At 41.2% G+C, this 65,336-nt stretch overlaps 4 protein-coding genes across 4 annotated transcripts in view; 1 reads left to right on the forward strand and 3 right to left on the reverse strand.

Moving 5' to 3' along the window:
* Window positions 1-5,775: 5,775 nt before the first annotated feature.
* LOC115808975 (uncharacterized) lies at window positions 5,776-29,470 on the reverse strand. Its single transcript, XM_030770375.1, has 7 exons — window positions 29,395-29,470; window positions 20,672-21,474; window positions 14,089-14,250; window positions 9,790-9,958; window positions 8,762-8,889; window positions 8,284-8,405; window positions 5,776-5,860 (listed from the first exon to the last, which is right to left on the reverse strand). Exons 1-7 carry the CDS (start codon window positions 29,468-29,470, stop codon window positions 5,776-5,778), a joined length of 1,545 nt encoding a protein of 514 aa, XP_030626235.1.
* Window positions 29,471-39,029: 9,559 nt separating this feature from the next.
* On the forward strand, window positions 39,030-47,712 carry hells (helicase, lymphoid specific). The gene is made up of 23 exons (XM_030772401.1): window positions 39,030-39,037; window positions 39,402-39,499; window positions 39,605-39,720; window positions 39,825-39,947; window positions 40,711-40,764; window positions 40,918-40,942; window positions 41,161-41,222; window positions 41,323-41,367; window positions 41,487-41,714; window positions 42,250-42,432; window positions 42,733-42,876; window positions 43,089-43,285; window positions 43,561-43,657; window positions 43,819-43,980; window positions 44,263-44,414; window positions 44,790-44,934; window positions 45,713-45,796; window positions 46,009-46,128; window positions 46,277-46,393; window positions 46,513-46,672; window positions 46,988-47,084; window positions 47,344-47,420; window positions 47,621-47,712. The coding sequence occupies exons 1-23, from the start codon at window positions 39,030-39,032 to the stop codon at window positions 47,710-47,712; spliced, it is 2,586 nt and encodes an 861-aa protein (XP_030628261.1).
* Window positions 47,713-51,761: 4,049 nt separating this feature from the next.
* atl2 (atlastin GTPase 2) lies at window positions 51,762-59,852 on the reverse strand. The gene is made up of 13 exons (XM_030771146.1): window positions 59,769-59,852; window positions 57,723-58,075; window positions 57,326-57,460; window positions 57,092-57,196; window positions 56,934-56,984; window positions 56,750-56,806; window positions 56,496-56,588; window positions 55,207-55,345; window positions 54,972-55,099; window positions 54,560-54,616; window positions 54,406-54,477; window positions 53,533-53,964; window positions 51,762-52,817 (listed from the first exon to the last, which is right to left on the reverse strand). Exons 1-13 carry the CDS (start codon window positions 59,839-59,841, stop codon window positions 52,698-52,700), a joined length of 1,815 nt encoding a protein of 604 aa, XP_030627006.1. The 5' UTR covers window positions 59,842-59,852; the 3' UTR covers window positions 51,762-52,697.
* Window positions 59,853-60,778: 926 nt separating this feature from the next.
* Window positions 60,779-65,336, reverse strand: part of LOC115809715 (heterogeneous nuclear ribonucleoprotein L-like) — a 7,910-nt gene continuing 3,352 nt past the window's right edge. Inside the window, exons 6-13 of the mRNA XM_030771485.1 lie at window positions 65,177-65,249; window positions 64,961-65,047; window positions 64,644-64,834; window positions 62,935-63,056; window positions 62,486-62,687; window positions 61,869-61,923; window positions 61,240-61,338; window positions 60,779-60,871 (exon numbers count right to left, since the gene is read on the reverse strand). Coding sequence (XP_030627345.1) covers window positions 60,816-60,871; window positions 61,240-61,338; window positions 61,869-61,923; window positions 62,486-62,687; window positions 62,935-63,056; window positions 64,644-64,834; window positions 64,961-65,047; window positions 65,177-65,249 — 885 coding nt within the window. The 3' untranslated portion in view covers window positions 60,779-60,815. The remainder of the gene's footprint in view (window positions 60,872-61,239; window positions 61,339-61,868; window positions 61,924-62,485; window positions 62,688-62,934; window positions 63,057-64,643; window positions 64,835-64,960; window positions 65,048-65,176; window positions 65,250-65,336) is intronic.

Consider the following 65,336-nt stretch of genomic DNA (forward strand, 5'->3'; position numbering starts at 1 on the left):
TACCTTTTCCTTCCAAAGTTCTTCTTCTTCTTGGGACTTAGATTTTCTCTGAACCTAGATACTACATGACTCCCATTTTTACCCTTTATCTTTGTACATTAATAAATTGAAATTAGAATATAACAAAAGTATCCTGTTCAGGTTGATGATATTCAAGTTCACATCTTTCTTGTAGAGTCTACCTGCCTGACAACGAAAACGACGCGTTAATCAGCATCAAACTGAGAGCCGTGCGTCAGGCATTTGAGGTCAGAGATTCAGTGATCAGTGATCTTAAGCTGCCTAAAATTCATACTAGACACTGAGCTTATTTTTATGCAGATGATCAGTCCTCCTACTACTAATTTACCCAGTTCAGTTTGATTTGTCTTTATTGAATTCACCAAGGTTATAGTCAAAGATCCAGAGTCCAGGCACTACCTTAAGCAATCAGGCAAGACTCTGTTTGGAGGATTGCTAACGTTAGCTGGAAAGGTAAGGACATAAGCTAACATGAGCATAAGCTAATCACGGTCAGAGATGCTGCCAAAGCACTTTTATCTTAAGGGAGAAAATGTGTATACCCATATTCTCTCAGTAATGGCAGCATTATCTGAAAGTTCTCTGCTTTATAATGATATGTAAATTTTAGTTCCTCTGGAAAAGGGAGCCCGACCATACGCTTTGTTCTCATCTTGTACGAATGCTAAAATCGTGTATAGCTGTAATAAGTGAGCGTTACCTATATGTGTGTTTTAGAGCAGTTTGGGATTCAGTCTAGTGTGGGAGCAGTTCATGGTGTTTGTGGAAAACCCATCCAACTGGACAGCCATTATTGAGGAATGCCAGGAGACAGGGGTGAGCCCCTGTCATTGAAATACATCGGCTATGTCAAAGATACACTCATCAACGCTGTCTGTCTCAGCCAGGTGTAGCTGGTCACCTGAACACAAATATTCACAGACATGGGTCTCACAGACATCTAGCTCAGAAAGGCGTGCTGTGAAAAGTAATTACGTAAAATATGAATTAGAATATTTTGAATTATGAAGATTATGGCTGTTGCACTGGGTTGCACCATTTACTCGCAGATGGAATATCACAGACGTTTTGTTGGGATTTAGTGCTGTCGGAGAGATCTGTTTTGAGATGAGTTTAAAGTTTTGAGATGAAGTAGACATCAAATCTTTGGCTTTTCTATTCTTACCTCACAAAAGACAGATGTCTTCTGAGAGGTAAGAATGAACGTTAATGGATTACAAAAAAAAAAAAAAGGCTTGGTGGGAAAGGGGAGCAGGTTAATACTCCACAGGGGCATAAATATTTCTTGCTGTAAATCATCTTATCACTAGAACATTCCACTATATTTCACTGAACAATCTCTCTGTTCCCTGCCCCTGGTATCTGTAGATGCAGAGGGTGTGCTTTTATGACATATTTTATGAGTCTATTGTGCTCAAGATGTTGGAATGCGGCGAGCACATTCCAGACGTCCTGAGGCCAACTCTGCGTACCCCCTGGATCTCTCAGGGCATGAAAAAAACAGTGAGTTTATTTCCCCTTTCCCGGTAGTGATAAGTCATTCAACTCCCTGCCTTTAACTGAGCTTTAACTATTTCAATCTGAGAAATGATTTTCAGTATGCAGACTGTATCAGTGCACAGCAATAGTTATGCAGTGGGTGCAGGTAAAATATGCATTTAATGATAGTTATGAAGCATCTGGTGTATTTACTAATGTAGTGTGGATCTTCCTACAGACTGTAATGTTCTATGCTTGGTCACAGATAAAGAGGAAAAAAGAGAATTTGACGGTAAGAACCACTGTGTTGAACAATAGAGGCTTTAGTTGATCAATAAAGTACAGAGGGCACATGGTGAATGCATGACCACTCCTCACCAAAAGGGGGCAGTAGTATCATGAGTTTTCACATTATATCAAAGAGAAACATGAATATAATGGTCTTTGCGCATAAATTGTGTATACATAAGCATTCAAATAGAGGGATATTTCATCCGTAACTACATTTATGGACTTATTTGTTGATTTGATTTAACATTCATGATATAACTCGCACTACCCATTATTTTAAATGGTTAACATCAGGATACCAGAGTGGCAGATGAAACCTATGCGTTCGTTCGTTTGTTTGTTTGTTTATAGAGACCATATGGGTTGTACCACCATCTGTATGAAATATTTGACTACACAGACCCTGAGATCATGTGGGCAGAGTTTGGAAATCAGAGCAAAGTCAAAGATTACTTCCTCCTCCTAAAGGTCGTGGGTCTGTTCCCTTATCGTCCTGCAGATTCCCCAGTGCCTCAGTGACCTAGTTATGAAAACAGTAGCACTTTTCTCCGGTCATTTCACCCAAATGCTGAACCAGTCATTTCAGTCATATTTATCATACCATTAACAGAATGCTCATAGTCTAAGATTTACTTCTGAAATCCATTTCGAAACCCCAGTCCAATGACTCTAGACAGGCATGGTGCCACAACATACTTAGATTTGGTGAATGATATTATATGAGATTGGGTTATTACTCATTGTCAGTTAATACATAACTTATGCGCTATGATCACTGAAAATTGCCGCTGGCGTATGTAGTATTTAAAAAAGTTCCTGTACTGGTTCTTTTCAGGGTCAGATCCTGTCCTTTATCAAGCAGATCTTCAGTCTGAAGAGGAACTGTTATGATTCGCCAGCTAGGCTAGCAGTGCCTGTTTACTCAGAGTGGCAGAAGCTAGTGTGGTTGCTGCAAGGTTATCTGGAGGAAAACAAAAGTCTGGCATAACATTAGCTCTCCTCCGAGAGACGTGGAGGAGCAGAGCAGCTCTCAATAAAAGCGAAGAACCTCTTTCATTATTATGAGAGGACTATCTGTATTTTTATTTTTTTTTTTTACATGTAGTTATATGTTTGAGTAATACTCTTGGAGCAGCTCTTAAGGCGTTTGGTTGTGTTGTGATGGAGGAGTGTTATATTCAGAGAAAGGGACTTTGCTGTCAGTGTTTTTACGTCACGGGATGTCGTGCGGTTTATTTGTCTTCTGCATTATGGACTGTGTCTCTTGAGAACGGTGCAGTTTTGAATAAGCCAAAGAAAGTTCCAGAAACCAGTATTTTAGAAATACCACAACTTTGTTTATCGAAAAATAATTTTGTATAAAGATGCAATATGCATTTTAAAATATTCCATGCATTGCAGTGTGTTACAATACACAAAAAAAGATATTACCTTTTTTCTTGTCTGTCATCTGACAAACAAACCTCTGACATGATAGCTATAAATGATTTTAATTTTTCTCCCTTAAACTCTCATGCAAAATGATTTCATTTCACCTTTCATTCTGCAATTCTTGCTGGGATAAATATGAAACAGTTAGCCTACATTAAATGATTGAATGCAGTATCCTGTATAGTGTTAAATGACATTTTCATGAGCAGTAAAATGCAACACTTTCATTCTTAATGTTAAATAACATGAAGTTTAATGATTGAATGTAGATTATTTGTGAAATCTAACATACCTTTAAAATGTCAAAGTCTGAATAAGGTATTGCTTTACTAACCATGTTTTTCAAATGGTTGTGAGTGATTCAGCCTGTGTTTTGCTATGGTTAGATATTGTTTCATTCACACAGTTTGCTTTTCGTATCAGCTCTGTTATTACCACCCGACCACTGCTCTTTGATTGGCTGAAACCACTGCTTCTGTCCAATCCCGTAATGCCCTGACATCCAGACGTGTTGTCAGAGAGAAAGAACAGGATAACTGTCAGTCAGTCAAGCAAGACCTTCTAGCCTGGGAGTACACGTCGAATCACAACATACCAGTCTCAACTGTTTTGTCCATTCACACCTTAAAGCACAAATATTTATCACATTTTAATGACATTAGCATGTCTGTATTTAGACAGATCCTTGGCAAAAAACGGAGGAGTCTGAACAAATGATGAATGCGTCGGACACTTAAAAATGTTAAGAGAAGTAATAAAGAGGTCACGGATCATGAGTGTTATGTAACATCTGACAGCTGACCTAAACCTCGGACGAGCTGTAGGTCATCTTCAGCGTTATCGTAAGCTGCATCATCTGAATGATCTATGGCTACAGACACAGGAATCCACAGGAGGAATATACCTCCCCACATAAACTCTCAAATGTCCATATGTTATAAACATCACACAATCAATCACACACACACACATACAAACATACACACACACACACACACACACACGCAACTACCACTCTTCTAATATTTTTTCAATGACAGTTAAACATTTTTGTCACAAAGTAGCATAACATGTACATTTACTTCACATTTCGTATTGTTGTCAGGGTTTCTGATCTGATACTACTCAATGATCAAATAAACAAACCAAAAAAAATATACTGTTTAGATGTGATAGAGTTCAGAACTTATAAGTAAAAAAAAACCTGTTCAGAACTGTCCAGAAAAGTCAATATATATAAACCCTGATAAGTCCTGAATATTACAATATACAATATAAACTGCTTTTACGTAGTTTTGGAGTGTATATATATATATTTATATATCTGATCTACAACATCTGTTCCAGTATTCCCTCTCTTCTAAAATAAATCTCTTGAGTCTTAATTTGGCAACTTTTTTTGGGAAACATCTCCTTTGAAGAGCTCTTTATCACCTTCATTAACAGCATATAACACCATAAAGCACTTTGTATGTATTTCATAACGTTCGCCTATATATATGAGGCTACATGCCGTGTATATCGCAGGCTCCTATTAGGCATTAGTGGTACCATCGCAAACCATTTAATTTCTGTTTAAAGTTATTGATATGAAAGTACATGAATGTTTACGTAGTGCTTTTAAATGCGTTATATGTGTGCGTCACCAACACTATCCCCTTCTTGTTCGTTTTGTCGTACATCCGTAAGTCCTCATTCTTTAGTTTGTCTCCTTGTCCTCCCTCTCGATCCTTTCCCCTTCTGTTCCAGTCTCTGTGTAACCTCACTTCATCCTCCTCTGCATGGAAATGTTGCCCCACAGTGGGCCATCTGCCCAGTGTCTGATCAGAAAACAAAGACAGGCAGTGAATGTAGAATCCTATCAGCTCTGCTAAAACAACACGGCTAATGTAAACGCACCAACAGGCCAAAGAGGAATAACACACAATGAATCTTCTGAAACTGCTCCAGGTAACAGGACGTCTTATGTAACGGACAGTTCTGGATGTGAAACATCATCATCATCATCATCATCACCAGGAAGACTGGTTCTGAAGGGTCCATTCAAAGCGAAACTCTCTCGATTTGCTATTTGTGACCCCCCCCCCCCCCCCCGCTAATATCCAAATTTCCGTCCAATTTAGTCATAGCCAACTCCCACGCCTGTCTCTTCCCACGCCATGTGCAGTCACGTCTTTTCGCCGGACCGTGGAGGACTTTCCCTGTGAAGCTGTAATACGTGCGGAGATCAACGGTAAATTTCCCACATTTATCCACCACTAATCTAAGTTATATCGATGTGGACACCTATCCCAAGCTCGAGCAGGGACAGAAATACGACTACTGCGATGCGAGTGGTAGTCTCCTGTGGGGTCAGCTAACGTATTTTCAGTGTCACCATCCAAGCACCCATTTTTGAATTTGTGACAATTAATACACTTAAAATAGGAAATACCCGAATATGAAGATGGCTCAAACCCAAAACAACTCATTTCAAAAGCAATGGAATTGCACCACGTGTTTATCAGAGAAAGTCTTGCTGAACTGTCGCTTACCTGATCAACGCTACTGTGTTCAGAGATAGTCCAGTTTCTGATGACCTAGGGCAATCATCGAATTTCTGTCTCTTCTGGATGCTTCCGCAGCCACCACGTCAGGGCTGTGGAGAAGAAAATCAGTCATGTTAGAGTTTTTAATGTATTAATGGAGTCAGTAATGATAAACAGATACTTTTGTTCTTGAGGCTCGGATTAAAAAGCTTAGTGTCAGCAGATTTTTGATATAATTCCAGAAATCTGTTTATAAACTTCTTAAGAATTCGCTGTTCAAATGTTACAAGAGAATAAAGCGTCGTTCAGTCTGGTCTCTTCAGTTTGGCCTACAGGCTGCTTTAGTGTTTACATGCTATATAGTTCAGTAAAGTTTCATTTAAGAGGGACTCTTATTTTGATTAAAATCTGTAGAGAGTGCCAGGTAGTATGTAATTAATAGGTACCTTCACTTTCAGTCAAAAAGTCAAAGTGATTTTTTTTCTTTTCTTTTTTTTTTTTAATACGATTTTTGGAGTATTTTACATTGAGCGTTTTATAAGGGCGTGTACAGCGTGGATTTCCTATCGTAAATATCCCTTTTCTTGGGAGGGGAGGGATTTTGCATAGTTCCCATATCTCATCTAATGACTGAAATACATGGGAATTCTCCTACTCCTCCAAGCATACCACGAACCTGACACTGTAACCCCCTCACTATTCATTTGAGCCCATGCCAAGGTGTGTATGTAAGTGCGTGTGTGTGTTTGTGTGTGTGTGTGTGGGTGTGTGTGCGCGTGTGCGTGCGTGCGTGTGTGTGTGTGTGTGTGTGTGTGTGAGGAGTGTTGCATCTCACTCGGGGAAGAGGTTCAGGGGCCAGAAAAATATCTGTTCTTTCTGCGAACCATTCAACTCCCACTAGATTCCTCATTCTACAAACCCTCCAACAAAGGACGACCACTATTCATCGACCTCTGGACTGACAGACATGCCTTTTTTAATATTAGAAAAGAGGACCAGAGTGTACTTTTAATCAAATAAATCGATTACTTGAACATGAAGCTAAAATTTATATAATAATAAACCCTTAATATTATGTCTCAGTCCTCGGTCTTGTCTGCTTCTTTTCCCGTTGTTCTTGCCATTCAGACCAAGGCTAAGTTTACTAGTTTTTGAAGGGTAAAGAAAAAAACAGAGTCTGAGAGACGTCATTTTGAGAGAATATCAGTTAAACTCATTGAGACATTCCGGACATGTTGTCAAAGGTGCTAAGAAATACTGTGTAAGTGCTAGGAGAGAGCTTGCCAATTCACACCGTCTTTTCTTTGGTCTGGCAACTGCAAACTAAAGACCTTTCAATTACTTTGCATTCAAAGTCTATACATCACACAACATGTTTAATTAAACAGGGTTGTCCTGGTGATAGCCATTCGTGTGTGTTTTGTCTATTGAGACAGAACGGTGCTGGTCGGTCTCTAGCTGCCAAACATATACGTGGCTGAGGAATTTTAGGGGAGGTACTGTACAGTACGGATTAAAATCAGCTTAGGAAGCATGAGTTTGCAGCCCGTAGACTTACAGCATCAGTTTCTCACACAAACAGAATGTGTCTCCGTCACAGTGCTAAAGAACGGAACATTCTAGAACTCGTGTGTTTGTGGATTCTATGCATTCAGTGGGCTAAAAAGGGAGGGAATGGTATGAGAAGAGGCCAGGGTGTAGCTGTACAACCACAAAATGATGAAACAGCTGGATATTTATCTCTGAAGTGTATTATGCCATGGCAAAGCCATCAGGGAGACTCACTGAAATACATTTCAAGTGTGTCCTGCCCAAAAATCATAGACGTGCTAACGCTAATGAGCTACTTGAAACATTATTAATAGAGGTAAGCTAACTGACTTCTTTTAGATGTGTCCACTTTCTTCTGGCTTTAAGTTCCTTCATATCACAATAACATGAATCTAATACTAGAGTATAACTGAGTTGTTTACTCTCAACTAATCTGGCCTTGGATGAACTTTTTTTTTTTAATCAGTGTTTGGGACTTTAGTATATTTAACATGTCTGAAAACGTTAACCTGTGCTCATTTTTATATGATAATCTTTAGTGATTACTGTTAATAGATTGTAGCGGTGTATTATTTTAAGCATCACTAAATCATTATATAAACAGATCACAGTTACACTGTTTTTCTCTCAGTTAGGGAAGGGATTTCTCTCTCTGGGAGAGCACCGTGTACCTCAGGACAGAGCAAACTAAAACCTCTTGAACCTAAAATATCAGGTCACGCTGGATATCGACATTCTCAAGACATTCCCAAATGAGGGAAACAGCACTTTGGCATGGCCTTATTGTCCATTTCCCCCACATTTGACAGCAGCCTTGGGTTTCACGTTTACATTGTTTACATTTATAAATTTCACGGAAGCTTTTATCCAAAGCAACTTCCGCGACAGGCACGATACAAACCGAGCACATCGTCCCAGAGGACCGTCTGTTACGCGGTCTGGAGGGTAGAGACCAAATGAATACGGCGGGATAACGTCATACCGGTAGAGCTGCGGGCAGGATCTCTTCAGAGAGCTGGAGCACAGGCCGAGTCTGCTCTGGTTCCTTAGTCTGGTCTTCCTCACCAGCTCCTTCACTCTGCCCCACGTGTAGTTCTCGCTCAGCTAGACGCCGGGACATAAGCAACAGTGCACGTGAGCAGGAAGCCGCGCTACCACCGCACCGCTTCCAAACGGGATCGGCGTTGATTTAATATGACAGTCTGTGAGCGCGAAACTGAAGCTCTCGAATGTAGAAGGTGCTATCGGCTCTACAGCGTCACGTGACAGGAATCTTTCCATTCCAAAAACACTGACATGCTAAGGAGAGTTGGTTTTGTCTCAACGCTGTTTTTTTTTTTTTGTTTTGTTTTGTTTTTTAATTTGCCTGCCTCATATGTCTTTGAGGACAGGTAGAGGGGAGTCTGTTTGAGTCATGCACTGAGTCAGTTTTATTAGAAGGTTCTTGTGCTATGACTCACCCGTCGGTGGGGGGCAGAGAGGACCTCGGCGCGGTCGCTCAGGTACCTGGCCTCGCCCTCTGTGTAACTTCGCCTGTTTAGCCCTCTTCTCCACAGGGGCACAGCTGGCTGGTAGACCCCATCCCCATCTGCCCCCAAAACAAACAAACAAACAAACAAACAAAAACAAGATATAGTTCTGTTATCAGCTGAAAAATGGTCATTGCTAAGAAGAGATAAAATTGTTATGACATGTGGAAGTTGATGTGAATCAGAAGTCCCAGGAGAGCGCTACACACACACACACACACACACACACAAACACACACACAAAACACACAGGTTCTGGTTTTCTGCACATGAGAAAAGAGTGCAGAATCCCAGAATCTCTGGGATGTTATATGTTTCTTCTCCATAAGCGGAATGCCAGGAATTCCCCTCTCACTGAAGTAATAATTTTCCAGCACCACCCCCCCCTCCCCCCCTTTGGGAGCACTGTTCCATCACCCACCCACCTGAGGGAATGTGAGATGCAAGGAAAACAAGTGAGGAAAAACATTTGGGAAATGACTTGAGGGTCAAAGGAACAGCACGCATTTGAACGTAAGACTAAGCCTAAGGTGAAAATGCGGTGAAAATTCATCTGAGGTCCCCATGACGTGAAGTCAGTGAAACATGAGAACTAACCCAAGTCATCTGGGCTATTGTTTTTCTAACAATGTCACATAAACATTTACTCAAAGTACCTTAATATGGCCTATTTTCACTCTAATGGGTTCCATTAGAGAATGTCTCTTGTTGCTAATCAGCCTGTAGGCATCAAACATTGGCCAAAATATTTGTGCTCCGCTAACTAAGAGTAAAAAATGAAGGCTACTGGGATACGGTCAAAATATTTATAGGATTGTGGTCAGAATTGCTTGGGAATAAACCTTTAGACTTTCCTGGAATATTTTCTCAAAAGGAAACCTCTACAGCCAACACACTGATGAAGCTTAGATTAATGTAGGGTTGTTTATGAGGGGCTCTGAATTTGTGTAGGCTCTCACCTCTCCGAGCCGGCCTGAGAGAGAGGCGCGCGACCTCCGGAATGGTGGTCAGGTCAGACAGTGTGCCGTTGGAAGCGGTCAGGTTGTGGAATTCGCTTCGGGAATGGTGTTTCAGCTCCTGAAAGGCCAGGCTGGCTGCTCCACAGCCACAGTGCTGGACAAAGAAGTCCTGGACAAAAACAGACGAAACCAGAGGAGATGGGAGTGAGAGGTTTGCAAGGTAAAAGAGTTCTTTAGTCTCTCTCTCTTTCTCTCTCTCTGTCTCTCTCTCTCCCACCCTCTCTCTCTCTCTCTTTCCCTTTCTCTCTCACTCTCTCTCTCTCTCCCTCTCTCTCTCTCTCTCTCTCTCTCAGTCATTCTCAATTTCTGTGAAGAATAATTCAGTTTCAGTGACATTTTCCTCATAAATGTCACTCATTCAACAAATTTTTAAACAATCTGGTACCTATTAGTGATGGGTCATTCCAACCAAAATGTGTGAGAGGTGTAAAGAGCCCTACAATAAAATGTCATATCCTGTCCATTCAAACCATCCCATTATATTGATAAGATACATCAGTGAAAAATAAAAAAAAAAAATAAAAATTCTCTTCAAGAACTATGGAAAACTGATGCCAAAGGAAACTGAATCACTGCTCATCAAATTTAAATACGACTTGTTTGTGACTCACACCCATAGGTCAAAGAAAGTCCTCCAACAGTACATAGTTGGCCCCGCGACTAGTCATCTGGTACAGATTCATGCGAATGAAACATTGCTTTAGCCATCATATACTTTCACTGCTTGGCAACGAAAGAGGCCAAAATATTTTTAAGGAATCAATATTATGCTATTTTCTTTTCAAATCTGTTGAAGTGATTTTTTTTTCTTTTCTTTTTTTTAATCCTGGCCGCAGAGGTTACGTCTTACATCATAAATCCTTAAATAGAGAGAGACAAGTGGTTACGTTTAGCAATCTAACAAATCAAAAATAATCCGAGGTGAATTTGGTTGGACACAGCGTGTGGTAGGGAATCTGGATCCCGAAGTGACACGATGTGAGCGGATGAGGATCAGATCTGTCCACTCTAACCAACCAGGTATCCAGGATATTGGTCTGTGCTTAATTTCTAATCAGCACCATATGTAAACTGATAAATTTAAAAATTTAAATAAAGAATTAACAGCCTTAATTCTTAGCATAGGTTGTACACTTTTTAAAACATGGCTTTGATTGTCATCAAACGTGGCCAGAATTACTCTGATAATGATGATAATGAGGATAATGAGATAATGTGTCTGCATTTATTGAATGACACAGGCAGAATGACACGTTCTTAAAGGCCTGAGACTTCTCCACTGTCACCCCTGACAGTGTATACTGGTGCCACAGTTTAGGTTTCAGTAGATTTGCTGTCTCCACAGATCTTTCCATCTGTGTACGCCTCGTGCTCGTGAAGAAACACCCCACCCTCTGTGAGACAACACTGTAGCCATACCACAGACTCAACCTTTCAGCCAACCTTTCGTACCGATTAAATACGTTAAAGACATTAAGCGGCGTCCTAAGGGTCGAGAGAACGCCAGAACCGACAAGCCGCTGGGATCCGCCCGTCCCTGAGCGCTCCGTTATCCCACGTCCACGCGTACTCGGCTCAGCGGTTCGGGCCGAAGCTCTTGTCATCTCCTCAGTGTGAGGTTCAGCAGACGAAGAGTTTTTCCTCTCTACAGGTCTTCCTGTCTACATTTGTACTGACATTACCAGATTAATTTAAAAAACATGAATTGCGAAGCATGCAAAATGTCTCATTCTCATTTTACATGTGACAATCTTTTAACCTGCTACACTTACTTTATTCTAAAAGCACATGTATGGCTTTTAAGTGTTGTTACCACAGCCTTAATCTATATAATAGAAGGTGCCTGCTCTGGTTTAGAGAGATGTATTGGCTGCTCTCCATTCATTTGACTGGCCATGGTTGAACTCCAGCATAGAAAGCCGGCTTAAGGCAATACTCAGGACTGGTAAGGTAGAGTGAAAGGGGATGAGGTAGGTAGTAACCGGCCCATTGTATTCGCAATGAAAGTTTTTTAATGAGTATAAACGAAAGCTGGTGGTCAGAGTACGGGGTTGGGTGGGTAAAAACAGACAGGAAGGGAAATAAAAGTGTCGGCTGGGCCTTGGTATTGGTGCAGGGACACGTTTCAATGGAGTTCCCCCCCATCCTTTTGATGTGCATGTGTGTGTGCGTGTGTGTGTGTGTGTGTGTGTGTGTGTGTGTGTGTGTGCGTGTGTCTGTGTGTGTGTGTGTGTGCATGTTGAATCCTGTTGCCTTTCATCCATCAGACAGAACATAGACAGTCTGTGCTCTACAACTGTCACGGTCTTCTTTAAGGTGCCGCCAATAGTTTTTTGGGTTTTTTTTGCAAATAACAAACAGATTACCTGATTAACATCATTCCAGATGCTGCTTGATGAAACAAGAGAGATTTTCTCAGAGTAAAGTTGTCTCAGAATTTCCTCATTTCCATATCTCTCTCTCCTTTTCTCTCTCTCTCTCTCTCTCTCTCTCTCTCTCTCTCTCTTTCTCTCTCTCTCTCTTTCTCTCTCTCTCTCTCTCTCTCTCTCTCTCTCTCTCTCTTTCTCTCTCTCTCTCTCTCTCTCTCTCTCTCTCTCTCTCTCTTTCTCTCTCTCTCTCTCTCTCTCTCTCTCTCTCTCTCTCTCTTTCTCTCTCTCTCTTTCTCTCTCTCTCTCTCTCTCTCTCTCTCTCTTTCTTTGATGACTTTGAAGTGTGGGCTCCAGCTGAGCTTATTCACTGTGTCAGTGGAAAGCCTTTCCGGGCCCGGGGCCCTGGCTGACAGAGCTAGTTTGGGACTGGCTCTCTGAAGAAGCATGAACAAGGCTGCCTCCACATCAAGCCAATGCCTTTAAAGGTAAGAGGGACATCTACACAATGCAGTGGCTTGTCCTTTTAGTCACGGAGCAAAGGGGTAGAAGGAAAATGGCACAGGAGAGGATAAAAGAAAAAAAACATGTGTTCCTGACTTTTAGGACTCGACGAGGTGAAAACTTTGGTTGTTGCTGACCTTTTTTTTAAATTTTTATTTATTTATTTTTTTTGCTCCACTACGTGATTGTGAGTCATTACTACTGTTTGGGTCCATATTCATTTTTTTTCCCCCTTTCCTCGGAATACAGGATGGAGATGAAAACAATTGCCGACATTATATTGTGACTAAGGTCTCAGAATAACTTTGTCCGGTCACATTTTCAAGCTATGAGTTTAATGTGAGATGGGCTTTTCCCACATGTAAAACTCAGACATGCTTGGGAAAAAAAAACAAAAAACGATAACTTCAGAAAGAGTCATAAATAGCTGATGATAACATTCTCCTATTCAGACACAGAGAGTTAGAGGGCGTGGAATCACGCTTCTGACTGTAATGGTTTACACATTGTTAATCCACGTAATAAAGTGGAATAAGGTTTTGCGGACGAACCGACGAACTGCTTAATGCAACTTAAAAATGGCTTTGACATTCCATTTGTGTTTGCTCTTTGGTGTTTCCAGGACTAGTATTAGCAATATATCTCTACAAATCAGTGGGTCTTATTCCTAACATGCATGATTCAGTGTGCGGCTACATTTACTACCCATCATCATTTATCAGTATTGGTTTGAATATTTGTTAATAATATATCTGAGCTTATACTGAATATATTTTGGTCACTTCCATAAAGCTCGCCATAGTCGGTCATACAGACAGACAGATTCTCTGGCGACCTTGTGAACCAGGAGGCGGGAAAGAAAGACTTTTGTGTTGGTTAACATCTTAGAAGGACAAATGCAAACCAATAAAGTCAGTATGTGGTTCTTCAGGGATGGTCTGAAATATGTGCCCCATCTGTTCGCGCGTGTGTGTGCGTGGGGCTCGAAGTGGACTGAAGTCAGCTGTCTATTGTTTGGATCCGCTTTCATCCGACGTGAATTACCACTCCCGAAGCCTCCTCTAAACAGCTGGATTTACACCGAGACAGCATGACTGTATAACCTCTCGCATGAAGGGCATCCTTAGCAAAGCATTGCCTGAGGCTATACCACCATCCTACCAGAAAGTCAAATGGCTTTGTTCTTCTCATCGATGACCTACTGTAGTGACCTCACTGTTCTCAGGGTCAAGGCTGTCGTGCGCTTTCTCCATGTGATGCTGCAGTTTGTCACACTTACAAAAAGAAGTTTCAGAATTGACCCCGTATCTGAAATAAAGTGTTTTGTAAGCAGTTTTTGTTGTTGTTGTTGTTTGTTTTTGCATGGTACCTCTTTGGTCTTGGTCATTCTGCTGTCCCTCTGTAGATTGCAGATCTGTTTCTGGAGTTTGAGGTTGTGCTCTTGGAGCTGTCCGATCTTCTCGATGAGCTGGCAGATATGTTCCAGGTAACCCAGTCCTGATCCCAGAGGGTTCGACCGTGCCTGATTCACCTGTTTCACATAACAAAAGAAAAAATATCGTTATATTTTCACCTGCTGAGGACGCAAAGAAAAGTAATGGGCGTTTGTGAAGACACAGGTGACGTTTGGATTTGATGATGTCATAATGGTTAAAACCTCAAAGTCCTTTGCTTAAACATGCACGTTTTCTCAGTTCGGGGTGAAAAAGTAGTCAACATCCTTTTTTTTTTTTCCGCCATGGGAAGGTGGGAAAATGTGTTGAGTTTTCAGTGGTTTCACTCTGGTGGTGAATAGCTGTTGTTGGAGGGAAAGACCTCCTCCCATCTTTAAACAATGGACGCGCTAAACGGGGACTTGCCCAGAGTCTTTGTTTACAGAAAGTGATTTAAGGCCATTTGTGAATGGAATGTGTTTCATTCAGTCGGTCAAAACCAGAAATGTGAAAGCACTTGACCGTTAGTGTGTGATCTTAGACCAGGATATCAACATAATGCAACCAGTTCAAATGCTTCTTCCAAATACGCTAACAACTTATAACTCAACCCATATAGACCCTTACAGTTAACAGCACTTAATAAGCTAAGAGATAAGCTTAAATGTGATAAGCTTAGAGATAAGCTTAAATGTGATAAAAATATATCTTTATGTGTACTGAGTGAGATAGCTAATGATGTAACCAAGAGGACGAGGGACAACACCTATCCTCATATATTTCAATGTTTTTTTTTCAACATCACGTTGGAATTTTGATGTGGAATTTTACAGCTCCACGGTTGGGCAGCCCAGGTGTTTTAACTCTGCCTTTAAAAAAAAGACATGGTATAGAGCATACATGCATTGCCTCCTGGTTCAGTGGCCTCTTACAAAACCCAACAGCATAAGACATCTTGTGGTGTGAGAGGATTATAAATCATTCGTTTTGGTTTTGGTTTTTTTTTCCTAGAAAAACTGCACCCACCTGTGGTTCTGTGTTACTTTATCTTTATGTCTTAGGCTGCCAGGGCATGTTTCTGGACTGGCTGAGAGATATTCCTTAAAAAATATTTTCTCCTAGAGTAAGATAACAAAAGGAAAAAAAACCCAACAAAACAAAACAAGGACTTTTGAACGGAAAAAAAAAAAACAGCTGGAAATTTTACTACCTATACTAGCTAGCTGTTAGGAGGAAAGGCTCCATTTTGAGCTGCAACATACAATGCTCCTCCTTGTGAATATCGTTTAAAAGATTTAGAGAGTGGAAAAGTGGTGTCGCAGTGCATCTGAAGTCTGATCAGACCCTGGGAAAAAATGGAGTGAAATGTGTCTATTTTCACATGGGATAAAGTACAAAGCCATCGCTGTTTGATTGTTGATACATCTCTCCACCGTCTATTGGGTTAGAAGCTGCAGATGTTCGTGTTTTTTGGAAATATGAAGAGGAAATTTTGGGCAAATATTTATGCAGTCATCAACATTCCAAAAAGTGGCCCAACAAAAGCAGGATGTCAGCTCTGGTCGAGGAGGTTTTTTTTTTCCCCCACAGAAAGCTTTTCCGAGTCCAGTGGCAGAACGGGCCGTTAATGGAAACGCAGAAGCTAAACAATAGGGGGCAAAGCCATAACAAGCTACAGAAGCGCTGGGAGCAGACATCATTCATTTCCTCTGACGGAGGATGACATCTTCACCAGGTTTAGCTCATCTTCCAGTGACCATGAACTAAATCTGAGTGACCATGAATCTGTGTTTGTGTTCTGTGTCTTCCTCAAATCAGCAAAATGATGAAAATACTGAATCACACACAAACCACTACCAGTTTAACTTCGTAGAAGGAATATTTAAGCAGTGTACTATGTACTTCTTATTTGCAATTACAATTACAATTACAGTTACAATTACATGATCACATTTCAGCTGTGCGATGTGTAACTATGTCATAAGGGGGACTCTTTATTTCAGGCTAACTGATTGACTGGACACTCAGAATGACTCAGGCTGGCGATTTGGTGACATCAATGTATCCTACAGATGACTTTCCCATGACCCCTTTTCTTTATCACACAGGTGGACTTTCATCAGGAGGGCCTTGCTGAACCTTGTCTCTATTGTGTGTTATTAGGATAAGGAAATGACACTTCACAAGGTGACTTCCTCTCTCTCTCTCTCTCTCTCTCTCTCTCTCTCTCTCTCTCACTCACTCACTTTTTCTGTTTCTCCTTCTCTCTGTTGAACTCTGTCTCTCCCTTTCTCACACACACACACGCGCACACACACTCACACACACACACACACACACACACAACTGTTTCCTGGTTGTCTCTGATGGACACAGAGGTCTTGCAGATTTTATCACTTTCTTTCTGCCTAAGATCCCCAGTGATGGGGGGAGAGGGAAAGAGAGAGGGGTTTGGGAAAGCCCCACTCACTTCCTCTCCCCTTCCCTTTCTCTCTCCCTTCACGGATGACAAGGAGAAGTCTTTCACGGGCGGGAATGACACAGGCTTGAGGACAAAATGGAGGCCTGCGACCTCACGCTCAACTTCTTTGCTAGTTTCCAATTTCCTTAACAAAGTTCTCGAGATAAGTTTAAAAATCATCCTCTTGGAATATTAAAATGATGCGGTTTTGTTTTTTGGGGACAGACATTTTTGTCACCTTGTGTCGTGTCTAAAATGGTCTTAAAATAGACTCTCTTTTTTTTTTTTTCCCGGAAAAAAATAAAACTGTTTTTTTGGCTTATGCTCAGATTTTTGCATTACCAAATCTCGGCAGAAGCCGTAAATCTCCTCCAGACCCTCGTGGAAAACTCCTCCTTTTTTTTTTCGGAGTATTTGCACGGCTTCTGCAGCGTCACGGCTGCTTTTCCAAACATGATACTATTGGAGTGGAATGAAGAGCCAGATGTGGTTTGTGTGCGAAGATAAGGCAAAAGGTGTGTGAGGGTTTTTAAACCCTAATCGCACTTCTCAAACCAATCTCAAAGACAGTTTTAATATGCTGATTTCCAATACAGCTTTAAAATAGGCCCCTGTCCCCGGCTGCATATAGCGATGAATAGCAGTGAGGTTTCTACCACTGGTATCTAAGACCTTTAGAGTCAGGCTTCTATATTGCAACAGCTGTTATCAAAACAAGGAGGCACTCAGATACTTGATAAACATTGAGGATGGTTTAAAGTGCTCTCTGTGCATGTGCTTGTAAAACATGCATAAGTCATTTTTATTGTGTGCAGAATGGATGTTAACTATTACATAATCTTTACAGAGAGTGCATGTAACGTCTAGACATATGTAAAAATGATTTATTTCGAGGTTAAGTCGAGGAGCTGGATTTGTCATCTTGAACCCGACTCTTTTTTTAAAATGCTTTAGCAGGATCTGGTTAACAATGTAATACTGAGCGACTGTTCAGGAAACATGCATGTATTCAGAGGATGCCATTGCAAACACCATTTGTATTCAGACTGGAAACACACGGTTGGAGATTGCGCTTTGATATCATGTGAGTAATATGAGTTGGAACATACCTTCCTGTTCATATTATAGAGCACATACCAGCACATTATGTTCCCCTCTCTAGATCTCCCACTCTGACCGCTGCCAAAATATCCGATGAGTTTCGAACCACCCACAAAACAGTCGCGTATTCGCAGAGAACTCTTTTATCAAACTTATTTCCTCCCTGTCACCTCAATGGATTGTGGAGAAAAAAGGTGAAGCTTTCTTTTTATTGTGACTAATAACGAAGGCAACCTCATTAGCCGCCACTGTTAGATCACGTGCGTACATTTATGCAATCATGGGGTGCTGATGTATTGGACTTTTTTTTTTTAATATCCTTTGGCTACTCATCTGGAGGATTTCTTATGGGCCTTTAGACGTGTTGACATGTAAGTTCACATTCTGAGGTTCGGGGTAGAGAACGGTGCCCACAGTTTTCTGTGCCGAACCTCATCCGTCATTCGATTAAAACCCGCATTTTTGGACGTCCAGACCCTGCGCCTGCGCTCATACGCTACAGATGTAGAATTCAACAGCATTGCAACGGTAATAACCCTGCCTCCATTCCTCTCTGACACCATAAATTCACTTTGTGTTCTGCACAGTCATCAACCCGAAGCACCAAAAAAAAAAATGCTTTGAATGTCCTGTGGTTCTCTTCAAAAAGACAGACACATGTGTAGGAGAGCAGACAGCTGTATGAGCACATGCCCAGGACTCTGCCTAAGCCTTTACACTGTCCAGTCTCCTTTACGGTTTTATGGGCGATGTCTTTTTTTTTTTTTTCTCTTCTGTAACACGACATTATACTGTCAGTTTCTCATTTTATAACTGAAATTATCAGCGCCCTCAGGTTGTAATTGGCATGTGGATACTGTGTGACTAAAAGTCCTCTTACAGTCTTGCGTCTGTCCTATTCTCACGAGCTAGAAACAAATCAGATTAGAACCCAAAACAGAGAAAGAGAGAGGCCTTTGAAGTTGCCATGTTTGAAGCGGATGAGGAAGAAAAAAAAAAACTTCATAGCTCGTTCCAATATCCCTTTCCTCAGGCCACGGAGCTTATTAGCAGTGCTGACAGGCAATGATGAGGATGGAGTTTTACTGCCCTGTCCGCCTGTCAGCGCGGTGCCCCTAAAGTAGGCCACTAAAGCCCTCCCCTCTTTAAAAGAAAAAAAAAAAAAAAACGGCTGCTCACCACCCCTCCAAAGAGCCATGAGCTATCAAAGAGGCTTTATCTGAGTAAATATGTAAGTAATTTGAGTTATTTGACACCTGTTTGATGCGTCCAGGTAGGCCCGGGGGCAGAGGAGAAAGGAGACCTGGAGAACCACGGCCCAGATGATAGGGTTTTGGCCGCTGCGAGCCAATCACCACGGACATCTGCGCAGTCACTCAGCGCAGATGAACAGGTGCTGTGTGATGTGCGGCCGTATGAAAAAGAGTGCGGCACCCTCTCTCTGCCCCTCACCGCAGTTATTCTACAGAACAGCAGTTACTTGTAGTTGGCCGTGCAATATGGCATGGTCTTGTCTGGAACCTTACAAACTGTGAAGAGCGATTTCAAAGAGACAGGACAGTTCCCGCTATATTTGTCCTTCACAGCTTGCTTTGGTCCTGAAGAGCTTAAATTTGTTCAGTTAAAATGGATTAATGCGTTTCGAAATTACCTGAGAACTGCTGATAGAAAAAGAAGTCAAATGTATTTAGCTGAATAAGCAGGAATTGAAATGTAAGAAATAAAATTAACATAATAATAAAAAAAATCGTAAGTCTAAGGTAGTCTTATTCATATTCAAATAGATTTTACATAAGGGGAGATGCTTCACAACTCCTCAGCATATCAAACAGACTACTGCAGCTTGGCAGGGAGTGCAGCTGTCAGGTGCTGCTTTAATGGAGGACACTCTGCGTTTTCATTAGGACCAAGTACCACTCTTTTTTTCCACCACATGAATGGAAACACAGCTCAGAGGCAAGCTTTCATCAACAAGGCGTCTCTTTGTGAATGGGCAAAAGACACCTCCATAATAGCCTTCACAGCCGTCTGTGAGGGCCATATTTACAACAACTGGAAAATATTCGTTAGTTGCTGTGTAAGCATTATTTGGTGACCAATGCTACTTGAAAAGATTGGAAAACTCTGACGTAAACTAACAACCGAAAAGTGACAGAAATATGACACCTGGACGGCTTCTGTGTGCGTGCGAGGTTTTCCTGTTTATTTGAAACATATAATGTGCTTTCCTTCCTAGTATCCCTGAACCCTTAGTAATTCCGTAATTAGCTGATGACGTAAAGAGAAGAACAGGATGGTCATTATGGATAATGAAAAAAGGGGTGAGGTTGTTTACTGGTCTGAAATCCTGACTGTTTTCCTCAGCACTAATGCAGTCATCAACTATGACATCAGATACAACCGTAGTGCAATTTTACAAGCATAAAAGGTTAAATTTTTATTCTTAGATAAAGGTTTTTGATAAGGCAACTTGTCAAGTGGTCAAACATCGTGAGATATTTGATCTTCATCACCTAATGATAGACAGATCCTGTTTTCAAAAGACAGGTCCTATTTGCAAAAGAGTGTGGCTCTTCATATAATCAGCTGTTTGGGTTTTCATATAATATAGTGATAATACCACTGAAGTTCACTGGGGTTTCCTCACAGATTTATAAAAAATAATATATTTTCCTCTTATTAACTCAAATAAACATGAGACTGGTTACAAGTACTTCTGTAGGGAACACTGATTGCTATCATACATTATACCGACATATCAATAGCTGGTCAGTGCTTATTCATGAATATAAGCGATGTAATTGCCATATCCTTTCCTGTAAGAGCAGTTTTCCTGTTTATGTCTGGTTCTACCGCCCACAGATGAAGCTAACTGCAAGGTACAGTTCTGCTGGCCTAAAGCTGGGCTGAGCACTATAAGTAAACATCATTACAAGTGTGTAAACTGTTGTTCTTACCTCACTCAACCTACAACACTCCTCCATGTACTCGTCTAAGCTGTCACTGGTTGTACTTTTCCTCAGTGGCTGCTGTTGAAACTCTGCCCCTGTGTTGCCGTCATACGCTTCAATTGAGTCTGGACTGCTCTGTTTAGATTCATCTGCAGTCTCTGCAGTCTGTGCAGTGGTCAGTCCAGAATCTGGACACTCCAAGCCTCCTTCGCAATCCTCTGTGGTGTTCCTCAAGGTCCCATCCTCGGCCCCCTCCGAAACCTCAGTGATGTCTGCTAAATGAATATATGCCCTCTCTTCAGCTTCTGTTCTGTTTTCCAGTTCTAAGTCATCACTCTCGCGTGCACCGGTGCAAGTTTGTTCAGTCTCTATGGTGTCTGGACACTTTTCGAGTAAAAGGAGAGGATCAGAAGCTGGGGTGTCAGAGTTCGGGTTTCCAGAGTCACAGGAGGACTCACGACTGTGGACGACAAAACTTTGCTCTGAGCCAGTTGGAGTGGATGGTGAGTTTGCCCCACTGGGCAACTCTACTCCAGAGTCCTCAGATTCAAATTTATATAACCTGGGAAGCTGAGAGTCTGAGAAAATGGTAGACAGGTAGTCTGTTTTTGGCACTGTGACTTGTTCAGGTGGAGCACTGTGGACTGAAATCACTTCCGCTTGCACAGGTTCGGAGGCATCCTGCTCAGACATGGTCATCGAAATGGTTGACACAGAGTCATCAATATTTAACAGTCTGTCACTGAAGTTGTGGAAGAGCTTCATCTTGGTCAGCACAACTTCATTCTCCAACATCATATCTCCTTTCCCTGTAAAAAAAAAAAAAAAAAAATCAAACACAAAAAGAATAGTTTGGTCCAGAGCTCGAAACTCACACACAGAAGCAGATTGGGAAAGACCTGACTTTGTGCCAGATTTTTAAGTGTTGCCCAGCAGATGAAGGAAGGAAACAGAGGTATGCATGGGTGCATGGGACCAAGCCTAATACTTGAGTGAATGATTAAACACAGCGGATTCTTTCCTCTCAAATAACCGTGCCGAGACCTTAGACATGTAATAACCTTTTGTCACTCATCCTAACATGCTATTCCGTTTTCATTTGTCTCAGGAAAGCTTTTTCCTTCTCAGGCCAAATGATTCTTAATGGCAGGAAAAGAAGTTAAGGTATTCAAAAAATGTTCTCTTGCATAAAAGGGGTCAGTGATAGGGCCTTGTTTTTGTTCTATGCTTTTTGATACATATTTGTAGGAAAGTAAAGGCTTTTAGAAATTCAGATGAAGTTTCCTGAATTCTTAATTCTTATCTCATACAATAAAGCATTCTTCCGTCCACAAAGAACCCGCGGACCTGGTCTACAGGTCTATGTCCTGCTTTGATCATTCTAGAGTCCAGTTAATGCTATTATGGAGGCCACTCATATGTGACATCTCCTCTTTCTAACCTGGAGCTATCTGATACTTTTCAGCTGTCAATCAAATTCTCTTTTATTTTTCCTATTTCTTGTTTTCATAATGGTTCTTTTCAGCATTTGTTCTGTGATGGAAGCAGAGTGATTCATTTGCTTTTAGTTTTTATGATCATGTGAAATCTAACTGGAGATCAAATTGAACTAGGATCCTGACTTGAAAACACATTATTCGTACCTCAGTAACACTACTGGTTTGGTCACAGCTTATGAAGGAGGGGTTGAGGGTGAGTTTGCAGGCAGTACCATGTCTTTCTCTAAAGCTACAGTAACAATAAAACAGCATGAAACTGACATCTTCCTCTCCTTTGAATGAGCTGATAGACATGAGTTAAATCTAGACTTGTGTTTGGTTGTTGACTTTAACATTGTAGGGAATGTGAAAACAACCATTTGGGAGGAAGAGGTGAAGGGAGGTTCTCTGATTGACGGAAAGCATGACGAATGATGAGTGCTAATTTGCAGGAAATGTGGCAAGATGAGGCATCCTCGTATCTGATTGGGAGGAAATGCATCATTGGTGACAGGTCTCATGTTGGTCGTGTGAAAGCATCATGAAAACTAGCCTGTTTCACTGCCTTTCTGTCAGTTACAAATCTATACTGGTATTTCTGACCCATGCCGTCAGTCAATTAATCTGTAGCCAGCTCTCGCCACTGAAATCAGGCTGTCCACTCATTGTTTGTTGTTTCTTAGTGAATAACAAACACAGTTTTGAGCCCACCCATATTTTCCCTGAGAAAAGAATCTATTGTGATAAAGTTGTTTTCAGATTGGATAATGGCTCTGTAAAAACAATGATAGCATTTCAATCGTTCGGTCACACAAACTTTGCCTCTGCTCCAGGTCTCTTCCCATTCAAAACAATGGCTATGTTTTCCCAGCTTTTTCTCATGTGACTCTCACAACACAAACCTATGGTCTGTTAGTGTAGCTATTACTCTATAACTATAATATGAGCAAACATACATGGATTTTTATCAAAAACCAGAACCAATCAGCTAAGCACAAATAGCTTAGCGCGTGTAACATTAGCATCGCTTTACTCTGTTGATGTGTGTAGTGTCTTAAGTGAAAGTTTTAATACAACTAAATGTAGAATTTGATTCGATCCCACAAAAAGAATGTTGCTATCCATGTGACTGCTATTTACATCGTGCTGTCTTTCAGACTTCCTTTGAGTGAGCGAGGTTTAGGTATGTGTGTCCTCATAAATGGATTGCTTTTTTTTTTGACTTAGGGTGTGTGTGTGTGTGTATGTGTGTGTGTGTGTGTGTGTGTGAGACACTCCCATTGCTTTGCTGTCACATTGGAAAGAATTCCCTGGCTTACCATTTAGACAGTTCAATTTGAAACATATTGTATCATACTGGTGAATCTTTCCTGGGTTTTTTTGGGGGGGGGGGGGGTTTCTGCTTGTTTGTTTTGTTTTGTTTTAAAAATTAGGTGTATAATGGACAAATGCATTATCTCAAAGTGTTCTCATAACAAACTCTTTTTCCTGGAGAACAGTTCAAAATTCAATTCACCATATTCATATGATCTACTGACTAACAACAACGACAAAAAAGAAAACCCCAAATAGCTTTCAAAGTTAAGCCAGGTTCAGATGTGTGAAAGATATTCAGGTATACCTTTTCACTTCACTATCAGGCCATTTTACGGCATGAAAAAAACAGCTTGAATCAACAGTTCCTCTGTTCACACTGGTACTGCTGAGGCCTGTATGGTATGTGAAGACTTAGGAAAGAATTTTTTTTCTGCACCGTCTTTGATAGTGCAGTTGTTTAAAATCGTTGCGTGAAGCATTTTTTTTGGGATGATACTAATGAGACCAGAACATACCTCATCAGTCTTGAGAAACCAAGATTCAGTGACACGCAATTATGATACTTTATTTTAGCCCCGATAAACCTGTGAGCCCTGCTGCGGGATGTTACGGTTAACAACTCATGAGTCTTCCTGCTTCGGTATGACTCCGATAGTCCAGTAATTGGCCTTATCTTGCTGGTCCCTTGTATGTCTTGTGTTATCTCTCAAATTAGGATGGTTCCTGCATTATGTCTCATTGTCAAGAGAGATAAACTCATTTAGAAGGTCAGCCCACACTAAAAGTGATGGGGGGGGGGGGGGGGGAGCACTTACAGCAGTGATTTAGGTTTTACAACACTAGCTCAAGTGCTTTGAATCCCAAGAATCTCTCATTTCTCCAAGTTGGCCAAAATCCCATCGAAAGGTCAATTAAGGCGGTCCTTGCATGCACCAGTAGACTCGATCAGTGAGTACAGAAAATGCTGATGGTGGAGCATTTTTTTGTTTTCTTTTTGGTGCCACTCACCAGGAGAATGCAATTTGCATCTAAATCCCCCCCCCCCCCTCCGAGGTTTTCAATTAACATTTGCAAGACCTGCCGCCCGGTACAGAAAGATCAAACAGGCCTTTACCCAGCCCCTGGTAGGCAGGAATGTAAGTAATGCTCTATTCCTACGTGTCCAGGAGTAAGTTCTCCTTTAGAGCTATGTATTAGAAATACAAACAAGCAAAAGCAGGTCAATGGCTTTGTTGGCAAGACATGAGACCAAATCTTTTCTAATCCTCAGACCGTGTAGATGTTAGAGGGGTTTTCTACATTTAAATCACGCCAAAAGAATGCAGTAGAAATATGGGCCATGCAGATAAAGATAAATATTGTGTTGAGCTCATGAGAATTTTTCATGACTTTTTATTACAGTGTTGAGTAAGACCAGGAGGGTCCAGATACCTTCTCTGTTTAGTCGATGAAAAAGTTTGGAAAGAAAACAATTCATATCAGATTTCTGACATGTCATGTAAATAAAAGATATGTGTTTGAGTCCACCTATGTCAATAACATATTTTCTCTCAGTTGTAAAGCAGTAATTTTATTCACGTCTCACCTGGTGTATTTGGTTTGCCTCAGGAGAATAAATGAGATTTTTTTTTTCTGAGCGTGTGGAGTTGAGAGGGTTACCTCACACTGTCAAGCTAATGAAACACTCAATCCAGACAACACGAGCGTGTTTTTGTGTCTCCCTCTTCTTCTTCTCCTTCAATTTTTTTTTAAAAAAGTTTTGAATGTCCCAGATTTGAGTCAAAACACGGAGACACGATTCCAGCTCAAATGATCTCTGGACTGAGCGATGTTACAGCAACAAGAAGCATAATCATTTTTCATCGTGTGATTTGACAGATTTCGTTGAGATGTTTTGATCCGTGACATATTTTATCAATTATCTGCATTATGTGAAGTAAAAGATGTTTTGAAATGACTGAACATATTTGGTATTCATTTTGAGACCAAGAATGTGGAAGTTATTATGGATGGTTATTAATATAAACAGTCAAGAGAATGGGACGTGAGGAATTCTTTGGCTTAGACGAGAATGCATTCGTGTTTACCCTGTCCGTCTCCATAGCTACACCAGTTAAAACCTGCTATAAATTCTTTCACCAGTAAACAAATGACACACAAGAACAACTTTACATTCATTTTACTCTGATGTCATCGTCCTCCTGTTTCATAATTTCATAGCTGTCTCTCTTGACCGAAACTGGAGCAAAAGTCGGAATCAGCAACGTCTATTCTAAAACAGTCTTACATTTACCCAGTCACCTGCAACATCTCAAGTCTAAGAAACGTAACAAAATTCGCATGACAATTCTTCCTTTACTTTTAAATTGTTTTCGCCAAAACAACAGGAAGGAAACAAAATCTTCAGCTTTTTGTCTTTTAAAAACACTCAAACTAGTTTCTTCATCTTACAATTTGACTTTCAGTGAAGCTTCAAGAATGCTCTATGAGAAATATCATAAGAAATGAATCTCCCTCACTCAGGTCAAACATAGGCTTCCTCCATTCATTGGCCGTTAGTCGGGAACAGGCTCATAATGGAACGTAGAAGAGCAATGATTACATCTAGCCCTGTGTGGAGGAGTGTGACTGAGTAGGATTTACTGAGTCCGCCTTTAAGGTGTGCTCTGATGGATGACTTGCATACGTGCAGACAGAAGACAGGTCTGCCCCGCGGATCTTCCACAGAGAGGCAGAAAACCATGTGTGTCCTTTACACTAATGCAAACACTACTGCAGGATATGCATTACTACAGGGAGCCGTGAAAGTAATCCAACATTCAAAAGCATTTTAATTACTGATCAAATCAATACAAATCTAAGTTTACTTCAGTTTGTTATAAGCACTGTGATGATTAGCTCAGTGAGACTTTTAAAATATATTTCAGGTATGTGTTAGTGGCAGACAGAATGAGATTTTAGGTCTTTTAAACTCTGGTGGTTGAAAGCATTTTAGCAATCCCCCGAAGCTGTCTTGTTCAATCAGTGAGACCCTTCAGGTCCTGGGTCAGGAGGTCAGGAGCAGGTTGGGACAGGTCTGCTATTTTTATGACCAGAGAGCCGGTAAGACTGTCAGTCTTCAGACAGCACTCTGGGTGGCCAGACTGACTGACCACTGAGTCAAGTGCCACAGGACGGCACGCTCTGCTCCATATCTAGACTGACCAGTGTTTTGCCATTAAGCTCTGTCATTAAGATTATGGTTCATCAGTGGTGTATTAATCATGGCATTTATTGACTGTTACACCAAATGATTTTGCGAACACCTGACAGAAAGCATTACAGACAAAAAAAATTGTAGAAAATTGTGTAAATATTGCAGGAAAATGTTTATCGTGTATGGTGTTTGTTTTGAAACAGTCACCTTTCAGGACTTACTGTGGAATCTGCTTCCCCATTCACACTAGTACATGTGATGTTTTACTGGTCATGACCACTCCCAGATGAGGTCATTGTTTAGCTGTTTATTAAAACAATTTTAGTGTAAACTAAATGCCTGTGGGAGAATTTCTGCTGTCGGTTATGAGAACTTCAGCATTAGAGTGATTCAAATGAAATGATGGGATTCAGCCTGTATTTGTCAATCAGTGGTAGCTATTGTGAAGAACCGCAACGTGACTGTACACCCATTTGTTTCAAAGTGACTGTGAAGACAAAAATGTCAAATAAAAACTCCCACTGAATGGCATAACCGCTTGGCTCAGGTAACAGAAACTAGATGTCGTGTTTGACGAGGTATGAAGCACACCTGTACGCTTTTCCTGATCGCTCCCGACCTTCTTCCACCATAGTGTCATCTCCTCAGTGCCTCTTGCCTTCCCCACCCTCTGTTCAAAAGCTGCCCTTCCCCTTTCGCTGTCTACCTCGTCTTCAACCTTACTGTGGACCCCAAGGAGACTTCCCAGACACACCTTATCACTGGAAGCTCGAAGGACCAAACTACTCATTATCTGACTCCGTTAGGATAAGACAAGAATGTGCGAGAGCAGTAACTCCAGTCAAGATTGCCTGAGGAAAAAAAAAAAAAAAATTGCCCCCAAAAACCTTTCGGGATTTCTAAACTTCCACTTCTGTTTAGATGTTGTGACAAAATTAAAGGTCTGCACCTTCAGAGAGACTTCAACATGCTTTAATTTCTCCCTGACACATACTCTCACTAACTAACCCACTCAGTGTATACTTAGTGTTTCAGTAAAATATAAATAAATATTTACAATAAATATAAAAAAAATAATATTAATGAATATGAATCAGTGAATTGAAAATTATACAAATTCTTCCCATGCAGCACTGTGTCAGAACTGAAGCATCGGGTCAAAATTTATGAGGGTGAGAATTTACACCTGATCACTTTTCTATGACAGAATTTCTATGACAAAAGTTCTTCCAACCAAAAAGGCATGATGCGTTACTGGTGAAAACCCATCAGTTCGTCTGTCTTCGCTATACCATCACAGAGGAGCTCTGTCCAAATTCCTCACCAACTGAATCATAAGCGACAAGCTTTTTTCTCACATATTGATTCTGTTAAGCAACGCTCTGTGTGTCTTTCTGCCTGCCTTCAGTTATGAGTCATAGATATGAAGTGAAAAAGAAGAGAGGGTCTGTTGAAGGGACTGTCATTTGACAAAAATGTATGTGTGATGCCCTCAGGGTGAAAACGCCTGTCAGAGCTTATCCACTCCACCTTTTCCCATTGTGCAAAAACAAACTGCGTTTCCAACTGTCAATTACAGAGAAACCTGCTGAGCCAAAGGTATCAAATACCAAACACAGAGACACACAAAGACTAAGCAGAGTCCATCCTTTTTAACGGTGCGTGTTCACTTTGCGCCGTGTTTCACACAATGCTCTCGTCATTTTACCGACGTACCGTGACGAACAGCGTGAGGCGTTTTGAAAGGTCTTTGACTTTTGTCTTTTCACAGATGGAATAATGAGTACGATCCTCTCGCCAGTATAAACAAATAGAAGATTTGAAAGAGACCACCACTGTCCTCACAGAACGCACTGCAGATCAAACCCCTGATGGTGATCTGATAAGAGCCCAGCCTTAGAACGCAGGAGAAAAAAACCCCTGCAAACGCCTGATATTAATACGGATTTGAACCGATTTCATCTTGTGCTCGTGTCAGTGTCAAAAAGGACGGTGAAGGCTCATTACCCTAGTATAAATGAAACCAAATCTAGCCTCCTCCAGTTACAGCTAAAGTCAGGACAAACGTGTACAGGGACATGTTTGAAAGCTAAACTCCCGCAAGAACATCTTGTGTTCTCCAGCCCTGTCAGTTTTTGTTTCTTTCTAACAAATTAGTCCGCAGTGATGCTTCCAATTACATAGCTCCGGATCGAAAACAAAAAAAAAAATGCTGCTCTCTGTTGGCTTAGGATTTATGGCAAACAGATGTCAAATAAAAAGGGTTTAAGACTTGCAGCAGACTGATAAAATTAGATTAAATTAGTTTTCTAAAAACTGAAGAACACAATTACTTGTCTTGTCTGGGAGTCTCTGCTCCAGTATAAAAGTCAGAACAGGTTGTTTTATTTTTGCGTGACCCCCTGCCCCCCACGGGTTCAACATTTGACAAATTGATTTTTACCTTGACTTTTGTCTTAAAACTTTTCAAAACTTTTCAAATTTGTTCTTGAGGAACTGATAATAGTTAATGTTTTTTTGGGGAAAGGAAGGTAGTCTGTTTCTGTTAGATGCAATTAGCATCTTCAGATTCTGTCAGCAGATGATGGTTTAACCAAGCAAGAAACGTAATTTTTCATTTCTGCAAAGTTAAAGTGACATGCGTCTTCAAGTCCCACATGAATTCCTCCAGAGAGCCAAATGACAGCAGGAGCTGCCAGCTCAGACACTTTGGCAGGTGTTTGAAATGATCTGCTTACCTTTCCTCCACGGGTTGAGTACAGCAAAAGATTTTTGCCAGCTGAAGACCATAGGTCTCTTCTTCCTCTGACTCATGATTCAAGAATTAAGTCCAAAACTTCACCAGAACTGGACGTCAGCAATAACGAGAAAAAAAAAAAAAGTATCCTGTAAGACGTTCTCTTAGATACTCATCTTCTACAATGTTCTGTCTCTGTTTTTTATTCCTTCTTCATGTCAGCTTCTTGAAATCAACTTGTGTTCACTTTGGTGAAAAAATTCTTTTGCTGCAGGTGACATAGCTTGACGGGAGTCCGGTTTGGGACATACCGCTGGTGATTGTACCTGACAAACTGAGTGTGTGTGTGTGTGTTTGTGTGTATCTTCTGTGAAATCTTCACTAAAGATTATGTAGGTGTCTCTTTGTGAATGAGAGAGATTGTTCTGTGATCCGTATGCTTCTCTGCCTGGGTGAGTGTGTTTGGGAGTGAGAGAGTGAGAGAGAGAGAGAGAGAGAGAGAGAGAGAGAGAGCAACCACCCCTCTGTGTGTGCCTGTCTGTCTGAATGTGTATGTGTGAGTGCGTGTGGAGAAGACTGCAGTCTCCACTCCTCTAACTGAGAAGAATGAAGTGGGCCGGCCCACACCGGCTGCAACACACTATCACACCGCAGCTGGTGTGTGTGTGTGTGTGTGTGTGTGTGTGTGTTTGTGTGTGTGTGTGTGTGTGTGTGTGTGGAGGGGTGTGTGTGTGTGTGTAGGGGTGGATCACTGCCTGAGAGAGATGGAAGGAAAAGAGGGAAACATCTCCAGAGAGAACCAAGGAAAAACAAAAAAGAGAGAGAGAGAGAGAGAGAGAATGGTCAGAGATTCATTTAGCGGAACAGTTAAGAGTGAAAATAAAATCACATCTGAGGTGTAATTATTGCTTCGTCCCTGAAAAAAAAAAAAAAAAGATTTAATCATTAGATAGAAAATGCACAGCTAACAAAGAGCCAGACTGGACCGTGAGCATTGGGTGATGAAAGTAGTTATCTGTCTTTATCACTCCCATACCTCTAAGGAAACACAAAGGAAAATGAATCTTAAACTGAATCTGGAGCTGAATGTGAGAGATTGAACATCAGATAGCGGTGAAATGATATGCAGCTTTCAGATAACACGCTCTGTGAATTAATTGTATCACTGATTTGTTATGGGTGATTTTGGCTAAGAAAATTATTCTGGAAAAATGTAATTCAACCTTCCAGAAATGAATAACTAATGAAATCAAATCAGATCACATCACTTGTTGGCTTTCTTACACAAGGTCTCTGTATTCTGTTGGAATCTGTCTCTTTGGAAAATATGGATTATAAAGAGATTCAAATAAACAAGTCATTTTGTATCCATGAACTTCTCACCCTATCAAACTAATTAACCACTCTTAATTGTATGCGTGTCTCATATTTTCCTGTTTGGAACAAGTCAAATTTAAGAGATGGAATTCAGACCTGCCCACACATTGCAGTCAGCTGAGGACCAATAAAGGCTTTCTATAAACCACTCCTTAGCCTACATGTGGGTGGCATTAGAAAATCAGATGGGGAAAACTAATGCAGCATCCAGTGAAGATCCCCATTGTTCTGAAGTAAACAACAGACAGCCAGTCATTTGTGGATTAACATTTGTGGATTTCTCTCTCTCTCTCTCTCTCTCTCTCTCTCTCTCTGTGTGTGTGTGTGTACGCATATATGAGTGTGTGTGTGTTTGTGTATGTGTGTGTGTGTCTGTGTGTGTCTGAGTCTGTATGTGTGTGTGTATGTGTTTGCATGTGTAATTGCTTTTGACCAAAACAATGTTGTGTATAATCAAGACTCCCCAGAGACACTCAGAATACTTTTGGTATTCTCCATTTGACATTGCTGTGGACATCTGTAAGCCCCCGGGCTGTTTGTGTTGCGTTTCGGGAAGCGACAGGTGAGGACATTAGAGCAGAAACAGAGACCGGAGAACGCCCTCAGGCAGGGGATGAGCTTATGGATGAGTAAGCACTGATTGGCTCAGAACAGGCCCGGACTCTGCCCGCTCTCCCATAGCTTCCCATTGTTAACCAAACGAAGACATGCAGCCCAAAAAAACCATCCAGACCCGTTTACTCCGGGCTAACGTAAAACATTCTGAAAATCTGTGTGTGGAAACCGGAGCTGCGGCTTAATCAGCCGCACTGTTTGTTTGTCCTTGACTCTTAACTGGAGCGATTTTCACGAAAATTCCACAGGTCCTATTGTGACATGGATAGCAACCTTCAGCTCTTTGGCTGATGGACTGGAAGACGGCAGAGACTATTCCCAGGGCTTGAATCTCATGTCTCTCCATATCCGTCATGTTGACATTTGGGGAAAAACAGCAGTACCATGCCGCAGTTGCAGAGGAAAACATCTCGGCAAAGTCACAAGTATGATAGTAAAATGAGCTCCCCGCTGCTCACGCCCAAATAGATCTGACATTGTTTTTCAGAGTCACACAAAAGATAGTACGTGCGCATAACGATGAGGTATTGGCAAAGCCTATGTTTATTTGGGAACTTTGGAGAGGTTTTTTTTTTTTTTTTTCTCCCCCCGCAAAGTGTCATGTTGGTCTTGGACCCAGATGGCAGCTGTCTCCGCAGGTTGGACATTACACAGTTTTGGTTTGTTATATAACTTTCGCATTGAATAATATACAGAGGAACATTTCGTGCTGTTTGGAGCCATCTTTGTGTGCATAGTTTAAAATCTCATTGGGACTATTCTTCTGATCTTCATTAGACACATCACATGAGAAAATTACAACCAGGAGGTAAACAGTAAACAGGGTTTTTACTGCTAGCTTTTTTTAAATTAAAAAATACAGCATTCTCCAAAAAAGGATAATGTCCCTTTGATTTGAATGAGGACAGTCTGTTCTCTGATTGATAGTATGGTATGAATGGCTGTTAGATTCTTTGGGTTTGGTTTCTCTCTCACACACATTTTTGAACAAAACATTTACTTAAAATGGGCAGAACAACATCAGATTTTCACAAATCATGGTTGACGTGACCTCCTGCGGGCTGTGAGGTCATTTTAAACCGATTCAAAACAGAGGAATCAATTCCAAATATTATTCTTGCAATAAAATTTGTTTGTTTAGCAGGAGAATGTAATTAGCGACTTTCGTCGCCTATACCTCAGGGTGAGATTCAGCGAATGACATCATAACGATATAAACCGACACTAGCATTACACAAGTCTGTTTTTTTTTTTTCAACACCACACATACACCTATCTATTTCATGGTCTTTCAGGCATTGCTTTAGACAAAGCCGTACTATGTAAGATCATGGCTCTTACAGTCAAACTCAACTCATCATTAATCAAGAAAACTGTCATTTTCCCTTTAATGCTGTAGCTATGCTGTGCAGTATATTTCTCAGTTAAGGCCTCAGTGAACATAAACCCATCATGTACCTTCCCTTATAAAGCTGTAACAGTTATAAAATTAACCACTAATAAAACATCCAGGCTATTTTGGCAGTCAACCTTGTGCGAAACGTTTTTTTTTTTTTTTTTAAATTAACGCTTATTCAGCCACTAATAAATGAACGTTTCGTCAGAAATGTTATTTCAGGTGATGGAAAAACTGTGCCTCAGACAAAACTAAATTTAGAAAGGAACAGTCGAGACAAAATAGAACAGCGAATTGGAGAAAAGGTAAAAGACAAATTACAAAGGCTGAGACAATATCGTAATTTAGACATGCCCGTGCTGGCAAAGCCAGCCAGTCTGTGATTAGAAGAAGAAGAGAGGACATAAAATGAGGGCTGATTGTTTTGAAACAGCAGGGGGAAGGGGATTATAGGAACAGGATTCTTAGATGAAAGATGAGTTGGACTGGATCTTAGTGGCTAGACTTCAAACCACAAATGTAATACAAACACGTCAAATTAAGCGACATTTTTCAGTTCCTTAGGGGTTTTCTTTTCTTTCTTTCTTTCTTTCTTTTTTTTTTTTTCACCATCGTAGAGAGTGTGAACGTTAGTGGTAATTAACTTTCCCACTCTCTGCTTTTAAACTTAGAGCTTTGCCCGGTGATGAGCTCCCAAACCAAAACCAGGTTCATTTCCAAATAAAGTCTCAATCAATAAATCAGAGGCATCTCAGGATATCTTGTGGGAACTACAAAGGTAGACTAACCCTGTGAAAGTCCCCTAACTCCCATGAGAACCAACATCTGAGGCAGCGCTGAGGAGAGATGTTTAAAAATGATTTGAGGGTTGTATTTCTTGGCGTATTAATAAAATTGTGAAGTCGGAATGGATTCTGAGGTAAATAGAACCATGTGGCTCTCAACTGCGTTCTGTTCTTTGGAATTAATTTTACTTTAGCCGAAAAAAAAATTTAGAGACACATCTGGCTTGGATACACCGTCGATTAATTCTGTTAGATACAGTTCCTCCTCTCCCCTGGGTTTTAAAGTCTAATTTATGGTTATTCTCAGGTTTGTCCTTTGTAGGTAATGCAAGTCCAGTGTTCAGACCGCATTCCACGATGGTCTGTCGCTTAAAAAACCCTTTGTTCACCAAGTCCCTAAGGACATTCCATTGTTTGAATGTTGTCCTGCTGTATCACTTCCTTGTGAATTCACGTTGTTCCCGATGAGGTCAGAACTGTGACGACGGAACCATATGATGGGCCGCACGTTCGCAAGTTTCAAACCCCCTGCATCGCCAGGGCTCTTCCAGCATATGCTAAGTATCGCTTCCCACCAACCCCTGATTCCAATCTGTAGTCGCTCATTTCCTCAAAACTGAGGAAAATATAACAAAGACATCGAATGGTACAGCAGAGCAAGTTCAAAGGAATGTCGGTTAACTGGCTCCTCTCCTATTAAAGACGTGGGCTTCAACACATAAAGCGAAGCTTGGGAGTTTGTCCATGTGTTTTGATTTGAAGTCTCGATTTTCCTCTCTATTCGGAGGGTAGAAACAGGACATCCGGATGTGTGCGTGTGTCTGTTTGTGTATTTGTGTGACAGTGAGACAGAGTGAGAGAGCGAAAGAGAGAGAGAGAGAGAGAGAGAGAGAGAGAGAGAGTCCATACGAGAGGGTGCACACTGTATCATTACAGGATCAGTCCAGCTTCCTTGGGAGTGTTTTTAAACAATTACTACATGGGCATTAAAGGCCAGAGGATGCTGACTAAACCAAGAATAACCAAATTAAGGGTAATTTGCTACTAGATGGGGGATGATCAGAGCTTTGACTCTTCAGATGTTTAGAGGGGGGTTTTTCGGTCATCTCAGCACGTGAGCTGTTAACATTTCCTTTTAAAAAAAAAGTTGATAAGGGCAAACCAGCTGTCTCCACCCATATCCCTCTAGGTGTTGACTTTATAAAAAGAGTGTGTTTACATGAATTTTACGGGAATTTGGTCACACCAGAAGGGGTAAGGATCTGTTACTTGTGTGTGCTGGTGGAAATATATGAGCTCAGTCATTAGATTATACTTATTGTTATGATAAGGACATACTCAACACCTTCAAAAAACTTTGCCGCATTCCTTCCCGGCGGTGTGCAACTCGGATAAACATACTAGTCATATATGAACTTTTCACCAAAAACGGACTAGCCGTATATGAACTTTTCACCAAAATACCAGGGTGGGTTCACCACTGCATTATGTTCACCTTTTTATTTATATACATAATTACTTATTTATCTGTTCATTATTTTGCCCTAACTCCTTGTCTGAGCTTCAGTGTAATTTAGAGCACACAAACAAGTGATTCATAATAATGTCATACGGTTCAGTCTGGGAAATTCAAATACTGTTATGGACACTTCTTATGGTAATATGTTCTGTGAATGAAAGAGACTCATGAATTACATGCTGTTCCAGGCTACAGTAACTTTGTAGTCTCTTCTTTCACTGAAAACAGCACATGAACTCTCTGCTTTGTAATCCGAGCTGCCTTGACACTCAGACAAAATGTAAACCTATATTTACTGTTAGTGAGAGAGTAGCAGGTTTGGTTCAGAGACAAGATTTATGACTGCTCAGTAGACCTTGATGTTTGTGCAAAAAGCGGAGACACAGACAAGTCACTTCATGCGAGCTGTTACCTTAGTTGTAGCCACAGAAAAAATACAATGTATGTCAGCCAGGAACAATGGAGCCCTCGCTGTTCCCTCTTGTGTCAAAATGAAACAGACTGAAGTTAACGAGGGTAAGAGTTTAGACTAGTGTATCATGTCCACACAAAAATGGGGACTAGTGTATAATGTCCACACCTGAATTTAAACTGGAAACTGTTATTTATAAATGCTAGTTGCTTTTAAACCCAATGAAGGAAAAAAAAAAACATTGCAGCTGATTAATGGTTGAAAGATTCATTTAGTAATAAGATAGATGTTCAACATTACCAACAATAACCACAACAACAACAGCAATAAAACCTGTTGTCGATGCATTTCCATAAATGTCTATGTTTGAATGGTGGTCAATCGTGTTAAACGTAGTGAAAATACAATAACGGCAGGACCAGGAACACCTTAAACAAACCAGAATTTGTATGCATGCCAGCATGTAACAGTTCAAATATCACAATCTGAATCAGATGGTTTGAGGAGTTGGCTCAGTAAGAAATGAAGGTGTGGTATTGTATATGCTAAAACAACAGACAGAGAGCTCCAATGCAGGAAACAGGTTAATGGGTCATTTCCATATGTTTACAGCTAGTCTGCTCCCCATGATAACCTCTCTGATAACCCTAACATATTTCTCGTCACCCTGGTATGAGGTTCTGAGTCCTGCACGTGCAAAAGCTAACAAAGGGCATCTTAAGTCCAGCCCAGCATTGAAATGTACCAGGGAGATCAATAATCCAAAGTAACCCTGTTACTCTACATTGTTCCAGTTCTATTTATCTTTTCAACAGACCAATGGTTTATTCCCTCAGGATAATTTCGAGTTGTGATATTGGAGCTTTCCAGATGTCTTTTGTGAAACACAGCAGAAGGTAAATGCACTTTTATGTGGATTATCTGTAAATGTAAAATGTCCTTAATGGCCTTTCCTTTTCCTTTTAGTTTTCGGTTATCGCAGGCTGGCCTTGGTTACAAGCTTCACTGTGTCCCATTGTTCCTTGTGGTTGTGAAATATTTTGTTCTCGCAAACATCTTAATGACAAACTTTCTCAACATGCATAGTTCAGTAAGTACAAAGGAATGCTGCAGGCAAGCAAGAACTGGCTTCAATTAGTTTATAGGAACCTCATTGCTGTTATGTGTTAAATGCATAACTTTCCCATAAACTTGACTCTAATTACATTTTATTATGGACTACCTTTGAAAATGTTATTACAGGGAGAGAGAGAGAGAGAGAGAGAGAGAATTAAACTATAACTTCAACAAAAGTTCAAAAATCTATATACTGTAGCCAAAACCGGTGTATTAAATCCAAAATTAAATTTGGAAGGGCCCATTAAGTCAAAAGTCAGAGAATCAAGAGTGCTTAAATGGCCAATGAGAACTTCATCAAATTATTATCACTATTATTTTTCCCACCAAGATAACTATATGGCATATCACGTAGGTTTCAGGCAAAAAGGTCTACTCTTTGTCAATAGCTACAATAGGAAGACTATGTAAAACCAAAGAAGACATGACATGTAAAGAGAGATTCTCTTGTACAAATTCAAAATATTTTGCAAAGTCCCAAGTAGTTACTAGAATGTGTTTTACACACACACAAACACATACAAACAGGACTTCCTCAAGCTGAGAGGGCCTCTAAAGTGTCATAGCATTAAGGTGAGAGAGGATCTGAAAGGCAAAATTGCTGAAAAGAAACATGACACAGAGCACACACTTGTCAAGGGAGAAGATAAGACACTCCGGGGAGTGAGCTGCACGGAGTTCTGTCCCTTAGCAAAACAAAGCAAAAAAAAAAAAGAAAAGAAAAGAAAAAAAAACTGTTTTGTAAGGTGATCTGTTGTCAAGCATGAAGAATGTGTGATTACTTTCTCCTGAGATGATTTTGTCTTCAGGCTAGTGACCATCTGAACACGATATTCACTGAACATATGCTAAAACATGAAGCACGCGGAGGCAGCAACACATTGCTGGTTGATTTAAAAAGTGTCTCCTCTGAGGAATTGGAAATAATCATTAAGTGAGTAATTACTGATTCCAGATGAATACACCCACTTTTCTTTTCTACTTCAAACCACCCTCTGTGACCACTTTAGACGAATGTCACTGACGGAGAGCAGTTCTGTGCCTACTCTCAGTCCCTGATATTGTAGTCACAACCCTGACTTTTGCAATCACGGGTCTTGCAGAACAAGAATGATCTCCATTGTGCCTTTGTAACTAAAAATTGTTCTTTTATCTGGAGCTCACAGGAAAGAGAAAATGATCAAAGATCGGTCAAAGTAATATGAGTCCAAGGTTGACGCTACACTGATTTCATACAGTGCCGTGTTAAAACCAACCCTGTACCCTCCCCCAAATAACCAGACATGCATTGACCTCTAGTGGTGAGATAAAGAATCGCAATAACACGGGCGAATGAATAAAGTTCAAGTTTAGTTTAAGGTACTACTCTTGTTACTTTTTCACAATCGCACGATATTCTGACCTTTTTTTGTGTGTTAACAAAATTATTGCTTAGGAAAACTGTTTAGATTCAAATGTTGTTTTAGGCTACAAAGATTTGGAAGGTGAGTTAATATGGCATGGTTTTCTATCGAATTAAGCGACTGTATCTGCCACTTCTTTGATGGGCAACGGCCAGTCATCCTCCCAGAAATGACTAAATAATTTTTAAGTGTAAACAATAAACTGTATTCCCCTTATCAGGCACAGTGCCCATTTTCTACATTTCAAGTAAGGCAATTCAAAATCCCACGTAAGATACAAAATCAAGAATATGTGGCCTCAGGGAAAACGCGGCATAAAAAATTGTGGGACTGTACAATACCTCACTTTCGCGGGAAATATTCAATAATAAGACTGGAAAGCATTATGTCTAGGTGGGCACTGATATGACCTAAAATTAAATTAGCCCTGGACGCTGCTAACATTTTACGCAGCTCAATTGCCAACACTTAAAATACACTGTTTTAATATCTAGATCAATATGATAAGGAAAATCATGTGTGTAATAATATTAATCCTAAATTTAATTATGTGTACACCCCTTTGTTACGTCTTGGTTGCGTCCATATTGGCGCGAAATGCTTCGGCTCACTCCTCAGCTCAGTCTCGAATTACAATTGCATGCTGTAGCGTGTGAAGGAGGGTGTACCTTGTACTGTTGTAGAGGAGCATCGCACAGTATTTAATAGGTATAGATACATTTAGTTATAGCTGCTATTTTATTGTCGTTAAAAGTTCGGCAGAACGCGTACTTGAAGGGAGTCACACTAGAATCAGGGTGCTTTACTCGTTGTAACTAAAGATTTGTTGTTGTGTAACTTTTGCTAATTGCTAACAGGAAAAGAACGTAACAGTTCAAGCTGCTAATTCAAAACGGAGTTAGATCCTTTGACTCGCTGCTCCGACTAGTTTATGAACTGAGGGTATTAAACTGCAAGGAACTTGGTTTTACAGGAAAAATAACGTCCTAAATAGTCTGTAGGAGGTTTTTAAAATGGATGGGTAAGTTTCGTTCTTATGTTTCTTTATAACTCTTGCTGCTCTACTTTTTTTTTTTTTTTTTTTTTTTTTACATTGCAGGAATTATTTTGTTTTTATTAGTAAAGTAACTCGCTTTGGCATCAGCTGTTTGGTAGAACTTTGCAATCCTTGAACAGGATCGAGGTAATTTGATAACCTTATGTAGCATGACATTTGGTGGGTGGGTCCTCACAGCGTTATTATTTAACTGTTAACCTTAGCCAATCTGGTGCTGCGGTTTCTGTTAACGAGTGTTAGGTACAGTCAGCGGTATGTTAGCTGACGTAAGGTAATTCTGAAATACTTTGATCACGCACAAATAACTTTTTTTTTCACCCGATTCAAGTTTGCACAGTACCGTCAAAGAAGAATCACGCAGCATCTCTCCCCAGTGTCCTAAGCCGAATGAGTCGGAGGAGCCTGAGGGCACTGCTATGGAACTGGGTGAGTATTTCATTCAGACTGTTGTCGCCGTACATATGACGTTACCTGAAATTGATCACGGCTTTGAATTATGCACTAAGCCAGCCCATTGGTTTCGTTTTAAAGGTCCCGTTGTCACCAAAGGTGAAAATATGGAGGTGGTCATTACAAAAGAAATGGAAGAAGAAGAGAAGCAGCTGATGGAAGAAGGGGAGAGAAAGGAAAAAGAAATGATGGAAAAGGTGAACTGATCACAGAGAAAAACGAAAACTTAACTGTAAAACGTGGTTATATACAGTTACATAAATTGTGTGTTTTTTTTTTTTTTCTTTTACTATGCCTGTAGGCCAGACAGTCATGGGAGAAAGACACTCAAGAAATGAGGTTCAAAAGGCTGCAGCATCTGTTGGAGAAAAGTAACATTTACGCAAAATTCCTGCTCACCAAAATGGAACAGCAGCAGCAGGAGGTGTGTTTGAAATTCTACTGCAAGCCCTCCGTACATCTGAGAATAAAACAAAGCTCATTTCTGAAACTTATTCGGGGGCAGAGTTGGTCTATAACTAACTATGACTGATAGAATCTTAATGGGATTTGTGTGTTGGAATGTGAAGGTTATATAAAAATCACACTAATTGATCTGTACCTAACCCCCCCGACTGAGAGATTACAGGCAGTCCACTGAGCTGAACTGCATTTGATTTGAGATTTTCAAATCAAACTTGTTCTACGGTTGAATTTGAGATCTAGAGGGCCATATCATCAAACAAGTGACCAGATTAACTTAGTATAATTTTATTTATTTATTTATTCATTCATGGTCTGATCAATAGATCTCTGTAAACATCTGAATAATTCTTATCAACTCTAGAATAACTGAGAACCTAGGTGCTCACTTGGTGTGGATCACTTGTTTTACTTAGTCTTATCCTTCAAGAATCCAAATTATCAGTGGGTTTTTTTTTTCTTTCTTTTTGTTCACATTTAAATTTAAAAGACCTAAGTGTAAACATTGTTTAAAAAAATTGTAATGAGTTATGGTTGGTCTAGTCTCCTTCACGGGACCTGCTGTATTATGAATTTCAGGCTGTGTGCATGTTTCCAAAATGCTGCCTCGGGAGCGAATACCACCCCACGTGGTCCCTGTATTAAAATGACGTATTGTGTTTACACGTTACAGCCGTGAGGTTGCTTTTGTGAATTAACACATGCTACTCTTCTGTTAAACTCAGGAAAAACAGAGGAAGGAGAGGATGGAGAAGAAGGCCGCTGTCAGTAAAGAAAAGGCGAGTTCCAGGATAGCCTGAACTTAGAATCCCCTGCAGCAATAGAACCGTCCTTATTCATGATGTGAACTGCTTTATGATATGGTTTATTATGCGTACGGACTCGCATGTAATATGATGTTAGTCAATTCACTTTTGTCTTCTGTCTTACAGGGTAACAATAAAAAGCCAGAGAAAGGTAATACTTTTTTTTTTTGTGTGTGTGCGTGTGACAAATTACTTTAACTGAAGGTCCTTTTCATGCCTTCATTTGAACTGCTCTGTTTTTGCTAGACATTATCTTACAGGATTATTCTTGTTGTTGGAAGGCTAACAAATATTTATTGACACGTTTCCTCTTGTTGTTGGAAGGCTAACAAATATTTATTGACACGTTTCCTGCTGTTTATGTTCAAGCTGAGAGAAAGAAGAGGGAAAGAGAGGAAGACTATAAAATTGCTGACGTCATGACTAAAGAGGTAATGCAGTATGTCTTTAAAATGAACAAACAATTCATTCACTTTGGCATTGTGTGCTGTCTGAGCGGTATTTAATGGAAATGTCTCTCTTCCTTTTAAGGAAATCCTGTCTAAGGCTAAAAGACCAAAAGTTGAAAACGAAGTGGTAAGATTTGAATTTAATTTTTAGTCTGAGACTTTGTAACTAAACTCAGGTTTGGATACAGTTCTGTGTGTTTTGTTGCCTCTTGTCATAAACATGTATGTGTGTGTTTGTGCTGTCAGGAGGAGAGCATTAACCAGAAGAAGCTGGAGGCTGAGGATATTGAGAAAATGAGTGACTCTAACTCAGACATTAAGGGCCGTCTGTCAGAAACCGTTAGGAACAACGCCAAACAGCTGCTGGATCCTAAGAGAACGGTGAACGGGCAGCCGGTACCCGCTCAGCAGCCCAAACACTTCACCGGAGGTATCATGAGGTGGTACCAGGTGGAGGGCATCGAGTGGCTTAGAGTAAGTACCCTACGGACTGATGTTAAAAAAAAAAAAACGCCACTGGGTTTGTCAGGAGATTCACTCACTGATCATCAGGACTAAAGAGTCTAAATACACTCAGCATCCGATGAGAAACTTTAGAACAATCTTATGCAAACCTCAATGACACAACGCAGAGGAAAGAGTCTTGTAGTGAACTGGTCGTCTGCATGCTGTACAGAACTGAATTTAAGTCATTGAAGGGACATATAAATGTAAATCTCTGTGATCACACACACAAACTGAACAGTGAATTTGTCCTCTGCATTTAACCCATCCAACACACCAGTAGTGAACACAAACAGACGCAGGAGCAGTGGGCAGCATTCCTTGCGCCCAGGAAGCAGTAGGGTTAAGTGGATGTTGGTCCTGGGAATCGAACCGGCAACCCTCCGGTCACGAGCCCAGTTCTCTAACCTTTAGGCCATGGCTGCCCGTGTGGAGCTGGTGGGCTGGGGTGTATGACTTTGTCTTGATGCGTGTTTGTGTGTGTGTGTGTGTGTGTGTATTGTAGATGCTTTGGGAGAACGGCATTAATGGGATCTTGGCTGATGAGATGGGCCTGGGAAAGACCATTCAGTGCATTGCACACATTGCCATGATGATTGAGAAGAAAGTTCTAGGACCCTTCCTGGTGGTGGGGCCACTGTCCACTCTGCCCAACTGGATTTCGGAGTTTAAGCGCTTCACACCCGAGGTAAATCTCGTTTGAGACGTCCCTTCACATTGACGTGACAGAATGGCAAGGTTGGACTCCAGCTTCTGTGTGAAGTAGATCACACACACAGACTGGGGGAAGAAGAAATTGTCAGATGGTGATTGTCGATTGCCTGTTAACCAGTGTCAAATCATGGAGAATACTTGTCTGAGAGGGTCTCACGCCAGTATCAGATGTTCCTTATTATCCTATAGCATTTTGTCATTTGAGAGAGAAAAGTTGATTAAATAAAATCATTTATTTATTTATTGTGAATCTTCTCTTTTCTCCCCCTCTTAGGTGTCTGTTATGCTTTATCATGGACCGCAGAAAGAGAGAGCAAGCCTGCTGAAGAAGACCAATAAAACCCAAGGTTCACTCAACATGTACCCAGTGGTCGTCACTTCTTTCGAGATAGCAATGATCGACCGAAAGCTGCTGCAGGTAAACCCAGAGCACTGCTGGTTCTTCTCTATAGACACATTTGTCTTGGGTGCTTGCTGTCATAGCTGTTCTCCATTCGAGTGCACTGATGAATGAGCAGGTGTCTTTAGTGCCCCCCCCCCCCCCCCCCAAGAAGTCAAAGAAGACGAGCTCCCTGTTTTGTGTGGTAAAGTGAAAGTGTGTAAGGACCTCTGGTGTCTCTGTGTGTGCAGCGGTTCCAGTGGAAGTACATGATCTTGGACGAGGGGCACAGGATAAAGAACCTGAACTGCCGTCTGGTGCGGGAGCTGAAGATGCTGCCGACCGATAATAAACTCCTCCTGACGGGAACGCCGCTGCAGAACAACCTGTCAGAGCTGTGGTCCCTGCTCAACTTCCTCCTGCCCGATGTGTTCGATGACTTGAAGAGGTAGGGACACCTAGCTGTGCTATTTAAGGAGGAAAAGCGTGATTAAAAACATAAATGGGTCATTCGGCGACCCATTTCTAACCCTCTTTTTTTCCTCCACCTTAAATGAATGTTTGCCAAAACTGAGGTCCCTCGCAGTGGTGAACCTGTCAAAGCTTCTTGACCACTGCAGTCTTAAAGGATTTTTTTCCCCCTAGTGAAACATATGCTTTTGTTTCCCCCTTCTGTGTGAGCCACTCTAAGCGTAATCTTTCTCTTAATCCCCCCCTCCACAGTTTTGAGTCTTGGTTTGACATTAGCACCATCACCTCTGATGCAGAGAACATCGTCGCTAATGAGCGAGAGAAAAACATCCTGCACATGCTTCACCAGGTAGGAGCCAAACATTCCCAGCATTAAAGGTGCTACATACATTTTACCGCCTAATCGACAAGGAGAGTGTGTGAAATGCCGCGGTTGTACCAAAACCTACCCTGAGTGCCTCTGTGATTGGTGGATTGATTGACTGATGGGTGGATTGATTGATTTGGTAGATTCTTACTCCCTTCCTGCTGAGGAGGCTGAAGTCTGACGTGACGTTGGAGGTCCCGCCAAAGAAGGAGATCGTGGTGTACGCTCCCCTCACCGCCAAGCAGCAGGCCTTTTACAAAGCTATCGTCGACAAGACCATCGCAAAGCTCGTGGGTCAGCAAGAGGTAACTCAGAACTACACATCGCCCACCTTCCACCACCCCCACGCATGTTTCTCTCACATTCACTCACCCTGTCTTACTCCTGTAACAGGACTGAGGTCAGCTGTTTTGTGCTGTAATAAGCTCAACCATCCCTATATCATTAAAGGCAGAACTCTACCAGTTGTCCCATTGTCCTTTGTTGAAGGGCTGTGGAGAGTATGAATGACCAAGAGAGAAGAATAGTATGAGTTGAACTAGAATAGACAGATAGATGAAGTGAACTGGTCTGAAACGTGTTTTAAGGAGGTGACCTGTACTGCGGAGCTCACGTCCACCGGCAGACCGAAGCGAAAGAGCAGGAAGGAGGTGGACTACAAGGAGAAACCAAACGAGACCGCCAGCGACCTGGAGAAATACATCGAAAAAGTTCGAAAGGAGATGGAGCGTGAAGAGAGGTCAGTCTTTACCTGGCTTGTTTAAGGTCTAGTATGAGCGCACAGTACTTATTCACATTGTGTCTTTTCTACTCATTTAGTCCTTAAAAATCAGATACACCAGTAAAAAAAATTGTTTTTTAATTCCCTGTCCTATCATTTGTTAGGTGTATTTGTGGGTTTTACTGTCTTGCATTTTTCACCCCACACTACGTGCTTAAATAAGTTTACATTCATTAGCCAATGCTTACAGGCAAGCTGTTTGCTTCAAAATAAGTTTAATTTATTCCTGGCAAACAGGAGTGAGGTTTTTCGCTTGAATTGAAAGACCAAAGATGTTGAATGCCTCTCCGTCTGTCTGTCTGTCTGTCCATCTGTCCGTCTGTCTGTCTGTAGCGCTGTCCCGGTCGTAAACGTTCAGATGACTCCAAACTCGGAGGTCAATGTGAAGCTGCAGAATGTTCTGATGCTGCTGAAGAGGTGCTGTAATCATCCGTACCTCATAGAGTATCCGCTGGACCCCGCCACTGGAGACTACAAGGTAACCATCACACACAGTATTAACTCAGTGCTTATGTCACAGTCGCACTGGTTCTGTCCCAGATAAAACTAGGGATGCACCGAATCTTGATTTTTTTTTTAGGGTTCGGCCAAATACCGAATCCAGCACTTAAGATTTGGTCGAAACCGAATACCGAATCCCATTTCAGTTACACACACACAAATGCAGTAAACACCAAGAACAACTGTAGAATAAATAATCGCTGATAAATGTTTGTGGCAGTTATCGTTTTTAATTATGACAAAGAAATAGTGGGCTACCCATCGCTTTTGGTAGGATTTTGCATTTACTGACCAAAAACAGCTGAATGCTAACACTCAGAAACGCCATAATGTGTCGGCTTGAAAGTGAAGTCACCATTAACTAATTACCTAATCTTAACACTATTGTCCATTTAGCATAACACGAAATGAGCGTTTCCTTTAAGGGGAATAAGATGCTCAGCTGTCAGTTGTGACTGTTGGAAAGAATGGCCCCAGGGGTACTGAACAGTCTCGAGTCTTGGATTTGGTGCATCCCTCGATAAAACACTCTTACCGTCCTATGGAATGGCATTTCAGCATGCACCTCACTCCAACCTCATCTCATGTTTCTGATTAGAGAAAGCACACTGAACTCATGAGCCATGCATCCCACCCTTTAAGAAACTGACCAAACATGCGTTTGACTTCGCTAGAAAGAGTGGGAGAAATGCAGTGGATGTGCTTGTACTGTTTGGGGACTGAGTTCTCGCTTGTCTTTTACATGTGTGATGCAGATCGATGAGCAACTGGTAGAGGCATCAGGGAAATTCCTGATTCTGGACAGAATGCTCCCCCAGCTAAAGAAGAGAGGACACAAGGTAATGAGCAGCACAGCTCAACATTCCATTCTCGTTCAATGACATCATCTCAGGTCTTACAGGAGAGGGGGGAAAAAAATGCCATGGTGTTAGCACACAGCGCAAGTTTGTATTTGTCTGTACATGTATGAGGATGTTAAGGTGTAAAGTGGGCTGAATCGTTTTTTGGGGTTTTTTTTGTTTTTTTGGTAAAACGCTGTTGTGTTGGACAGGTGCTGATTTTCAGTCAGATGACATCTATCTTGGATGTGCTGATGGACTACTGCTACCTCAGGGGATTTGAGTACAGCAGACTGGACGGAAGCATGAGTTACGCCGACAGAGACGAGAACGTGAGTGGCACAGCCGTTTACTGCTCGACTGCTTGTCTCGGCATCGACCGCTAATGACGCACACCTCGTGCTCGTGTTTCTTCTTAAGCACGACTCTGTGAAAAAAGAATCCAGCTTAACCGTCTTGTCGCGCTCCCCCCATGTACAGATGAAGAAGTTTAATTCCGATCCAGAGGTCTTCCTCTTCCTCCTCAGCACACGAGCAGGAGGCCTGGGAATCAACCTGACTGCTGCAGACACCGTCATCATCTTCGACAGTGACTGGGTAAGTGTGTGTGTGTGAAGAGCGAGCGAGAGAGGTAGCTAGCTCTGTGTCTCATCTGTGATCTTGTGAACGGTTTCGGGCATTCGCCAAAGGCTCATTCTTTTCCTTATTTCCTGTAGAACCCTCAGTCCGATTTGCAGGCACAGGACCGGTGCCATCGTATCGGTCAGACCAAACCAGTGGTGGTTTATCGCCTCATCACTGCCAACACCATCGACGAGAAGATTCTGGAAAGAGCCTCTGCCAAAAGGAAACTGGAGAAGATGGTCATTCATAAAAGTAAGTACCAGCATCCAACATAAGACAGTCTAGCAAAACGTCAGGTATTTCAGATGTGTGAATCTGTCTGTTGAGGATATTTTTTCTTCACTAATTTGCGTAGTCGCACAGTTGAAACTTGAAATGGAAAACATTTGTTTTGTTATATTTTGAGCCACAAATGGTCTTCGAACCTAAGTATTGGATATAGTACTGGTACAGTGCTAGAGAATTTGATAACTAGATTCACCTGGGGAAGATCACTTTCCTGTAAGACATAACAGAGTTTGGCGATGCTGTATCGACTGTCATATGTTTGATCTGTCTTGTGTACAGAGAAGTTTAAAGGTGGGAAAGCAGATCTGAAGGAATCGAAAAGCTGTCTGGATGTGGAAGAACTGACCGAACTGCTCAGGTCCAGAGACTATGAGAGGTACAGCATCAACATGGCACCAGCTCTGAGGGTCTGCTGCACTGCTTAAAAAAAAAAAACAACTGAGATTTTAAAAAGGGACAAGGATCTCCCTGTCCTACCTGTTTTTGAAATGCTGTTTGCAAAAAGTAAAATATGCAAGATTAAGGAAAGACTTGGTTGCCTTCTGGGGGGGGGGTGATGTTTTGTTTTGTTCTGTATTGTTTTAAATAGACAGTGTTTTGTCGTGGTCTCCTGATTATCATAATGCATGTTGCAGGGAGGTGAAGACCACTAAAGGAAAGGTGATCAGTGACAAAGACCTGGAGATTCTACTGGATCGCAGTGATCTATTGAGTAAGTAGAATGTGGAATGTCATTTGTATTCTCCATGGACACAACCCATTCATCAAGTGCGGTTCCCTTTAGACTGCAATGTAATCAAAAATATTGTTTTATTTGTTTTGAAAATGTCTTGTACAAAGAAAACGATGCGTGATTTGTCCCTTTACAAAAAAAAAGTCTAAAATCTTGAATAAAATCTTTCGTTTTTTCAGACCAAGCCAAGAAGAGAGTTCAAAAGGAGAAGGATGGAGTGTTTAAGGTGGTAGAGTCGAAAGAAAACAACGGAGAGATCAGTTTGTCATGAGAGAAAACTTCAGCACTGTAAAGTTTCAGAGTAAACTACAGCAAACATACTGATGAAACTGCTGTCATAGCTGGCACTAATCAAAACTAAACTGTAGTCTTAAAACTTGACTTTTAAATTCTGTCTCAGAATTTCAGAACTTGCTGTAAATATGTTTATTTCCCTCCCTCTTTACAGTAGTTTACTGAAGAAAAGAGCTCTATCCAATCCTTTGCCTGTAGTTAAAGCACTTTTATCACTTAAGGACCACGCCACATTGTTTCAGTGTTTTTTTTTGTTTTGTTTTTTTTTATACTGATTTTATTTTTCATATCTCAAAAGAAGAAAATAAATATCTCCGTTTGTAAATGTTTGTATGGCTACACTTCATTCAAGTAAAGATTAGCTGTCTAAATATGAAAAAAAAAAAAAAAAAATCACATAACCATTTACTAACTGTAACCACTTCATCTGAAAACAAAAAGAAAGAAAAAAAGTAACGTGGTATATGACGTGTAAGTCGAGTGGAGCGGTCTGAGAGTCCAGTGGGCTCACAGGTGCTGGATGGCATCTTCTTCCTCCAGTTTTCTCCTGATGTGCTGAATAACTAGAGAGAAGTGTTGGGGAAAACAAAAATAAGAACAAAAAAAAAAAGTATTTTTCTACAGATTTTTTTTTTAATCATGTATTATCTACATATAATTGTCATATTACTGTATCATCAATTACATTATTGTTTGAGTACAATGCTTTTTGAAATATTATATTTCTCTGAAATAATCACGGTAACTCAACTCACCATCATCGCTCGATAGGTGCAAGTCTGTTTGCTTGCATTCTGTTACGGTGCTGCTTTTATGGACTGATGAAATGTCTGTGAGGTGCATTGGAGAATCAGTCTGTTCCATTCGTCCCATTCTTTGCGCAATTCGATCACTGAGATTCAAGTAGTCTCTCCTCAAGTCTTCCATTTCCACCAGTAGAACATCTCTCTGCTGCTCCAGTAGCCTTATGTCCTCTCTCAGCCTCTCTCCTTCCTGTTTTCTCTGCGATTCAGATTTCTCTCCCTCTTGGCGTATAACCTCCAGCTCCTCTTTAAGGAGTTGGTTGGCCCGTTTCAGATCAGAAACCAGCTTGGCCAAGACTTCACACTCTCTCTGGAAACCCTTAGACTTTTCTTCCCAGGTTCTCTGTTGCTCCTCTTTTTGAAGCAGTTCCACTCTCTCTCTGTTATGGATCAATTTCGATTCCTTTTTAATTTGGTCTAGTTGATGACAAAGGGACTCTTTCTCAATCTTGTATTCGTTTAATTCGGCACGCAATTTTCTTACCATACCTTGGGACTCCTGAAGATTTTTCATGTATCTCTCCTTTTCGAGTTCTTTAGAGTGTACCACCTCAGAGAGCCCCTTGTTGTCCTCTCGAGTTTTACACAGCTGGTCAGTAAGGTTCCCAATTTTAATTTTCATAGCTGAGACTTCAGCAGCCAATCTCTTAGCCTCCCTGCTCACGTGCTTGTAATTGTCCACCACTGACTGTAGTTTTTTAGTGGATAAACAAAGCTCTTTCTCTATAGTATCTTTCTGGTCCTGCAGGCATGTCAACTTGGTTAGTAACTCCTGGGCCTGTTGTTTTGACCTTTCCAGAGTTTTTTGAACGACCTTTTTCTCAGACTGCTCGGTATGAAGTTTCTCCTTGACGACGGTGGCACGTCTTTTGAGACGTTCATATTTCTCCACGAGCGCTTTGAGTTGCTTAAGAATTTTGTCATTTTTTCTTTTGGCACTGAGACACTTGTCCCTCAAATCTTTACAGGCGTTTTCGAAACTCTTGGTAATCTCTGCATTCTTCTGCTCCTCCTGTCTCAGCTTTTCAGCAAGCAACTGGGCTTCTACGTCCTTAAGCGCTAACATCTCTTTCATGTCCATCAACTCCTGTTGTTTCAGAAGTAACAACTGAACAACTTGTTGGTTTTCCATGTCTTTCTGTTGTAATTGTTCTTTGACAGCTTTAAAGAAGTGGACTTGTTTATCCTCTACAGAAAAACTATTATCCACCAAGAATCTCCTCCCATCTTTTATGGTGTCTTTTAAAGCAGAACATTTGGAGAATGTGGTTGCGCCCTTGTCCTCTGACTCTGTAGTATTCCTGAAAGGCGAATGTGGAGCTTCTCTTACCGTAAGGTCTCCCTCAAGGTTTTTACCCAGTAACGGTTGTTGAGTGCCATGGTTTTGAAAGTGAGGTTTTGTAGTCTGGACCGGGGACTTCAAAGTGTCTCTTCCGTCCAGTTTGTTTCTCAGAGTGTTTGTTCTGCCAAGGATACTTTCCAGCCACTGAATGACCTGTTTGTTTGGACCAGAGGAAATGCCCAGATCAGAAGACAAGGCATTGCAGTCTTTGCTGCATGACTGATGTGGAATGTCCGTTTGAGATGCCCCGAAAAGGAAATCGTTTTTCACGTTTTCCATCTCTCTCAGCGGAGTTTCAGTCAGGTCTGAGTTAGTTCCAAGGTCTTCCTCTCGATGAAGGCTAGCCAGACCCTCGTAGATGAGCCTCTGAACAGTCTTACGCCTCACGCAAAGTTCACTGAGTCTATCACTGTGTGAACGGAAACTTCCAGTCTTTCTAAAATCCGAGTTCATCTTCTGAAGAACATTTCAGAGATTTCACTAACATGTAAGAGAGACAAAAGCTGTTATCCAACTTTCTCCCCTTCCACATATGAACATGTATTATCTGTTTGGCTGAAAATGTAGTTCTCACTACCAGAATAATAATAATTATAATGGATAATAGGAATGAATTCTGTTCAAAACTGACTTATTACCATATTATACTGAACAAACCAGTAGTACCCTCCACAAACTACACACAAAGGCATTCTTGTTATTCACTCGTTATAACAGCAGGCTTGAGTGGTCTGTTATAATTTGGCATGATTGTGTAGTTGAAAGACTTTTCGTCAGAACTCTTACCTTATCAGACCTGCAGCGCTTCTCGCCGGCTGCTCAGACTGTAACGAACGCCGAATGACTGAGCGGTACCCCACTGTTCACACTGTTTAAAACCACTGTCCCCATAGCAACAGGGCTATGGCTGGCAGCCCCACAAAGCACTAAAGTTTCAAGCTGTAAAACATGTTTTGTACTCGTCAACTGCCTCCTCTTTTGTTTACCGCTGCTTTTCTTAAATCTTGTGAAGGCATCTTCTATGCTGAATACAGAGGAGGGGGGGGGGGGGCACATATAAACCCTTTCAGTTTTATTTTTAAGCATGCACCTCCACCACCTTTTTTGAAAACCACATTTAGGCTGATTTTGAAAGCAATAAATAAAAAATATAAAATATATAGCTCCACAGCTGGTCAGTGTTTTGACTTACTTGTGTGGGGAAAAAAAACTATTTTGTATAGTTTTAATATTGTTTTAATCTGTAAATTCATTGAATGAGTTATGAAAAAAAAAAATCAAAGATGGTTGATCTAGGGTTGCAAACTTCCGAATCCATCTGTAGAAACCGGAGATCATTTTAAAGGTTTGGGAAAACTGGGTGCTATTGATTTGAAGTGTAAACGCATTTATTAAAAACTTTTGAGGCAATATGTGCCCTGCTGAATTTGGCCTTTGTCCTGAAATGTCAACATTTCCAGTGACCTGTGTACTACAACACCCAAGTGTGACCTTGCACATAATTGTCTGAGAGTCAGTTATGTGCAAGTTCATACTTGTCTCCAAGAAAAAAAAATCTTTCACTTCCAGACTTATGCTCTAATATTCTACGCAGGATTTTAAACATTACTGTTTGTGTTACTAACGAACCTGAAAATCAAAGCTAGTACAGAAATGAATTACCATATTACTGGAAATACATAGCTTTATACAGATTTTAAGTGGAGATTAATAATCTAGTATAGTTTAAGAATGAAGATTGTTTGACTGACTTGAAAATCTGTTTTATGAGGGCAACCACATCCTCCTTAAGAAGAAAAAAAAAAAAAAAAAAAGACCACAACATCCACCAACAATTTAAAATCTCAATTTTAATCATTTTTAAAAAATAAATTACAGAATATAACTTTAAAAGTCAGACAAAGTGAGCCACCCTGTTCGCCCTCCCTCACAGGCACGGAGCTAAGCCCTGGATTTGAACAGCTCAAACAGAAAAGGGAAACATGATCTTACAAATAGACCATTTTTAAAACTACGTTTAGTTGCAAACGAAATCTTCTCTTGATCTAAAACAGTAATATAATACTGGTATTTTATACATTCATATACATGCTTTGTGCCTGTGATAATGATGATTTTAAAGTAACGTTCTAGAACTACCCGAAGAGGAACTTGAAGCGCAAACGTTGTGGATGGATTTGGAACCGAAGGACTCAAAAATATTAGTGTTATCTTACTAACACAAAATCACCACCTTAATTCCTATGTAACATTTAAAGGCCTTTTTTTTTTTTTTTTTAAAAAAAAGACTTTTCACGGCTGATGAATTGTATCACAATAACCATTCCAGGCATTTAGAATTGGACTAATGGAGAAAGTTGGGAAACTGCTGATAAAGGATAAGAGTGACTTTTGTCCTGGCAGCTCTGAAGTTGCCTTTCCCTGAATACTGCCTAGCCAAGCCAAGCCAAGCCGCCCCCCCAACCCACCCCCCCATAAAAAAAAAAATTTTTAAAAAAAGAAAGAAAGAAAAAGAAACCAATCATTTAAACAACTGAGGATTGTTTGTGTATCTTGAGCGTTCTGAGTGTGTGTGCATTAGTGTCACGTACATTTGTATTTCTCTGTTACCGTTTGAATGTCTATGACTTGTCAGGTTTTGGAATATGTAACTGTAAACTTTGGTTTTTAGTTTCTCAGTCTAGGGAAGACTCCACACGCACATACACACAAAACTATACACACACACACACACAAAAAAAATACAAAATGGCAAAACAAAAACAAAATAATAAACCTCCACATATTCTACATATTGTGTCTTTAGGGTGCGTGACGTCAGTTGGCCTTTAACTTTGCTGTGTGCGACACCTGTTCAGTCAGACTGGCCCTTATAGAGTTAACTACAGTTTGCCGAATATTCTCCTCCATGTACTGCTCAGTCAATGGCTTAAGCACCTAGAGAGAGAGACAGAGAGAGAGAGAGAGAGAGAGAGAGAGAGAGAGACAGAGAGAGAAGACAAATCATGAGATCAATACTTGTAATTGAATATTAGCAAGTTAGGCATTATTTTAAATGGGGGAAAAAAAAGAACAAGTCCAGCCCAAGCCACAGCGGTCAGATCCTCAAACACATGATACGTTTTCCCTCCTGGCTGAGGCTGACGACGTTTACTCCAAAGGCACAGTCTGGAAAAGGCCTGAAAAGGGGATTGTAAAGTGTTAACGAACAGACAGACGAATGGAGTGATAGAGGGAGGCGAAAGTGGGGAGGTGAGGAGAAAAGGAGAGAGGGAGATGAGTGAGTTGATCTCACCTGTGAAAATGTCATCTGAAGGGCAGAAGGGGGGGGGGGAGGAAAAGAGGGAAAAAAAAAGAGAGAGTATAGGCGTTATGACACAGTAGCAGATGATTGGATGTTTGCGTGAAGACGAGGAAACCGATTGGATGATTTTACAAAACAGCCAAAGAGGAGAGATTTTGACGTGGGGATGTGCATAAACTGATGGAACTTCACCAGTTTACTTGTGTTTGAGTGCACAAACACATGTGAACATATGTAGATGGGGAAGGGGTTAAAAAAAAAACTGGCCAATGAGAGCGTCTGTGTTTCTACCGCTGTCCAAAAAAAAAAAAGCCAATCAAACGCTCACAACGAAAGCAAAACACCCACCTGTTCCCACAATGCCTCCGCAGTAAGGTCGATGGCCACGCCCACCTCACGATACTCTCCAGAGTATCTGACGTACGCCCAGGCACACAGGGACATCAGGGACACGCCCATCACCAAATTCGCCAGACCCGCGATCATCGACATGCCTATGAAGCCCGTCACCGTGGAGATCACGTAGGCGACGAACATGACGGCAAACAGCGTGGCGGGCGTCCGCGCAGCGTAGAAAATGTTCTTGCTGTCGTTGTGCTTTACGAAATTTGCAAAAACTTCGTCCAGCTCTCCTTCTAACTGCTCCTGATAGCGTTGGCTGAACTCCACCCCTCCCATTTTCTTAACGGAACGGAACTGCTTCACTGAGTTTTGCTTCACTTCTTCGTGATAGCGCTGGAGGTCCACGGGAGCAATGTATGGCTTATCCCCCCCGCATACCTGTGACACACACACACACACACACACGTGTGGACTGAGACGTGTAAGATAACGCACGCCGTTACGCTTCAAGACATGCCCTTCCCAGCTGGAGATTTTGGACAGATATATGGACTGAGAGCAGGTGGGAGAGTTTTCTCTGATTATTTTCAGCCATCCAGGCCACAATCGAGTGCTATTTCCAGGGAATGGCCTCCAGTTATTTCCAGTTATCTGGGTTAGCTTTCGTCACTCCGCACTCCGCTTCTTTTAAAAGAGACCAACGGGCCCTCTCTATCTATAGAACACCTTAAGGAAGAGACCTGAAATAACTGTGGCTAACTTAATCAACCACGCCAGGACATAAATATTGGGAAACACATGAGAACGTATGACATACGTAAATAAGTAGCACTATGTTGTTATCTGTGTTGTTGACATCTCTTAGTCAAAAGAGCCTACCTGCTCCATCATTTTGCTGTACGTGTCTTTCGCCCCGGCGACAGCCGTTAGGTTGTTGGCCTCTGCGGTTGCCTAGGTGACAGAGACAGAATCAGCACGAGAGGGGTAGCACACACCGGGAGGGGGGTGGTGTGTCAGATGAAAGAGGGCATACCTGTAACATGGATTTAGGATGAGGCAGCTCCTCACCTTGGTAGATTTTGATGTACGCCTGCGGACATAGAGTAATTATAAAAAAAAAATAAAACACATCAAAACATTTCAGTAAGCACTTTGTTTCATATTTTTTGGAAAATTTAACCTGATAAAAGCTGAGATGATTATGAAGTGAATGTCTGTCCAGTGTTAAAATAATACAGCACCCAGCTCTGCTCTTCCTTTAAAGACTATGAGAATATGTTTCAAGGACTAAGCTTTCAAATATAACTCTCCATTAATACAGATGGAGGGAAATAAGATCATGCCCTAATCTTGAGGAGGGGGGATTACACACACACACACACACACTCACACAGAGTGAAAGAGTGTGAGAGAGTGACAGTGTATATATATATATATAAGCAGACCTTAAAATACTCCAGGAGGTCTCTGCAGGTGACTTTGGCTCCATTGATCTCTTTCTCTACCAGATTCTCAGGAGCCAGCAGCAGTGGAACTAGATTTTGCAGCTCCCTCTTAAACTCATCATCGATGTCTACAGAAACATGCGTCACATCAGACAACAATTCCAAAGAACTCACAGATCAGGGGTATATATACATGTGTGTGTGTGTGTGTGTGTGTGTGTGTACGTGTTCTAACCTTTCAGTCTGCCATCAAAGTACGGGTTGGTGGCCACCTTCAGGCCCGGATGAGGCAGAAGGAAACAGCCGATACTGGAGAAACAGGAGTGAATGTGCTTTCTCACATTCTGTAATTCCTCATGTTGATTCTGCTTCACCTGCACATTCACAGACCAGAAACCTCATCATCAGCCTGTCACACCAGGGGCCTGTCCTTGACCTCTCACTCTTTACTCAGTCTCACCAGCTCTGGACTAAATCATATCTAGGATGAATCTAGGGCCACTAAAAAACTAGATATACTATTGCTACACATTTTATGATGGACACATCACACTAATAACCAACCAACTAAGTCATATTGAGGTTAAAGTCTAGGCATACCTGAGATGACTGATGCAGTGCAAAAAACAAATGTACAACAAATGTATGTAAAGTTTGAAAGGAAAAACATGCCATAAAAACAACAACAACACAGCACTGTTTTCGACAGAGGCTAATGATACTGTGAGTATTTAAGAGTACCCGCGTTGACCTGAAAACTGCCAGCTACCTTTCTGTTTTCGTTGCCAATTTTATTCACTGAAAATTTTAATATTTTTTAAATTAATTTTTTAAAATGAATTTAATAACTATTTTTAAATTTAAGTGAATACATTTGTGTATGCCTCCATGAGCATTCAAAATGCACAATGACCATTCAAATGGGTTTGACTCAAGAATTCAAAACACGCGTTTAATTAGATTCCGCATTTCTGAAATTGTTTAAATGTACTTCTGTGTTCACATACCGCAAACGCATGACGTCGTGCGGAAGCTTGCCAACTGAGATCCTACAGTGAATCAACCTTCCCTCGGTCTTCTCACAAATTATTGATCAACGTTAAACCGTGAACGTGTTTTTCATCAGCATTGGATACGATCCACCAAATTGTTTTAAACCGTCAAATGTATGCATTGCCATAGTTGAACAATGACTTGCAATCTGTTTTGATTCAATAAAATATGGTTCTTCACCCCGAGGGTTGGCTGGGGAGGCACATCGTTAAACTTCATGCATTCGCACGCGAGGTTGTGGTTCAGCTATTTCCTGTGTTTTTATACCAGCTGCTGCGCGTTCTCGTTCATTTCACAAAAAGACGCGTTTTAGGCCTAGCATGTCTGCACCAGCGCTGCAACAGAATCTCAAAATCTTGTATCCGGGCCCAATTACCCGCTCAGAACGAGCGGATGAAAGAGCGGGTCCATCCGTTTTCCGTCTTACCTTTTCTTCACTGTGACACCTAACCAGATGTCACTCACACCCACCTGCAGTCTCTTCTCTAAGAAGCGGTTTCCCCCCGCGAGGCCGTACGGATGCTCGTACGGATAGCACCAGTCTCTTATCAGAAACAGAAGTTTCTGAGACAGAAAAAAAAAAACCACAAATCCAACAGGAATTAACAACCAGTTCAAAAGAAGAAGGTGGAAATAACAGCATTTCTGTCAGATCAAGCAAAACAAGCAAAAAATCTCAGTAGGTTTAATTCATCTATTTTTTTTTTTGTTTTTTTTGTCAGTACCTGAAATGGTTTTTCGTAGATCTCCTCCATCGCCAGTCGACCGTATTCAGTGAAAAGCTAGAGAGAACAAATTTCACAAATACATATTAACTGAAACCAGAAACAGAAAAATTAAACTCCTATATACACAAACTATTTATTAAAAAAAAATAAAAAAAATCCTAAGACAAGCCTACACATGTACCTGAAGGTGTTGTAAATCATCTTCCTGGATGTTCTGAGAAAGATTATAAACCTGAAAAACAACATTTCATTAGAGACAGGGTAAGCCTGAGAACGCACGCAGAAACACCTATAAATATTATTGAGCTGAACACGACTGATACTCATAGAGTCACAAACCTGCACAGAGCTAGTCATGGTACTGAGGGCGAATACTGTGGCACAGTCTTTAATCGTAGACTGACTGTCAAAGGCTCCCTGAGTGTCTACCAGCAAAACTGCCACCTGAAGACAGACAGACACGCTCCTTTAACATGACATTCACTACAGTTTCCTACTTGTCAAGTAGGGACGCCAAAAAAAAAAAAAAAAAAAAAGAAGAAATAAATAAATAAAAATTCACTAGGAACACACCTTGCTGCCATCAGGTTTCTCCATGACAAAAACTTCACTCCACACCTGGATCCCTGTGGTCTCCCTTTCACAACCCCCCCTCCAAGAAAAACCTGTCAGGGGCTCATCATCTCCCCCCATCCATGAGTCAGACGACTAGGGAGTGACAGATTGAGAGGGAACATCTTGAATCAGTCTGCCCTAGTTTTACGAGAAAAAATCACAAGTGTATGCATGGCCATATCACGAGGTATTTGTGATTCTACTGGGTGGGGAACTCCTGAGGCAAAGTCATAACGACCTTAATTAACCTTCACCTGAATCTGCAGCAAGGAAAAAAAACCCAACAAAACAAAACAAAACAAAACAGTTAAATGTGTACGTCTTTCGCACATTAAAGAGGGGTCTGGAGTCTAACCTGGCTGTGCATGTAGCGCAGCATGAAGTCCAGCAGAAAGGACTTGCCCTTACGGAAAGCTCCAGCGACTGACAATACGACCACGTTGAGGTCCCGAACGTGCTCTTGCATCAGGACTTTCTCCAGCGCCACCGCGTCCAGTTCGAAAACGTGGTCGTCCTGGTTGGCGATGACAATCTGTATTGGTCTTGCCCCTTCAGGGACTGGCTCCTCCTCCTCCTCTTCTGATACCACCTCCTCCTGCTCCTCCGCAGAGCCTGGTTCCATGCCATTCATGCCAGGAGCAGCTTCCTCAACTGGGCATGACTCCTGAACTGGGCATGACAGCTGTATTTTCTTGTCCCACGTCATATCTGGGAGGAAGAAGAAAAAAAAGGCATGCGTGTGTGTACTGTGAGGAGCTTGTGGGACAGATGTAGCATGTACACATTTAGACCAGCACGAGCAAACCCAGCAGTTAATTTACGTGGAGAGTTGAAGGGAGAGAGAGAGAGAGAGTAGATAGTAGATAACAACATTCAGCAGTGGTTCACGGTCACTTGACCTACAATGACAGTGTGAAACGAACAGGCTGAAGTCTGTGGATTATCTGGTGCCTGGAGAGTGACAGCAGTGTAAGATTACGACAGAAACTCCTGCATCCTTCATTCAGTTCAAGGAGAAACAGTTTGGGTATCATACTGGGCACTGAGTCAGCGTTACGCAAATGTTCATTTGATGTTTCTCAAACATTTGCTGCTGTGTTTTTCAGCACGCCATACGCTGGTCATTATTCGAATCACTTTCTATTCGTAGCACGCGAGTGTCTCCTCTAACCCCTGCACTTTATCCACAAGCCGCGATAAGCCGGCATTCATTCGCTCACACGGCTAAATTTGGTAATTTTTTCCTCGGGTTAAGACGTGCTGAACACAAAACAAACATCGTCTACCCTCTGCGCTATTATCCTCGGGCAAAGCGCCAGGGATCCAATGCTTGTCAGCCTAGACCCCAGTCAGATGGTCAACCCATAGCTCTACGCCAAGGACACAGGCAGGGGAGCAGTGCCCTAATGCAAAACAGACTCGTGAAGTTTGAAAATATGAACTAGTTCTGAAAAACAGGACTACGATGTAATTTCGACAGCAATTTTCATTCTCACTGGACAACCCTGATACCAGTAACATGCAAAGTGTGGATTCTTTCAAAATGCCCCGGATTAGTGAAACCAAATCCAAGATTTCTCAACGTTTAATTGAGAAAACATACCAATGAGTTCAACAGCCTCTATCAGTTTTCAGTTGCTCTTGTCTGATCATGTAACAAACATACAAACAACACTGGATGCGCATATGGTGCCACTTGCTCTCGCTCTCAACGTGTCAATTTCATTCACAAATACAATTGGGGCACTTCGCCAGAAAGCGATGCCAAAAAAACGGGAATTCAGCCCCCGCTGTACCCCGGAGTTCATTAGAAACCATTAGAGGATATACTCTCCTCTAACCCAGAATAACGACTTGAGTTTCTGCATTAAACAAAAAGCTGTCTACTGTAAGCAATACTTGGGGTAGGCTGTATATGCCCGGTTTGCAATCTAGCAAGCTAATAATAGCATATTTATAAATAACTAACAAACGAGCGAGGCAGACCAACGACTGACCGCAAGCAAGCAAAATGCAACTTCTCCTAGTTGGCCGAACAAAACCGTTATTGTGTTAGAAATAACAGGTAACATTACGTTCTGATATAGATTCTTGACTACACATTTCAATTGAGCAATAGCTTTCAAGTACAGAGACCCACAGCGAACGTCCAAAATCCTAATCTTTAAAAAGGTAGCGGGCGACCAAAAGTCAGGCAAAGAGTGATCCGTGCCAGGTGAGTGTGTAGACAGTCCAACAGTCGCACGAGTGTCAACTGCTGCTAACTTTTATCAGGTCAAAGACACATACTTTATCTAAAAACAACCTACGAAACTTTTTGACAACCAGAAAAAAATATTTTAACCAATAGCACACCCGAATAATCACAAAGCCACTTAGCCGATTCAGCCGCAATAATTACCATCGTCAAAGTGTCGATCTTTACGATCTATCGCTGTGAGGTTCCGATTTCTCAATCCACTTTCTTCCGCCATCTTGCTCGGTTTAAACTCTTCAGTGTGACGTTGCAGTCTACTTTCCCCCCATGACTTTATAAACTTCAGTGGAAGCACTGGGTTTCCTCAAGGTCCTAAAGTACACCAGAGATAACATTTCCACAAAGGCCATACAGATACATCTGTATCGTATTTGAGCATTACAGTAGGTAGTGATCTAAGAATTTGAGTACAGCTGGTCGGCAATCAGCAAAACAATCCATGCTCGTTATTCTCTGACGTCTTCACCTGCTGTTTCATGTTCGGGTGAGGAGACATCAACCAGCAGTCAACACTTTCAGACCTGGATTTAAACTCTGGGCCATATCCAGGTGTTTGGATCCTAATTATACTGTCAGTTTTCTGAAAGTTCTTAGAGGCCATCTGTCAGTGCAGACGCTGAAACAAAGAGTTAAATCTCATGACATTTGAGTGAACGTCTTATACAGCTTGATGAAGGGACAGTTTCAGATAGTCTGTAGAGAACAAATCTCAAACACACACCCCCCCCCTCCCTCTCTCTTCCTGTCTCTCTTTCTCTCTCACTCTCTCTTGTCTCTCTTATCCCTTTGACTTGATCCACGTTTCTTCAAACATATTCAGAGCCATTTCTTAAGGTGCAGTCCTAACAATAATCCATTCTAATCCATGGATTAGACGTTGCATTTTTCAAAACTACCGAGGAAATGATCCAGACTCACAACAATAACACACAACACCATGTGATTAAATAAAAAATATAAAGTTTTTTAATTTAATAAAAGTCAGATTGTTCAGTGTACAGTGTTACATAAGGAATTTGAACTATGAAAATATAAAGGAGGTTAAAGAAGCTAAAAGAAGAACCCTCTGAGAGATGGCAAAATCTGGGGCTCCTCTATTCTTAGTTTGACACGTACATGCGCATGCGCGCACACACGCACACACACACACACACACACACAAATTGATTCTCTTCAGATCTTGCTGGGTTTTCAAAGATGAGATGTCGTGGAGAAGCACAGCTTCAGGGTGAAGGGCTGAGTGTAATCTGAAAAACAGAGAGAAAAAAAAAAAAAAAAGACTGTGAATCAGTGTTCGACAGAACGTCTCTTGGGCTGTCAATCAAAGATGTGTTCATTACCACTAGTTCTGAGCTGTATTTCTGTAATCTTTGGGAGAGGTTACTTGGGAGAGCTACAGGAGCTAGCATTTATGGAAATAGCACACTGTTGATTAGACTTTCATCTGTGCAAATGCAATTATGACATGTGATCTGATGTGCATGCTATCCTAAAGTAACACACACACACACGCATACACACACAGAGGGAGAGAGAGAGAGAGAGAGAGAGAGAGAGAGAATGCAGAATAATACCATGTTGTTGCCTAATCCTGCTGAGTAAAGAATTCACTTACTTTCAATTCTGATCTGATGATTATTTAGCACCATAAGCACCTCCACGGCTTCATTCTGACTTGCGAACTCTAACAGACCAGAGTTTGTTTTACTGGATGCTGCAAGAATAATCAGATGGACAGGATGAGAGGAAGAAAGAGAGAGAGGATGAGAGATCAGGGTATGATCTTTGTGTTCTACCCTAAGCTTAGTAATATCAGATTTAGTGTAATTTGTAGTCCAATTTTTGTAAGGGCACAATTTAAACAGATTCATTTGAATTTGAGTTTGTTGATAAGCATCTTATGAAACCTCATTCGGCATAAACTCTATGGGCCTGAACAATTTACCTAACCAATAGCACGGTCACTGACTAGTGAAGGCATTCTAAAGCACCAAGCACAGTCACATGGCTAGTTTTACCTCTAGACATAATGCCAATGTGCATAATGGAGATAATCTAGCCTGATCTGTAGCAAGATTGTTTGATGTGTGTGTGTGTGTGTGTGTGTGTGGAGGGGGGGGGGGGGGGTGTCTACACAGACTGCGTTATCTAAGTCACCACTTTTGTAGCATTTCAACAAACCTCAAAAGGAAGTGAACAGTAAAAATAGCATCACCACACAGGAGGTTCAGGAGAAAAACTTACCTTTTGTAAACGCTCGATATCTTACAAAGACTGGGAGGTCATGGTCTGAACACAGCTGTCAATAAACAGAATTGACAGTTTCTACTTTTAAAGACGGAAATTGTAGCAAATCTCAGACTCATAAAAAAAAAAAAAGAACTGTTAAAGCAGGTGTTTCATTCATCCACTAAGTGGTGCTATTGCACTCTAAACCACGCAATTTTCTGTAACTGAGCATAAATTTAAACACGAAGCATAGAGAACAGACAGCCTGGTCCAATTTCAACCTGCCTTGCAAAACTTGCAAATTACAGGACAAACTGCTCGTGGATGTGGCGTATCAATAATAACTCTCTCTTTAGGTCTTCTTAAAAACAAGATCAAATTGTAATTAATAATTCATTAAGCTTTTAATTAAGATTAAATTTAAGCTTTTCATTCCGCTTTGACTCGTCTTTAAATATAAAATTTACAAGTAAAAGGGCTCACTGAAAGAAAGCAAACTGAAAGAGGTATGGTCGTCATCTCTTTCTTTTGAACTGAGTACATTTACAAAGATTAAGCGATGCCTTGCAGTGATGCGCATTTTGCTTTTGCAAGTGGATCGGTGCAAGCATATATGCAGATTATAATCTCACTTTCTGCAGGTCGTCATGGGTGACAGAAGGCGGTGCATTGTAGTAGTGTAGAACAGAGGATGGCGACTGGATGATGGTTTTGGAGACCATGGCACTGCTGGTGAACCGGTTATTCCTCGTCATTCCAAAATCTTGGAAACTACTACTTCCATCATCCAGTAAATAAGTATCACCAGGAATGACAGTTTCCTTCTTCGATGCACTAAGTGGAAAGGAAGAGATGCTTTTTTACTCAACATCTCCAAAGTGACAAATCTGTCACGATACACACAAATGCTGTATTCTCTGTGATCCTGTATTTTCTGATAAGCACAAGCGATCTTAATGTAAAAAAAAAAAAAAAAAAAAAGTCAGTTATTCAGATCTGCTGTTTGTCCCAATTTCATTTTGACTTGAAAAAGTGACAGTTACAGCTGATTTCAGAGGGGAATCGATAACACTACGCTTACCACAGGCAAAATTTCTTGCCAAACACTTTGATGTTGTTGAGGTGTGTGATAACTCTGTCCACTCCTAACGTGTCTCCCATCTCCACCAGTGCACAACCAGGTACGCTGCGCATGAACTTCACCTGAGGGCAAATACACAACAATGCATTCAAATCATACAGATGTTACCTCAGTAACACAGACGCACAAAGTTCGCAAAATAAACAACTATAACTCTATATCAACAGATTATCAGATATAAAATCACGTGCACGCCATTACACATACGGATAACCGCCAAAATGACAGTAACGTTATCATAAAGTGTCTTGTAGGCTTTCTGCAGCACCAGGAATCACCAGATCAGTTTTAGCATGCCCTGGCATTTATTCATAGATTATCTCCAACTCTGTTGGAGGAAAGTGACACCATTTCTGTGAGAAATGGTGTTTTGCTGGAAGTGGCAGGGAAATTGTTTTAAGTAGCACAGGAGAAAGACCCTGATTGGTTCATTTGATTTGACATCCAGTGACTGACACATCTATGGCATATGGTTAACGCTTTTTTTTTTTCTCAAGCTCATCAAATCATTTCGAGACAAGTCATGCCCTTTGCATCAGGGCATCGTCATACTGAGAGAGATTTCTAGAAAAGTTCCCCCACAAAATGAAAGTGGTCATTCAGACCGGCTTCGTGCTTAGTCTTATCTTTGACTGAGGTTAAGTGGACCTAACCATAAGCGGTTCTATAACTCATCACCGTGGAAGACAAGCATTCAGTCGGGTAGGGTTCCTCGACGTGCAACTGAAAAGTGACTTAGTCATTTCCTTAAAATAAAGGTGAGGAATGATTCATTTGACATGTGACTTTTTCCATTGCCCAATAAATAGACAACTGTCCATGTTCTTTGTCCCACTTTGCCAGTTAGCATGCACCTTTAAAGGGTAATAAGGGATTTATACACCATAGCCCCATCACAATATCCTTATCCGTGAGGTTCTTGATGGATCTAATGAAACTACCCAGCTGCACCCTAGACTGATGTTTACTGATGTTGATTCACAGTTGTTTGTGTGGTTTGCCTTATGTGTGAAACCAATATACAGCTGACAAGTACGCACTTGCATTGCCCTAACCACAGTTTCTTGTGAGAAATCGGCATTTGGGGCAGTCTTTATGGTTTTTTGTTTTTTTTTTTACTTTATTGGGCACACACACATTAGGAGCAGTGAGCACACACACACACTAGGAGCAGGAGCAGTGGGCAACTCGGGGAGCAGTTTGGGGTTAAGTGCCTTGCTTAAGGGCCCTTCAGCCGTGAGTGTTGAGGGAGGGGAAAGTGCTGTTCACTCACCCCCCGTCGGTCCAGGGGATTGAACCGGCAACCTATATGTTTACCACTGAAGCCTTTGCCAAATCAGTTCCACATATGATTCCCTCAGTTAGATTTCTTTCTCCAGCTGTTGGAGCTACCTCCACTTCAGGACACAGTCATGCATTGGAAGCCTTAACACTGCATGACTGTATCTAACAAGTATTTTTACCCTGAATCCTTGGCACGATGGACGGTTGAGCGATTAATTGTCTCAGGATCGCACCTTTGCGGAAACAACCATTTATTTTGTCAGCATTCTTCACATTTTGCTGAAGTATGTACAATTCCTGAAGTGTTTCCTTTATTTTTGGTTTCCTGTACATTCCCGTACACACTTTCGTTTGTGAATACTAACCTTGCGAACGTTGCCGTAAAGACAGAAGAGGTTGAAAATCCTGCTGCAATTCATTTTATGGTGCAGGCCGCTGACCATAATCACTGGACTGTGCGATGGACCAGCGTGGAAGGAATTAATCGGTAATGGGTACGTTACTTCAGATATATCAGGGCTGCGTCTATGGGGACCTAGTAACCGGTAAGAAGACTCTTAAAAAAAGAATAAAAAAAAAAACAGGATTGATTTTGGTTTCGAAGAAGTCACATTAGTGAGTTTGTGATAAAAAAAAATAAATAAATAAGAGAGTATATGTGGTTGTATGTCCGAAATCTTACCATCAGTCTGACCACAATGACCGTTTTCGCTAAGGAAGGATGGATGGTCACCAAGGATTGATTTTCTTTTCCGTTGATTCACACGGTCTTAGGGCAGAAAAGATTAAAAGGCTTAAAAGACAAACATCAGATTTTCATTTCCTTTCTGACAACTTCCTTTCTGACAACTTCCTTTCAGACAACGCACAAAGGCACAAACACAGGAAGCATTCTTACCACCGTTGCCCAGGTGAGGTTTGGTGTAATCCCAGCTCTCTGCATCGTTTTTCACCACGTTCAGATGGGTTGGCTGTAACACGTCGTTCGAAAAAGCAGAATCAGTGCATGTTTGTATGTACATATGTGTGACTGCACGGTGTGAATAACCATGCGTGGA

This window comes from Chanos chanos, chromosome 4, assembly GCF_902362185.1.
Source record: "Chanos chanos chromosome 4, fChaCha1.1, whole genome shotgun sequence".
In the NCBI taxonomy this organism is placed as follows: Eukaryota; Metazoa; Chordata; class Actinopteri; order Gonorynchiformes; family Chanidae; genus Chanos; species Chanos chanos.

What these genes read in the sequence shown, in the direction of transcription:
- LOC115808975 (XM_030770375.1), bottom strand. Translation starts at nt 29,470, where the DNA reads ATGAGTCAGAGGAAGAAGAGACCTATGGTCTTCAGCTGGCAAAAATCT. An exon ending in AGTGTTGTAGGTTGAGTGAG is followed by an intron (nt 14,251 to 20,671) that starts GTAAGAACAACA and finishes TATGTGAAACAG; the next exon opens with GTGAATCAGGCACGGTCGAA. An exon ending in TCTCTGCCCCCCACCGACGG is followed by an intron (nt 8,406 to 8,761) that starts GTGAGTCATAGC and finishes CCCGGCGTCTAG; the next exon opens with CTGAGCGAGAACTACACGTG.
- hells (XM_030772401.1), top strand. An exon ending in CAAAAGTTGAAAACGAAGTG is followed by an intron (nt 41,368 to 41,486) that starts GTAAGATTTGAA and finishes TTGTGCTGTCAG; the next exon opens with GAGGAGAGCATTAACCAGAA. An exon ending in GTGTTCGATGACTTGAAGAG is followed by an intron (nt 43,286 to 43,560) that starts GTAGGGACACCT and finishes CCCCCTCCACAG; the next exon opens with TTTTGAGTCTTGGTTTGACA.
- atl2 (XM_030771146.1), bottom strand. Translation starts at nt 59,841, where the DNA reads ATGGCGGAAGAAAGTGGATTGAGAAATCGGAACCTCACAGCGATAGAT. An exon ending in CCATGACTAGCTCTGTGCAG is followed by an intron (nt 56,985 to 57,091) that starts GTTTGTGACTCT and finishes GTTGTTTTTCAG; the next exon opens with GTTTATAATCTTTCTCAGAA. An exon ending in TCTACGAAAAACCATTTCAG is followed by an intron (nt 56,589 to 56,749) that starts GTACTGACAAAA and finishes TTTCTGTCTCAG; the next exon opens with AAACTTCTGTTTCTGATAAG.